This window comes from Neopsephotus bourkii, unplaced genomic scaffold (assembly GCF_033783945.1).
Source record: "Neopsephotus bourkii isolate Nb327-2 ecotype Australia unplaced genomic scaffold, CSIRO-AGI_Nbou_v1 NB_1416, whole genome shotgun sequence".
Classification (NCBI taxonomy): Eukaryota; Metazoa; Chordata; class Aves; order Psittaciformes; family Psittacidae; genus Neopsephotus; species Neopsephotus bourkii.
In genome coordinates, this window is record NW_026901893.1 from 1 (window position 1) to 65,583 (window position 65,583).

The 65,583-nt window shown below is 53.0% G+C and overlaps 3 protein-coding genes across 3 annotated transcripts; 1 reads left to right on the forward strand and 2 right to left on the reverse strand.

Moving 5' to 3' along the window:
• Positions 1–3,977: 3,977 nt before the first annotated feature.
• LOC133220098 (EH domain-containing protein 2-like) lies at positions 3,978–6,758 on the reverse strand (the record flags this gene model as incomplete). The annotated part of the gene is made up of 2 exons (XM_061367945.1): positions 6,350–6,758; positions 3,978–4,111 (listed from the first exon to the last, which is right to left on the reverse strand). Coding segments are annotated over exons 1-2 (532 nt in total), but the record flags the coding sequence as incomplete, so codon positions are not given.
• Positions 6,759–10,835: 4,077 nt separating this feature from the next.
• BICRA (BRD4 interacting chromatin remodeling complex associated protein) lies at positions 10,836–37,390 on the reverse strand. The gene is made up of 14 exons (XM_061367946.1): positions 37,228–37,390; positions 27,669–27,714; positions 27,257–27,299; positions 26,761–26,826; positions 23,889–25,814; positions 21,828–22,367; positions 19,488–19,638; positions 17,456–17,583; positions 16,292–16,417; positions 14,893–14,951; positions 14,650–14,798; positions 13,544–13,638; positions 12,108–12,210; positions 10,836–11,984 (listed from the first exon to the last, which is right to left on the reverse strand). Exons 2-14 carry the CDS (start codon positions 27,707–27,709, stop codon positions 10,876–10,878), a joined length of 4,536 nt encoding a protein of 1,511 aa, XP_061223930.1. The 5' UTR covers positions 27,710–27,714; positions 37,228–37,390; the 3' UTR covers positions 10,836–10,875.
• Positions 37,391–43,374: 5,984 nt separating this feature from the next.
• On the forward strand, positions 43,375–61,784 carry SIPA1L3 (signal induced proliferation associated 1 like 3). Its single transcript, XM_061367947.1, has 19 exons — positions 43,375–44,757; positions 44,860–44,990; positions 45,089–45,277; positions 45,342–45,516; positions 45,598–45,701; positions 45,797–45,954; positions 46,117–46,693; positions 48,191–48,465; positions 50,525–50,725; positions 52,421–52,555; positions 52,635–52,723; positions 52,804–52,904; positions 52,977–53,293; positions 53,413–53,580; positions 55,429–55,591; positions 56,849–57,041; positions 60,241–60,360; positions 61,053–61,152; positions 61,254–61,784. Exons 1-19 carry the CDS (start codon positions 43,422–43,424, stop codon positions 61,390–61,392), a joined length of 4,671 nt encoding a protein of 1,556 aa, XP_061223931.1. The 5' UTR covers positions 43,375–43,421; the 3' UTR covers positions 61,393–61,784.
• The last annotated feature ends 3,799 nt before the right edge of the window (positions 61,785–65,583 follow it).

Here is a 65,583-nt window from a genome sequence, read left to right on the forward strand (position 1 = left end):
GAAGGGAATGGGAAGGGGAAGGGGAATGGGGAGGGAATGGGAAGGGAAAAAGGAAGGGAAGGGAATGGGAAGGGGAATGGGGAGGGGGAGGGGATGGGAAGGGAAAAAGGAAGGGAAGGGAATGGGAAGGGGAAGGGCATGGGAAGGGGAAAGGGAATGGGTATGGGGAAGGGGAAGGGAAAGGAAGGGAAAAAGGAAGGGAAGGGAATGGGAAGGGGAAGGGCATGGGAATGGGAAGGGGATGGGAATGGGAAGCGGAAGGGGAATGGGAAGGGGGTGGGAAGGAGAATGGGAACGGGAAAGGGAATGGGGATGGGAAGGGGATGGGGAATGGCAAGGGGAAGGGAATGGGAAGGGGAATGGGATGGGAAGGGGAAGGGGAAGGGGAATGGGGAAGGGGATGGGGAAGGAGAAGGGAAGGGAATGGCGAGGGGATGGGGAAGGGAAATGGGAATGGGAAAGGAATGGGCATGGGAACGGGATGGGGATGGGAAGGGGATGGGAAGAGGAATGTAATTGGGAAGTGGAAGGGGAATAGGAAGGGGATGGGAAGGGGAATGGGAAGAAGGGGAATGGGAAGAAGGGGAAGGGGAATGGGGAGGGGAATGGGATGTTAAGGGAAATGGGAAGGGGAATGGGATGGGAATGGGGAGGGGAAAGGAAGGGGAATGGGATGGGAATGGGAAGAGGAGTGGGAAGGGGAATGGGGATGGGGAAGGGGAATGGGAAGGGGAGTGGGAAAGGCAATGGGATGTGTGCAGGTGGGGAGCAAAGGGATGAGAATGGGAAGTTCTTTCCTCATTCACCCTCCGGTCCTTCCCCATTCCCTCCCCATTCCCCCCCATTCCCGCCCCATTTTCCCTTGTTCCCTGTCCATTCCCTCCCCATTATCCCCCCATTCCCTCCCAATTCCCAGCCCGTTCTGTCCTCATTCCCTCCGACTCCCTCATTCCTGCCCCGTTCTCCTCTCCTTCCCTCCCCATTCCCTTCCAGTTCCTTCCCCGTTCCCATTCCCATTCCCTCCCTATTCCTGCCTCTTTCCCTCCCCATTCTATCCCAATTCCCCCCCATTCCTTCCCCATTCTCTTCCAATTCCTTCCCCATTCCCCTCCATTCCCCTCCCATTCCCTCCCTATTCCCGGCCCATTCTGTCCTCATTCCCTCCCCACCTCCTTATTCCCGCCCCATTCCCTCCCAATTCCCGCCCTATTCCCTCCCTCTTCCCTTCCCCATTCCCTTCCCATTCCCCTCCCAATCCCTCCCAATTCCTTCCCCATTCCCTCCCCATCTCCCACCTCCTTCCCAATTCCATCCCTATTCCCTACTACATTCCCTTCCCCATTTCCCCCATTCCCTCCCTTCCCTATTCCTTTCCTTTCTCCCCATTCCCTCCCTCATTCCCTTCCCTCATTCCCCACACCCCCATTCTCTCCATCCCCTCCCCACTCCCCACCCCTCATTCCCTTCCCTATTCCCCCCCCATTCCCTTCCCCATTCCCCCCCCATTCCCTCCCAATCCCCTTCCCTATTCCCCCCCATTCCCTTCCCTATTCCCACCCCCATTCCCTTCCCTATTCCCACCCCCATTCCCTCCCATCCCCCCCATCCCCCCCCCATTCACCCCATTCCCTCCCCATCCCCTTCCCCATTCCCACCCCCATTCCTCCCATTCCCTCCCTCCCCACCCCTCATTCCCTCCCCATTCCCCCCCCATCCCACCCCCATTCCCCCCCATTCCCCCCCCATTCCCTTCCCTATTCCCTCCCCATTCCCTCCCAGTTCCCTCCCAGTTCCCCCCCCATTCCCCCCCATTCCCCCCCCGCACCCGCAGCGCTTGGGAACAGCACCAAAATAGGGAATGCCGCGGTTCCCGATCCCGTTCCTTGCCCCGAGCCTGCCCCAGGGCCATGGCCCCCCCTTTCCCAGCGCCTTCCAGCCGGGAATGGGGCCTTGGGGGGGGGGGGGTTGGGGGTTTTGGGGTGCTTTGAGGGGGTTTAGGGCAGGTTTAGGGCGTTTTGGGGTCGTTTGGGGGCTGTTTTGGGGGGATTTAAGGCTGGTTTGGGGCTGTTTTAGGGCTCTTTTGGGGCTGTTTTAGGCTCTTTTGGGGCTGTTTTAGGGCTCTTTTGGGGCTGTTTTAGGCTCTTTCGGGGCTGTTTTAAGGCTGGTTTGGGGGGATTTAAGGCTGGTTTGGGGTGTTTTAGGGCTGCTTTGGAAGGTTTTAGGGCTGTTTTGGGGCTGTTTTAAGGCTGGTTTGGGGCTGTTTTGGGGTGTTTTAGGGCTGGTTTAGGCGGTTTTGGGGTGGTTTAGGGCTGTTTTGCGGCTGTTTTGGGGTGATTTAGGGCTGTTTTGGGGCTGGTTTAAAGCTCTTTTGGGGGGATTTAAGGCTGGTTTGGGGCTGTTTTAGGGCTCTTTTGGGGCTGTTTTAAGGCTGTTTTGGGGGGATTTAAGGCTGGTTTGGGGGGGTTTAGGGCTGTTTTGAAAGGTTTTAGGGTGTTCTGGGGCTGTTCCAGGGTGGTATAGGGCTGTTTGGGGGCTGCTTTAAGGCTGGTTTGGGGTGGTTTAGGGCTGTTTTGGGGTGTTCTAGGGCGTTTTAGGGCAGGTTTAGGCGGTTTTGGGCTGGTTTAAGGCTGTTTTGGGGTGGTTTTGGGCTGCTTAGGGGCTGTTTCATGGTGCTTTAGGGCTGTTTAGGGTTGTTTAGGTCTGATTTGGGGCTGTTTTGGGGTGATTTAGGGCTGTTTTGGGGTGGATTAGGGCTGTTTGAAGGCTGGTTTGGGGCTGATTTAGGGTGTTTTAGGGCTGGTTTAGGGCTGCTTGCAGGGTGTTTTGGGGTGGTTTAGAGGACTGGTTTAGGGCTGTTTTTGGGTTATTTTAGGGCTGTTTGGGGGCTGGTTTAGGGCTGTTTTAGGGCTGTTTGGGGGTTGTTTTAGGTCTGTTTTGGGGCTGGTTTAGGGCCAGTTTGGAGCTGTTTTAGGTCTGTTTTGGGGCCGTTTCAGGTCTATTTTAGGGCTGTTTCCGGGTGTTTTGGCACATTCCCCCCCCCGTTGGCAGCGCCCATTGAGTCACCCTTGGCACCGGGCCCCCACCCCCCCCCCCCGCTGCTCCCCACCCTTGGCAGCGCTGCCCCGGCCCCGCCCTCATCCTGCTCCCCCTTAACCCCCTTTGCACCCCATTCACCCCCATTTACACCCCATTTGCACCCCATTTACACTCCATTCACCCCCATTTTCACCCCATTTTTACCCCATTCACCCCCATTTTCCCATTTACCCCATTCCCCCATTCACCCAATTTTCCATTTTTTTTACCCCTTTTCTCATTTTACCCCATTCACCCCCATTTTCCCATTTACCCACAGTTTCACCCCATTCACCCCATTTTCACACATTCGCCCCCATCATCACCTCATTTCTACCCCATTTACCCCCATTTTCACCATCCTTTCCCATTTGCCCCATTTCTCACCCCATTCCCACCCATTTTCGCATTTACCCACAATTTCACCCCATTCACACCCATTTTCACCACATTCACCGCCATTTTCACTCCATTTACCCCATTTTCATTCTATTCCGCCCATTTTACCCCACTAACCACCATTCTTCACCCCATTTCCACTTCTTCACCCCATTCCCCCCATTTTCACCCCATTTACCCCGTTTTCACCCCATTTATCCCCATTTCCCCAATGCCCTCCATTTTCACTCCATTGCCCCCATTTTCACCCCATTCCCCCCATTTTCACCCCATTACCCCAATTTCAACCTATTCTCACCCCATTTACCCCATTCTTCACCCACTTACCCCATTACCCCAATCTCGCCATCATCCCCCATTATTTGACAATTCTCCCACTTCCCTCCATCTCCCACACCCCCTCCACACCCCCACCCCCCATCCATCCCCCGACACCTCCCTCTAACACACCTTACCCCCCTATCTCCTCATACCACCCGCCCTCCCTCGCCTTGGCCCCGCACCGGCCCCGCCCCCTCGCCTTGGCCCCGCCCCCTCACCGCGGCACACGCGCTGCTTGGCCCCCGAGAGGATGCCGGGGGTGTCGATGATGCTGATGCTCTCCAGGACCTGGTTCGGGAGGTGCGCGCACTGGAACCTGACCATGGGGGATGGGGGATGGGGGAGGGGGGAGGGGGGTGGGGGATGGGGGGACACGTTATAAACACCCCTCCCCCACCGCCAAGGATCACAGCGTGATCGGGGGGGAGGGGGAATAGGGGGGGTTTGGGGGGGATGGAGAGGGGTTATGGGGGGATATAGAGGGGTTATGGGGGGTATAGAGGGTTATGGGGGGATATAGAGGGGTTATGGGGGGATATGGGGTGATATAGACAGGTTATGGGGGGATATGGGGTGATATAGATGGGTTACGGGGGGATATAGAGGGGTTATGGAGGATACAAAGGGGTTATGGGGGGATATAGAGGGGTTATGGGGGGATATGGGGTGATATAGACGGGTTATGGGGAGATATAGAGGGGTTATGGGGGGATATAGAGGGGTTATGGGGGGATATAGGGTGATGTGGGGGGGTTATGGGGGATATAGAGGGGTTAGGGGGGGATATAGAGGGGTTATGGAGAGATATGGGGGGGTTGGGGGGGTTATGGGGAGATATAGAGGGGTTATGGGGGGATATGGGGTGATATAGATGGGTTATGGGGGGATATAGAGGGGTTGTGGGGAGATATGGGGGGGTTGGGGGGTTATGGGGAGATATAGAGGGGTTATGGGGGGAATAGAGCTATATGGGGGGGTTGGGGTTATAGGGGGGATATAGAGGGGTTAGGGGGGGATATAGAGGGGTTTAGGGGGGATATAGGGTGATATAGGCGGGTTTGGGGAGGATATGGGGGGTTATGGGGAGATATAGAGGGGTTATGGGGGGATATAGATGGTCTGGGGGGATATGGGGTGATATAGAGGGGTTATGGGGCGATATGGGGGGGTTGGGGGGGTTATGGGGAGATATAGAGGGGTTATGGGGGGATATAGAGGGGTTTAGGGGGGGATATAGGGTGATATAGGGGGGTTTGGGGAGGATATGGGGGGTTATGGAGGTATAGAGGGTTATGGGGGGATATAGATGGTCTGGGGGGATATGGGGTGATATAGAGGGGTTATGGGGTGATATTGGGGGATTATGGGGAGATATAGGGGGGTTATGGGGCGATATAGAGGGGTTTAGGGGGATATGGGGTGATGTAGGGGGGTTTGGGGCAGATATAGGGGGGTTATGGGGAGATATGGGGCAGGTTATGGGGCAATATAGAGGGTTTGAGGGGGTATGGGGGGATATAGGGTGATTTGGGGCAGATATTGGGGCTTTGGGGTAAAATGGGGGGGATTGGGGCCATTTCAAGTGGGTTTTGGGGGGACACAGGTGGGAATTAGCGGGATTTTGGGGTGAGTTTGGGCCGTTTTGGGGGCTCAATGGGGCACTTCCAGGCCTTGTTCCAATGGGGCCGTCAGCCAGCCCCATGGAGGGGCAGAATTCCCATTGCCATGGGAAAGCTCAGGATATGGGGAGGGGGGGGGTGAGAACGGGCTCAATTCACCGCGTTCCCATTGGATTTGGGGGGGGGGGACACCCAAAGGAACTCCCCATCACGTTCCCATTGGATTTGAAGGGGGGCAACACCACTAAAAGGAAGTCCCCATTGCATTCCTATTGGATTTGAAGGGGACGGTACCACCCAAAGGAAGCCCCCACTGCATTCCCATTGGATTTGGTGGTGGTGGGGACCACCAAAAGTAAGTCCCCATTGCATTCCCATTGGATTTGAATGGGGGAGGACCACCAAAAGTAAGTCCCTATTGCATTCCCATTGGATTTGAATGGGACGGGACCACCAAAAGGAACTCCCCACCCCATTCCCATTGGATTTGAAGGGGACGGGACCACCTAAAGGAAGTCCCCACTGCATTCCCATTGGATGTGATGGGGACGGGACCACCTAAAGGGAACTCCCCATCCCATTCCCATTGGATTTGGTGGTGGTGGGAACCACAGAAAGGAACTCCCCATCCCATTCCCATTGGATTTGGTGGGGACGGGCCCCCCTAGAGGAAGTCCCCACTGCATTCCCGTTCCCATTGGATTTAGTGTGGGGGGGACCACCGAAAGGAAGTCCCCATCGCGTTCCCATTGGATTTGAAGGGGATGGGACCCCCCAAAAGGAACTCCCCACCCCATTCCCATTGGATTTGGTGGGGACAGGACCCCCCAAAGGGAACTCCCCACCCCATTCCCATTGGATTTGAAGGGGACAGGACCCCCCAAAGGGAACTCCCCACCCCATTCCCATTGGATTTGCAGCGCTGCAGCACTCACCGGTTGAGGAAACCATTCCCAAACGGACTGAGCTTCCGGAAGGGTTTATTGGGATCGACGACGAGGGCGTTACCGGGGATGATCCCCTCGGTTTCCCCATGCATGATGGCCACAAAGGAGTCAGTGGTGGGCTCGGGTCCGACGCGGCTTCCCGGGATGTCCTGCTCCAGTAGGTACTGGATGAAGGTGGTTTTCCCAGTGGAATACTGCCCCATCACCAGCACCATGGGCTTGGTGTCGAAATCCGCCTCTTCCAAGGCGGGCGAATGGAAGTCATGGAAGCGGCACGCTTCTTCCATAGGGAATAACTTCTTCCTATAGAGCTTCTTGAGGCCGGCTCGCACCGTCCCCGCCGCCTCCGGGCTCTTCTTGGCGTGCTTCTTCATCCAGCTGAACATTCCAGCCTTTGGGAATGCTGTGGGTTTGATGGGGATGAACGCGACCCGCACCGGGCAATAGGATCGAGGCGCGCTCAATGGCAAGCGGTGGCCATGGGGGTGCTCCTAAGTGCGTCAAAAGGGGGGTCCCCCCCTTCCCAAATTCCAGGTGGATCCAAAAGGTTGGTTTTTTCCCCCAAAATCCCGTTTGTTTTTTCCACGCACCCCCCCCAACTTTTTAATAGGAAAAAAGGGGGTTTTAGCCCTAAAAAAAGTGGGATTTTAGGGCTTGTTTTAGTGGGATAGGAAGGAAGGGCAAAGCCTGTTGCGGCGTTCCCAAGCTCTGAGAGGGAAGCGGCCGGAGGAAAGGGATGGGGCTATGGGATGCAACGGGGGGGGGCATAAATCGGGCTAAATTACCATAAATCAGGCTAAATTAGCATATATTAATCATTGGAGGCGGGGCCAACCGAAGGGAAACGAATCCAGGGATAACGGGGTGCTGGGAGCGGGGATTCCAGGGAATCCCAAGGGATCCCTAGGGATTGGGGGGGGGAGGAAGGGAAAGGGGGGGGTCGCGATGTGGGGCTCATCCCAATGGGATCCGATGCTCCCCCCCCCCCCCCAGTTTGGCTCCACCTGGGATTTCCTGGGATTGTGGGATCCGCCCGCACCCCCCCCCCCCCTTGGAATTTCCTGGCCACAGCCCCACTGTGGGGCAGGGTCCGGGGCTCTGATTGGCTCCTGACCCCCTCCAGCATCACTTATGGGGCACAATCCAGGGCTCTGATTGGCTCCTGCCCCCCCCCCCCCCAACCTCACTTATGGGGCACAATCCAGGGCTCTGATTGGCTCCTGACCCCCCCCCCCAGCATCACTTATGGGGCACAATCCAGGGCTCTGATTGGCTCCTGGACCCCCAACCCCCCCGCCCCACAAGTGGGTGGGAGCCGCCCCATGGGACCAAGGCCCCTCCCTGCCCCCCTCCCCCCCCCGTGGGGCTTTACCCGATTTTAACCCTTTTAACCCCGATTTTAAGGCTTTTCCCTGGATTTTCACCGTTTTCCTGGGATTTCACCCCATTTTCACCGTTTTCCTGGGATTTCACCCCATTTTCACTGTTTTCCTTGGATTTCACCCCATCTTCACCATTTCCTCATGATTTCAATGGGATTTTCACCGTTTCACCCCATTTTCCGGCTGATTTTAACCCGCTTTTTACCATTTACCTGGATCTGAACCATTTTCCCTGCCTTTTAACCCGATTCTCACCATTTCCCCTCGATTTTAACAGCATTGTCAGCCTTTTCCCTGGATTTTCACAAGTTTTCCTGGATTTTTGCCATTTTCCCTGGATTTTAACCCTTTTTGCATCATTTCACCCCAATTTTCACCCTTTTCCTGGTGATTTTAACCCTGTTTTCACCGCTTCCCTCTTGATTTTGAGAGGATTTTAACCCTTTTTACCTGATTTTCTCAGTATTTCCTGGCTTTTACCCATTTTTCACCAATTTTCCCTGGATTTCAACCCAATTTTCATCATTTTACCTGTTTTTTTACCATTTTACTTGGATTTTTACCAGATTTTCACCATTTTCCCCCAATTTTCACCATTTGCTCTGGATTCCATCCACTTTTCACCATTTTCCTGAATGTTAACAAATTTCCCTGGATTTTAACCCAGTTTTCACCATTTCTCCTGGATTTTAACCCGATTTTCACCACTTTACCTGTTTTTTACCATTTTCCCTGGATTTTACCCCAATTTCCATCCCTTTCCCGGATTTTCCCCATTTTCTCTGGATTTCAACCACCTTTCCCCATTTCCTGGTGATTTTAACCCCATTTTCACCATTTTCCCTGGATTTTAACCCCATTTTCACCATTTTCCCTGGATTTTCACCCAATTTCCACCCTTTGCCTGGATTTTCCCCATTTTCCCTGAACTTCAACCAACTTTCACCATTTCCTGGTGACTTTAACCCCATTTTCACCATTTTCCCTGGTTTTTCCCCCCATTTTCACCATTTTCCCTGGATTTTCACCCAATTTCCACCCTTTGCCTGGATTTTCACCGCTTTCCCTGGATTTCAACCAACTTTCACCATTTCCTGGTGATTTTAACCCCATTTTCACCATTTTCCATGGACTTTAACCCCATTTTCACCATTTTCGATGGATTTTAACCCCATTTTCACCGTTCTCCCTGGATTTCCCCCCCATTCCCAAGGGATCGGGGTTGGGGGGTGCTGAGTTTATAGAAAGCAAAAACCATTTTAATTTACAAAGTCCTAAATGTACAGAATTCCCGATAAAAAACGCCGTTATCCACAATAAATACAAGTACAAAACTATTTATAGGATGGATCATTCGGGATACCGGGAATGGGGGGGGGAGGGGGTGGCTTGGAATGATTCTGACCTTCCCCCATCCCAAAATCCCACTAAAACCAGGATTAACTCCGCTCCCAGCATCACCCCCCCCCCCCCCCCAGAATTCCATGGATTGGGATAAGGCTGAACCCCCCCTCCCCATCTCAGCGCCACATCCCATGGGATAAAGGGGGGGGGTTCCTATGTAAAATGAAGGGGAAGCGCCATCCCGCACGCCCCGTTTTGGGGGGGAAATAGGGGAAATCTCCCGGTTTTCCGCATGGAAAAGAGGGAAAAGGTGGATTTCGGGCTCCCAATGGGGGGAACCGAGCGATATTCCCAAGCTAAAGAGCCCCAATAAACCCGGCTTTAATACACATGGATATAGAGGGATAAGGGGGGGGATCCAACAGGGATCAAACAGTGGGAAAACGGGAATTGTCCCTTATTGCTGCCCTAATCCGGTTGCAAGGCTGGGAATGGGGCTCCGGAGAGGCCAAGCCTGGAGCTTGGGGATCGTTTTCCATAGGGATTCCATTGGGATTCCCTCCATCCCCATCCCTCCCTTAAGGCCTTTGGAAGGGATGGAAGCGGTTGGGATTGCGGGAGGCAATGGGAACTGGGGGGTTAAAGGGAGGAACTGGGCGCTGGCGGTGAGCAAGCGGTCAGGAATGCCGGAATGCCGGAACGCGGCGTTCCCATAGCTCCGGAAAAGGGGATTTGTGGATCCCAGTTGAGTTTAACCCCCCCCTTTCCCCTTGCAAGCGAGAGAATTCCCACTTTTTCCTTTAGAAACGTCAAATTTGGGGTCAATTTCCCCCATTCCCATGATTTGGGCCCCAAAATGGGAAAACTCCCCAAAAAACACTAAGGAAAACACTTGGGAAACGCCGCATTCCGGAGCGGGACCCGCGCTGTTTTAACCCCCCCAAATCCCGTTTTCCCTGCGGATTCCCATCGGGAAGCTATGGATAAAAGGATGGGGGAGGCTGAACTTAGTGCCTTGTATGGGAAAATAAGGAAAAGACTCGGGAAAAACAGTGGGAAAAGGCCCGGCCCCGGAGCGGGGATGACGAATCCTTCCGGATTGGGTGTTTTTAGGGAAGGGGTGGAGAATTCCCCATTGTTTTGGTGCTTCCCCCCCTTCAAACCCTCCCAGAGGGAGAATAGGGAAAAGCAGAGCCCTATTCCCACCCCTTTTATCCGCAGGGATTTGATCCCCCTTTTCCAGCATCTGATCGTTGCGCTCCCTGCTTTTCCCCTCTGGATGATCCCAAATCCTGGAATAACCCCATTCCAGCTCCTCTTTCCTTTTGGGGTGAATGGGGGGGGAATGAACCCCATTCCAGCTCCTCTTTCCTCTTGGGGTGGATGGGGGGGGGATGAACCCCATTCCAGCTCCTCTTTCCTTTTGGGGTGAATGGGGGGGGGATGAACCCCATTCCAGCTCCTCTTTCCTTTTGGGGTGAATGGGGGGGGGGGATGAACCCCATTCCAGCTCCTCTTTCCTTTTGGGGTGAATGGGGGGGGGGGATGACACCATAGAAAAGCAGGAACAATCCCACTCTTGGGAATCTGGAATCCAAACGGGGGCTTCACCCCAAACCCCCCCTTATTCCCAAGTTTTCCATCCTGGAGTTTTCCCAACATCCCTCCCTCCCTTTTTTTTTCCCCACACCCCCCCCCCTTTTTTTTCCCCCTCCCCCCCAACTTCCGGTCCCCATTCCCACCTTCCCCACCCCTTTCCCATGGGATTCCAAGCGGGATCTTCCTCTGTTATCTGGTCAACGTCCTGGCTCCAAGGCCACCGTTGTGGTTGGGGGCAGCGACGAAGGTGTCCGTGCGATGGGCGGGCGAGGAAAAAGGGGAAGAGGAGGAATTGTAGGAAGAGGAAGGCGTCCGGATGCTTTGGGAAGCGCCGGGATGCTGCTGGAGGTTGAGGATGCTGTCGATGGCGCTTTGGAGATGCTCGTTGAGGGCATCGTCTTGAGGGCTATCACTGGAGAAGCTGGCGTTATCCACTTCCAAGGATTCCGACTTACGGCGCTTGGCCGACGGGAACGGCGCTTCCCAATGGAGTTCCGGCCCGGTGCCTTGATCCGGAGGCTCCGGTTTGATCATTCCATGGTAAAAGTCCTCTTCCACCTCTTCAAGCTCCTTCATAAGGCCACTGGTGGAGTCTTCGGGCTTGCTCGGCACTAAGAGCTTGGGGCTCTTCTCCATGGGTTTCTCCCGGCTCCTATGGGATGTGATGACGCTCCGGGAGCCATCCTCATGCTTTACGTTGCTTCCGACCGGGATAGGCTCCGTTTTGGTGCTTTTCGAGCCAGTATCAGGGCTTTTCTCCCCTAAAAAAGCATCCACGTTCTCCCTGTAGGTTTTCCGGAGGGGCAAACGGCAATAGGTGACCATGGGTTTCTTCTCGCTCATTCCCGATATCCCATGGTCAATGGAGCCGTTCATGGTGGCACCGGTGGCTCGGATGACCCTACACGTGCTTTGGGGTTGGTGTACTGGGTCCAGAGCTGTGTTATGGACCACTTTGCTCAAACCAGCTTCTTGTTTGATCTTCAGTTTGAGGCCAATCCTGCTCCGGGCTTCATAGGTTTTGATGGGAGGTTTGCTCCGGGATGGAAGAGCATCCTCATCCCCATCCAATGGAGCTGGGCTGGCTTTGGCCCAAGTGACCGATGGGGAGCCACCACTGTGTTTGATGACCAGTTTGGTGGGGTGGACCATAGGGGTGGGTAATGGGGGGGGCTTCAGGGTCTCTGGGGTTGGGGTGGTGCTGGAGACCGAGGTGGAGGAGGAAGAGGAGGATGAGGAAGAGGAGGAAGAAGAGGATGGAACGCCGGGAGCACGGGAAGAGGAGGAGACGTATTCATCTGGAAGGGAAAAAGGGGGAGAGTGAGGAGCTCCGTTCCCATTGGGAATGCTGGGGGCTCTCAATGGCTTCCTTGCCCCCCTCATTCCCAAGGGAAAGGCTTGGGAATGGTCGTGTATCCCACCTGGTTTCTCCTTGGCCAGCTGCTTGTCGAGGGCCAAGGTGGTCTTCTCCTCCTGGATGAACATGCGGTCGATCATCACCATCTCGGCGGATGGGCTGACCCTCTGCAGGGGTGGTGGGGAGGAGGAGGAAGAGGGTGAGGATGAGGAGGAGGATAAAGAAGAAGGACAAAGAAAAGATGGAGGAGAATAAGGATAAGAAGAAGCAGAAAGAGGAGATGGAGGAGGAGGAGGAGAAGGATAAAGATAAGGAGAAGGATACGGAGAAGAAGGATATGGAAAAGGAGAAGCAGAAAGAGGAGATGGAGGAGGAGGAGGATAAAGATAAGGAGAAGGAGGATAAGGAGAAGGATATGGAGAAGAAGAATAAGGAGAAGGATAAGGAGAAGAAGGATATGGAGAAGGAGAAGCAGAAAGAGGAGATGGAGGAGAAGGAGAAGGATAAAGATAAGGAGAAGGAGGAGAAGGACAAGAAGAAAGAGGAGATGGAGAAGGACAAGGATAAAGATAAGGAGAAGAAGGAGAAGGAGAAGGATAAGGAGGAGAAGGAGAAGAAGGATATAGAGAAGAAGGATATGGAGAAGGAGAAGCAGAAAGAGGAGATGTAGGAGAAGGAGAAAGATAAAGACAAGGAGAAAAAGGAGAGGGAGAAAGAGGAGATGGAGGAGGAGGAGGATGAGGATAAGGATAAAGATAAGGATTATGATAAGGTTAAGGGAACAAAGAAGGGTAAGAAGAAGGAAGAGATGGAGGAGAAGAAGGATAAAGATAAGAGTAAGAAGAAGGGTAAGAAGGAGAAAGAGGAGATGGAGGAGGAGAAAGAAAGATTAGGAAAGATGAGGAGAAGAAAGAGGAGATGGAGGAGGAGGGTAAAGATAAAGGATAAGGATAATGATAAGGATAAGGATAAAGAGGCAATGGAAAAGGAGGGTAAGGATAACAATAAGGATAAAGGATAACGAAAAAGATAATGATAAGGATAAGGATAAGGATAAAGAGGAGATGGAGGAGGAGGGTAAGGGTAAAAGGTAAGGGTAAAGGATAAGGGTAAAGGATAAGGGTAAAGGATAAGGGTAAAGGATAAGGGTAAAGGATAAGGGTAAAGGATAAGGGTAAAGGATAAGGGTAAAGGATAAGGGTAAAGGATAAGGGTAAAGGATAAGGGTAAAGGATAAGGGTAAAGGATAAGGGTAAAGGATAAGGGTAAAGGATAAGGGTAAAGGATAAGGGTAAAGGATAAGGGTAAGGATAAAGGATAAGGATAAAGGATAAGGGTAAAGGATAAGGATAAGGATAAGGATAAAGAGGAGATGGAGGAGGAAGAGGAGGACAAGGAGGAGGAGGCGCAGGAGCAGCAGTGTTTGCACTCTGCACCCCGCAGCGCCTCCCGCTCGTGCCCATGTTCCGGAGGCCGGGACTGGCGCAGGCTGGGACTCACCCGGGACTCCTCGAGCAGCAGCAGCCGGTACTTGTTGAGCATGGCCTGGGTGCGCTTGAGCAGCTGCGTGGAGACCACCTCGAACTCCTCGTCCACTGCGGGCACAGAGCAGAGCGCTGCGGTCAGCACCGGGGTCATTCAGCACCGGGGTCAGCACCGCGGTCACTCAGCACCGCGCTCAGCACCGGGGTCAGCACCGGGGTCACTCAGCACCGCGCTCAGCACCGGGGTCACTCAGCACCGGGGTCACTCAGCACCGCACTCAGCACCGCGGTCAGCACCGGGGTCAGCACCGCGGTCAGCACCGGGGTCACTCAGCACCGCGCTCAGCACCGGGGTCAGCACCGCGCTCACTCAGCACCGCGGTCACTCAGCACCGGGGTCACTCAGCACCGCGGTCAGCACCGGGGTCAGCACCGGGGTCAGCACCGCTGCTGGGGGTAAGGGGAGAGGGGAAGGAGGGGAGGAGAAAGGTAATGGGGAGGGGGAGATGAGGAGAAGGGAAAGGATAAAGGTAAGGATGAGGAGGAAGAGGAGGAGGAAAGGAGGAGGGAGGAGAAGGAAAAGGGAAAGGAGGGGGAGGAGGATAAAGGTAAGGATAAGGAGGAAGAGGAGGAGGAGAGGAGGAGGAGAGGAGGAAGGAGGAAAAGGAAAAGGAGGAGGAAGAGAAGGAGAAGAAGGGAAAGGGGAAAGGAAAGGAGGAAGAGGAGGAGAAGTGAAACAGAAAGGGAGAAAAGGAGGAGGAAGAGAAGGAATAGAAGGGGAAGGGGAAGGGGAAGGGGAAGGGAAAGGGGAAGGGAAAGGGGAAGGGGAAGGGGAAGGGGAAGGGGAAGGGAAAGGGGAAGGGAAAGGGGAAGGGAAAGGGGAAGGGAAAGGGGAAGGGAAAGGGGAAGGGAAAGGGGAAGGGAAAGGGGAAGGGCATTTCAACTGCTCCACCATGAAGCTTCCAGTGCTCACCATGGGCACCCCTACAAGCATCCCCTTGAACCATTCCAGGTGCCCAAACCCTGGGAATCCAATCCAATGTCCCCTTGGGAACGGCTGAAGCCGTAGGGAGAGCAAATCCCTCTTTAGTGCCCAATTCCCCATGGATTTTCCCCCTTTACCCTTGCGGTAGTCATGGGCTGAGGGCAGCATCCCCTGGTAGACGTGGTAGGGCAGGAGGCGCTGCAGCGCGTCCTCGAAGGAGCGGAACGCCGTCTTGTAGTCGGGATGCAGCACGGAGCCCTGGTGCTTGTGGAGCTGCTCCAGGAAACTGGAAGGAATGGGAAGAGCTGAGTGCTCCACGCGTGGAATTCCCGGCGTTCCCGAGGGGAACGGGCGTGGGGAAGCCACGGGGATGGACTCACCAAGCTTCTTTGCTGGGTTGGAGAGTGGGGGGTTTCTTGAGTCCCAGTTTGGTGTCGTACTGTGGGGAGGGGAGAAGATGGGATGAGGGGGGGGTTCACTGGGGTGGGATTCAACACAATGGGATTCACTGGGATGGGATTTACTGGGGTGGGATTCACCGCTCCAAAAGATGGGGAAAGGGATTGAGATGGAGAAGAGGGATTGGAATGGGAAAGGGGGATTGGGACGGGGAAGAGGGATTGGGACGGGGAAGAGGGATTGGGACGGGGAAGAGGGATTGGGATGGGGAAGATGGATTGGGATGGGGAAGAGGGATTGGGATGAAGAAGAGGGATTGGGAATGGGGAAGAGGGATTGGGATAAGGAAGAGGGATCGGGATGGAGAAGAGGGATTGGGATGGGGAAGAGGGATCGGGATGGGGAAGAGGGATCGGGATGGGGAAGAGGGATCGGGATGGGGAAGAGGGATTGGGATGGGGAAGAGGGATTGGGATGGGGAAGAGGGATTGGGATGGGGAAGAGGGATTGGGATGGGGAAGAGGGATTGGGATGGGGAAGGGCGATTGTGGAGGCAGCAAAGGGATTTAGGGATGGAGAACACGGCTCGAGGAGGGTTTGGAAGGAAGGAACTTGTGACCAAAGGGGTTCTGGGGTGGGCAACGCCCCCAGCATCCCAAGGGGGTCCGTGTGGTGGGGGGGGTTATGGAGCTCCCGCTCCAATGGGAATGACGGGAATGGGAATGACGGGAATGGGAATGACGGGAATGGGAATGAATGATGGGAATGACGGGAATGGGAATGAATGATGGGAATGACGGGAATGGGAATGAATGATGGGAATGACGGGAATGGGAATGACGGGAATGGGAATGACGGGAATGATGGGAATGGGAATGATGGGAATGGGAATCAATGACGGGAATGGGAATGGGAATGTATGACGGGAATGGGAACGGGAATGACGGGAACGGGAATGACGGGAACGGGAATGAACGACGGGAACGGGAATGAACGACGGGAACGGGAATGAACGACGGGAACGGGAATGAACGACGGGAACGGGAATGGGAATGAACGAAGGGAACGGGAATGGGAATGAACGAAGGGAACGGGAATGGGAATGACGGGAACGGGAATGACAGGAACGGGAATGAACGACGGGAATGGGAACGGGAATGACGGGAACGGGAATGACGGGAACGGGAATGACGGGAACGGGAATGACGGGAACGGGAATGACGGGAACGGGAATGGGAATGAATGAAGGGAATGGGAATGACGGGAATGGGAATGGGAATGAATGAAGGGAATGGGAATGGGAATGAGAATGACGGCAATGGGAATGACGGGAATTCCCCATTGGGACAATGGGGGGGGGGGGATGGGCTGGGAGCTCACCATTGGCTGGCCTGGCCCCGGCACCGAGGGCAGGAGCTGTGGGATCCCCTTGCCAAGCACCTGGATCTGCAGGGGGCCCTTGGGCAGGGGCAGGCCCGGGACGGAGCTGAGCACTGCGGGCTTGGGCTGAGGGGAGAGAGGGAGGGAGGGAGGGAGGGGTTAAAGAGGGGAGAAAGCACGGGGGGATGTGGGGATAATGGGGGAAACCTGGGATAATGGGGGGAAACCCTGCTATAATGGGGGGGATGCTGGGATAATGGGGGGAAACCAGGGATAATGGGGGGAAAACCCTGGGATAATAGGGGAATACCCTGGGATAATGGGGAGAAAACCCTGGGATAATGTGGGGAAAGCTTGGGATTATGGGGGGAAACTTGGGATAATGGGTGGAAACCCTGGGATAATGGGGGGAATGCTGGGATAATGGGGGAAAACCCTGGGATAATGGGGGGAAAGCCTTGGGATAATGGGGGAAAACCCTTGGAATAGTGGGGGAAACCCTTGGAATAGTGTGGGAAACCCCTTGGAATAGTGTGGGAAACCCCTTGGAATAACGTGGGAAACCCTTGTAATAATGGGGGAAACCCTTGGAATAATGGGGGAAACCCTTGGAATAACGGGGGAAACCCTTGGAATAATGTGGGAAACCCTTGGAATAATGTGGGAAACCCTTGGAATAACGTGGGAAACCCCTGGAATAACGTGGGAAACCCCTGGAATAGTGTGGGAAACCCTTGGAATAGTGTGGGAAACCCTTGGAATAGTGCGGGAAACCCTTGGAATAATGGGGGAAACCCTTGGAATAGCATGGGAAAAACCCCTGGAATAACGTGGGAAACCCTTGGAATAGTGTGGGAAACTCTTGGAATAGTGTGGGAAACCCTTGGAATAGTGGGGGAAACCCTTGGAATAGTGTGGGAAACTCTTGGAATAGTGTGGGAAACCCTTGGAATAACGTGGGAAACCCTTAGAATAATGCGGGGAACCCTTGGGATAATGGGGGAAACCCTTGGAATAATGTGGGAAACCCTTGGAATAATGTGGGAAACCCTTGGAATAACGTGGGAAACCCCTGGAATAACGTGGGAAACCCTTGGAATAGTGTGGGAAACCCTTGGAATAGTGGGGGAAACCCATGGAAAGCCATGGAAAGGGGTCCCTCACCTGCACCGGCTGCTGTATGGCGAGCGGCGTTCCCGGCTTTCCCTGGGCCACGGCCCCTTTCCCAGCTGGAATCGGGGTGGAAACACTGGAGAAGGTTTTGCTCTCGGTGGGCGCCGGGGCCGTGATTCCTGGTGCAGGGAAACCAAGAAGAGAGGTTCACGTTCCAGCAGGATAAGGAAGGATCGGGATCCCCCCATGCATCCCATCCCAATGGATGCATCCCGATGGATCCATCCCAACAGACCCATCCCAGCTCCCTTGCTTGCATCGCTTCAAGCCCCAGCATAAGGGGGACGTGATGCTCGTGATGCAGGATGCTCATGGTCCAGGACCATAATACTCATGTACCATGATGCTTGTGCACCATGATAACTGTGGTCCAGGACACTTGTGCACTGAGATGCTTGGGTACCATAATACTCATGTACCATGATGCTTGTGGTCCAGGACACTGGGGCACTGGGATGCTCATGGCCCAGGATGCTTGTGCACCAGGATGCTTGGGTACCATAATACTCATGTACCATGATGCTCGTGGTCCAGGACACTTGTGCACCAGGATGCTCATGGTCCAGGACACTGGGGTACCATTAATGCTCATGTACCATGATGCTCATGGTCCAGGACCCTCATGCACCAGGATGCTCATGGCCCAGGACACTGGGGTACCATTAATGCCCATGTACCATGATGCTCGTGGTCCAGGACCCTCATGCACCAGGATGCTCATGGTCCAGGACACTGGGGTACCATTAATGCTCATGTACCATGATGCTCGTGGTCCAGGACCCTCATGCACCAGGATGCTCATGGCCCAGGACACTGGGGTACCATTAATGCTCCTGTACCATGATGCTCGTGGTCCAGGACCCTCATGCACCAGGATGCTCATGGTCCAGGACACTGGGGTACCATTAATGCTCCTGTACCATGATGCTTGTGGTCCAGGACCCTCATGCACCAGGATGCTCATGGTCCAGGACACTGGGGTACCATTAATGCTCACGTACCATGATGCTCGTGGTCCAGGACCCTCATGCACCAGGATGCTCATGGTCCAGGACACTGGGTACCATTAATGCTCCTGTACCATGATGCTCGTGGTCCAGGACCCTCATGCACCAGGATGCTCATGGCCTAGGACACTGGGTACCATTAATGCTCCTGTACCATGATGCTCGTGGTCCAGGACCCTCATGCACCAGGATGCTCATGGTCCAGGACACTGGGGTACCATTAATGCTCATGTACCATGATGCTCGTGGTCCAGGACCCTCATGCACCAGGATGCTCATGGTCCAGGACACTGGGGTACCATTAATGCTCCTGTACCATGATGCTCATGGTCCAGGACCCTCATGCACCAGGATGCTCATGGTCCAGGATACTGGGGTACCATTAATGCTCATGTACCATGATGCTCGTGGTCCAGGACCCTCATGCACCAGGATGCTCATGGCCCAGGACACTGGGGTACCATTAATGCTCATGTACCATGATGCTCGTGGTCCAGGACCCTCATGCACCAGGATGCTCATGGCCCAGGACACTGGGGTACCATTAATGCTCATGTACCATGATGCTCGTGGTCCAGGACCCTTGAGCACCAGGATGCTCATGGTCCAGGACACTGGGGTACCATTAATGCTCTTGTACCATGATGCTCGTGGTCCAGGACCCTCATGCATCAGGATGCTCATGGTCCAGGACACTGGGGTACCATTAATGCTCATGTACCCTGATGCTCGTGGTCCAGGACCCTCACGCACCAGGATGCTCATGGTCCAGGACACTGGGGTACCATTAATGCTCATGTACCATGATGCTCGTGGTCCAGGATCCTCATGCACCAGGATGCTCATGGTCCAGGACACTGGGGTACCATTAATGCTCATGTACCATGATGCTCATGGTCCAGGACCCTCATGCACCAGGATGCTCATGGCCCAGGATACTGGGGTACCATTAATGCTCATGTACCATGATGCTCGTGGTCCAGGACCCCCATGCACTGGGTCCCCCTCCCATGTACCTGCAGTGGCCGTGGTGGTCGTGGTTGTCACCGTCACCGTCACCGGCTGCCCCGGGCCGCTCACCAGCACCGAGGGGGCCGAGGTGCCAAAGGGGGCGAGCGCAGTGGGGGCCTGGCTGGCCGGGGGCTGCTTCGGCTGCAGGATGATGCCCTGGGGGGGAGAGGGCATAAACAACATTGAGGCACCCCAAAAACACCATAAAACACCCCGAAATCCAACAGAAACACCATAAAGCACCCCAAAACAACATAAAGCACCCCAAAATCCAACAGAATACACCCCAAAATCCACCCGAAACACCATAAAGCACCCCAAAAGCAACATAAACCACCCCAAAATCTAACAGAAACCACCCCAAAATCCAACAGAAACACCATAAAGCACTCCAAAAGCAACATAAACCACCCTAAAATCCAACAGAAACCACCCCAAAATCCAACAGAAACACCATAAAGCACCCCAAAAACATAAACCACCCCAAAATCTAACAGAAACCACCCCAAAATCCAACAGAAACCACCCCAAAATCCAACAGAAACCACCCCAAAATCCAACAGAAACCACCCCAAAATCCAACAGAAACCACCCCAAAATCCAACAGAAACACCATAAACCACCCCAAAACCACCCCAAACCACCCCACAATCCCCCCGAAACACAATAAAGCACCCTAGAAACACCATAAAGCACAACAAAATCCACCAGAAACACCATAAAGCACCCCAAAATCCATTCTAAAACACCATAAACCACCCCAAAATGCACCATAAACCACCCTAAAATCCACTATAAAACACCATAAACCATCCCCAAACCCACCATAAACCACCCCAAAATCCACCATAAACCATCCCCAAATCCACTATAAAACACCACACACAACCCCAAAATCCACCATAAACCATCCCAAAATCCAGTATAAAACACCATAAACCACCCCAAAATCCACTATAGAACACGACACACACAACCCCGAAATCCACTATAAAACACCATAAACCACCACAAAATCCATTATAGAACACCATAAATCATCCCAAAATGTACCAGAAACCACCCCAAAATCTACTATAAAACACCATACACAACCCCAAAATCCACCATAAACCACCATAAAACACCTTAAAACACCATAAACCACCCCAAAATCCAATATAAACCACCCAAAATCCACTTTAAAACCATAAACCACCCCAAGATCCACTATAAAATACCATAAACCACCCCAAAATCCACTATAAAACACCATAAACCACCCCAAAATGCACCATAAACCATCCCAAAATCCACTATAAAACACCATAAACCACCCCAAAATGCACCATAAACCATCCCAAAATCCACTACAAAACACCATAAACCATGCCAAAATGCCCCAAAACCACCCGAATCCACCATAAACCACCCCAAAATCCACTACAAAACACCATAAACCACCCCAAAATGCACCATAAACCACCCCAAAATCCACTATAAAACACCATAAACCACCCCAAAATCCACTATAAAACACCATAAACCACCCCAAAATCCACTATAAAACACCATAAACCACCCCAAAATGCCCCAAAACCACCCGAATCCACCATAAACCACCCCAAGTCCACCATAAACCGTCCCAAAATCCACTATAAAACACCATAAACCACCCCAAAATGCACCATAAACCATCCCAAAATCCACTATAAAACACCATAAACCACCCCAAAATCCACCATAAACCACCCCAAAATCCAATGTAAACCACCCCAAAATCCACTACAAAACACCATAAACCACCCCAAAATGCCCCCAAACCACCATAAACCACCCCAAATCCACCCTGGGCCCTGTAAAACAGACCCAAGCCTCCAGAATCCGATGCTTTTCCCAATAGGAGATGCCAGAGAAGCCATAAAGCTGCCATTGAACCCCAAGCACAGGGTTCCCCCTTCCCAAACCCACATCCAAGGTGGGGGTGGTATCAAATCCCAGTGGGAAAAGCAGCTCCAGTGCTATCCCTGCCATTCCCAGCCTTGGGAATACCGAATAACCCCCCCCTGGATCCAGTTCATTCCTGGTACTCCATAGGCAAACCTCAATGTGTGACCCCATTGGCAAGGCTCTGCTCTCTGCAGCAATCCCAATGGGAATGCCACCCCAAAAGGGGTTGGGAATGGGGCCCAGTGTTATCCCAAGGGAAACATCCCAAAGAACAACGGGAATGAGGCGAGGAAGCGGCGCTCTGCATCCCGGATGGGGTTTTTTTCCCCATTTTAGCCTTCAACATCCCGATTTTTGGGATTCTGAGGCCATATTCCAGCCTCAACCCCACCCCCCCATTGATGCCCCTTATTTACCTGCTGGAACCTGTCCAGTATTGGCTTCTGTTGAGGAGCGGGACTGGGAATAGCTGGGATGGATTGGAACTGGTTCGGGACCATTGGGAAGCTCCTCTGCTGCTCCGTGCTTAGGTGCAGAGCGTGACTGGGAGCAGGGGGGGGTTTGAGCTGGCTTTGGGTTGGGAATTGCAGCTGGAAGTGGGGGGAATGGGAATGGGGGATCTCAGCCTCGGGCTGTGCCGTCGGGAACGCCGCTTGGGGTTGGGATGGGGGCCGCAACGGGTGCTGCCCCCCCGCTAATGGGGAGGAGGAAGAGGAGGAGGAGGATAACTGGTTGGGAATGAGGTACAATGGGGCTTGTGGGGTGCAGGGCCGGGCGAGCGGCTCCGAAGGGGGCCGGGAAAGGGATTGGGGTTGGGAAGGGGGTCGGGAAAGGGGTTGGGGTTGGGAAGGGGGTCGGGATGGGATTTGGGAGAGGTGGGAAGCCGGGAGCTGCGGGGTGTCCCCAAGGGGAGGATGAGGTAGCGAAGGGGACGGGGATGCTCCAGGGAGCTTCTGCTGCAACAGAGAAGGAAAGAGGCAGAGCGTTAGTCCAAGCTGAGGAAGGAATTCCGGCCCCATTGGGATCATTCCCGCTCTGAAGGCTCCGGGATAATCCCAAAGCCTCAGGAATGCTGCAAGCATCACCCAGAGCTTTTACAGCTGCTTTGAGGGTGAAGCAGGGAGGGATGCACCAGGATTCCCACCAGGAATTGCGCTCCGCTTCCAAACATCCCATATACCCCCCACACATCCCCCATTAATCAATCCCGATTTTCTATGGAAAAACGAAGGATTTGGGCAAGGGAAAAAGAGGGATAAAAGCTTTGGAATGGGAAGAGAAGGAAAAGCGGCAGCTTTAGGGTTAGTCTTGCAAGCAAGCGGGAGCAGCCGGAGTTTGGGATGCGCGGAGGGATGGACAATGGGAAGGGGATGGATTTTGGCCCCACTTCGGTTGCAGCTCGCCCATTCCCACCCATTCCCAGAACTGGGAATTCCCAATTTAACTGGGAATTGGGCTTTTGGGAGCACAAGGGGTGAACCCATGCCATGGAGCAGAAAATTCCCATCGAATTCCAGCTGCGGAGGGCGCATCCTGCTTCCTCCTTCCCACCCAGGGAAAACCATGGATCTTCCATTGGAAAAAGTGGGATTGGAGGAAGAGCCCCATGCTCTTCCCACTCCACTCATTGGGAATGCCACATAGAGAAAGTGGTGCTGGGGTGTGATTGGGGGTGTTCAATGGGGACAGTGGGATCCATGGGCAAGGAGGATGGGGAGGTGGGACCAGGAGGACCTCATGGAGCTCAAGCAGTTCCAAGGGCAATTCCAGTTCCAGGAGACTGGGAGTTTTTGGCCATGGGATGGAGGGATGGGATGAGGAGGAACTGGATGGATGCTCTTCCCTATGAGGGTGGTGGGACACTGGGATGGGTTGGATGGAGAAGGTTTGGATGCTCCATCACCATCAAGGCCAGGTCGGAGCAACCCTGTGGGTCCAGCTCCTTCCCAACCCAATTCCATGATTCCCAACATCTCCAGGGGTCTGTGAGTTCCTGCGACCCCAATAAGGACAAAGTGGGGAGCTGAAGCTTCCCACCATTGAGATGCTGCCACCACCAATGAGAGCTCCTGCTCTCATCCCATTCCTTCCTCTCGTACCTCAAGCACTTCCAAAAGAGGAGTTTAGGGATCAAACCCAAGTATCCAAGATGTCCCCAAAGCCCTTCCCAACACAACCACCATTGGACCCACCTTGACCTCCCCATGGTCCCCAACCCATCCAATGGTGGGGCCCATCCACCATCACTCCTAGAGCCACCCAACTACTTGGAACACGCTCATGGAGGTGGAAATCCATGAGGAAAAGCCCATGTTGTGGGGTGGGATCAACGAGGAGAACGGGGGGTGAAGGACACCCCATCAATGAGGTTCCTCCTTCCAGAAACAAAGCACCGGCCTCAAGCCCCACTTCCAACCCCATCCTTATGATGCTGTTGGAACCCATGGTGGATGCAGACCTCAATGGGAGCTCCTTACCTGCTGCAGGAACATCTGCATGGAGTCCTGGTTGATGACAGCTCCAGGGGCTGCTTGGCCCAGGATGATCTTCTCCGGGCTGGAAGCCAACGTGGGGCTGGCTTGGGAAGTGACAGGAGCTTGGGTTGGAGGTGCTGTTGGGACATTGAGCTGGAGAGGAGCAGCTTGGGAGGTCTGCACCGTCAGGATGGAGCCCTGCTCAGTGTTGGCCAACAGGTTGGTGCCCGTGCTTGCCTGCGCTTGCCCAAGGCCAGGGCTTTGGCTAGCGGTGGCAGCAGAAGGTTGGATGCTCACCGCTTGCCCCATGCTCTCGGTGGCGTTGAGCATGGCCACTTGGTTGGGTAAGGTCACCCCTTGGATCACCGGTTGGCTTTGGGTGCTCAAGCTGCCCGCCAAGGAGACGGGCATCTGGAAGAGGGCTGGTTGGCCAACCTGGCCAGCCTGGAGCTGGATGGGAGCCGAGAGGATGTGAGCGGTGCCGTGGGCGCTCTGCGACGTCAGGACCTGGCCCAGGTTCAACGGGCTGGTGATGTTCTGGTTGGTGAGGAGCTGCGCCGGCAACGCTTGGTTGGTCAAGAGTTGCCCACCGGGCCCTTGGCTGGTTATGATGTGGGCTTGGCCAGTGGGATGGGAAGTGGTCAAGATTTGGCCACCCATATTAGCCTGAAGAGCCGAGAGCTGCTGTGGGAGCTGCACGGTGGAGGCACCGGCCAGTTGGCCAGGGAGGAGGAACTGGTTTTGACCCTGCAGCATGGCCTGAGGGACGTGTTGGGCCGGGATGACGATGCTGCTGCCCTGGTTCAACAAGTGGACGCTCATGGGTTTGCTGAGGGCTTGTTGCTGGGGTGGGGGCTGCTTGAAGACGTTGGCTGGGAGGCCTTGGGGGAAGCCCGAGAGGACCACGTTCTGCCCTGGTTTGCTGGCCATGAAGGTGAGGTTCTGCTGGGCCTTCTGCTGCTGGAGGGCGGCTTCGTTCTGGATGGTCAACGTGGTGTTGTTGGAAGCAAAGGGCTTGGGGGTGATCTGGTAGAGCTTCTGTTGGAGGACCCCAGCGGGTTTGGGTTGGATGGGGGTCGGCGTCCTATGGATGATGACGTTCTGGGCTTGCACCAAAGGGCTGCTCAGGTTGGAGGTGACGGTGAGAGGTTGGGAGCCTTGAGTGCCGGCGACGCTTCCGAACATGGAGTTGCCATTGAGAGTCGTGGTGGCCACCGTGGGCAGGTTCTTCTGGATGACAAGACCAGCACCTTGAGGAGAGACCCCCGTTGAGGCCAAGGTGACCTGCTGCTGCTCGGGTGCTGGTTGGGTGATGTAGCTCCCAACGGGCATGGTGGCCACTTGGGACGGTTGGACCTGCTTGGCGATGATCTGCTGCGCCGACTGGTTGATGGCCATCACTTGCTGCCCCACCACTTGGATGGGCCCGATGCCCAAGGTGCCACTAGGGCTGCCATTGGGCAAGCCTTGAAGGTTGGAGATGGGTTGGATGGTGACGTTCCCCAACCCAACCTGCTGCAAGAAGGGCTGGACGCTGATGGCCTTGTTGACCACATCGGCCCCCACCGACTGCTGCACCAACGCTTGGTGGGTGAGCACCGTGGGTTGCTGCAGCCCGATGAGGTCGGCCCCACCTGAGAAGATCTGGGGGGTGCCATCAGATGTTGCCTGCACCACGGGTTGGAGGGTGGGCAGTTGGAAGGAGCCCAGGTCCAGCTCAGCTTCTGCTTCCAGGGTCTGCTCGGTGATGTTGGCCTCTTGGAGGCTCTGCTGGAGGATGTCGCAGGGTTGGTCCGAGTTGGCCAAGGTGGCCCCGGTGCTGGATGGGGACCCCAAGATGTCATCTTCTAAGAAGTCCAGGTCCACGCTGGCCGCCGGTTGGTTCTGCTCCGTGCTCAGGTGGTTCCCAGAGGCCTCCTGGACGTGGAGCTGAGAGAGAAGAAGGTGCTGAGCTCAAGCCTAGGGAGATGCCTTCAACCCGCATCCATCTCTCAACCAAGGAGAAACCATCCCCTTCCTCATGGAGGGGATGGGATAGGAGGAAGACACCCCCCTCAAAGCCAATGGAAAAGCCCCAGGAAGCCAGACTGGGATCCCATTGGGGAAGCAGGGTTGGGAATGCCATGGGGAGGTGGTGGGAATCCAGCCCAAGGGACGAGCAAAGGGGAAGGGAATGGAAGCGGCGCAGGGGTGAGGAATAAAGGGAAGAACCACATTAACCATTAATTGATCATTAGTAAGCAATTAATTTATCATTAATCAATAACTAATCATTATTATTAATAATCATTAATTATTAAGAACATGATCAATATATTTATAGTATATATAACATATAGTAAGTATTAATAAATTAATATATTGATCATGTTCTTAATAATTAATGATCAATGATAATAATTATCAGTTACTGATTAATGATGAATTAATTGGTTATTGTTATATATCTATAACTATAGTATGTATATAAAACTATAGTATATATAACATATAGTAATTATTAATAAATTTATACCATATGTATATTGTCTATAACTAGATTTATGGTTAATAATTTATTAGTAACATTTATTAATTAATAATCATTGATGATTAATTAATGATTAAACATTGATAATTAATTAATGATTAATTAAGCCAAGATTTCTCCGAATTGGGAATCAAGAAATAAACAGGGAACCAAAAACCGGCAATTTCATGCACAATAACCCAAATTTGGGAGAAAACGCCCCCAAAAAAAAGAGGAATTGGAGGCTCATTGTATCCTTAGGGAATAATCCCATTCCCAGCAAAATAAAGACAGGAGATGACCAAGCCCCCCCTACATGCAAGGGAACATTCCTAAAGGGAATACTGTGTCCATGGAAGTACGTACCCCAGCACCTTCAAAGAAGGAGCTGGCTGCATCTCCGGTGTTGTCCAGGAGATCATCACTGTCAATCTGCAATGGGAAAAGATGGGATTTACTCTCCTGGGAGAAAAGATGGATCCCAAAATGAGGAAAAACGATGGAAAAATGGCTCAATGTGGATGTGTGGGAAGCACCAAGCGCTTCCCAGCTCCGGATCAGCCCCAAGTGATCCCAAATCCCTCCAAGAGGTGCCAGAACATTGGCTGGGCTTCCCCCTGGTCCTAAAAACTTCCAGGATCCTGGATTTGGGAATGATTTTAGGAAAATCCCCTTGTTTTAAGGAAGGAAAACTCCCTTTACAAAGGGAAGCTGGTGGGGAAAGGTTTGGGAATGAGTTTGGGGAAGACTGGGTTTGGGAATGGGTTGAGAAGGGTTTGGGATGAATTTGGGCAGGGGTTGGGCAATTCCAGGTTTGGGAAGGGATTGGGAAGGGGCTGGGAATGGAAATTCCCTCTCTCACCTTTTCAGATCCATGGAGGAAGTCGTTCAAGGCCTGAGGATCGCTGTAAAACAAGACACCACATGGACACGGGACCACGCTTCCAGCCCCCATTCCCAACAACTTCCTGGATCACCATAAATCCCATTGGAGCATCCGCTGACCAACAGTTTGGCATCGTCTTAATGCGTAGAGATCCCCAAAAACCCTTATTTTATGGCCAAAGAGTGGAGAAATGGGATTGATCCCTGTTGGAAGTGGCTCAAGGGATGAGTGGAGCCATGAAAACCTCCAGTCCAGGAAGCAAATCCCATCAATCCAGGAGGGATTTTGGGATCTGGGGATGGCTTTAGGCCTCTGGGGATGTGCCTATGGACCAAGGGTGGTGGAATTCCCATCCCATTCCATATGGGAAGCTGAGGGAGCTACTCACCAGATTACATCTAGCAGGCACCGGCCGTCTTCATCATCCATGTCAACTGCAAAGAGCAAAGGCACCACGTTACATCCCATGGGATTCCCTCATCCCAAACACCCCATCCCAGTGCCCAACCAAGCCTCAGCCTCCTCTATGCTCACTCAACCCATCCCCGCTTGGATTCCATCACCAGTTCTCCCAGTTGCATCCATAGAATCCAAACTGGAATGCCTGGGGCTTGGTTTCACCCACACGGGCACACAACCATGGTCCTGAATCCTTCAGGATCTGGATCCAGCCCCATCCCAGCACCCCAAGGCCCATCTTATGGTTTGATCCCTCAGTTTTCCCTATGGCCAAAGCATTTGGAAGCGTTTTCCATTGGGAAGGTGGGATTGAAGGTGGAATTCCATGAGCTAAGAGCTGGACCCATCAATGCAAGTCAAGGAAGGGGAGAACCTCATTGAAGCTCCTGCCTTTGGACAACCCAACTTCCATTGTAATTATGGTCAGGATAAGCTCTGGAATTCCATGGATAATGGGAATGGTGAAAGCTCCAAGGCTGGAGAATTCTGCTCCCATGAACAGTTTCCTGCTCCCAATTCCCAGTTTATCCCATTAGGAAAACTGAACCATAGACAAGGTGACGGCACTGATGTGGATGCAGCAACAGGGGCCCTTGGGATAATCCTTAGGGATAATGATTGCAATGTGGGGTGTGGGACAGCAACTTTGGGGTCACTCTTGGGAAGCTGAGGCCATCCCATAGCACCCGGAGACAAGGAGCTTCCCAGCTCCAGGAGTGAATCCCAAGCCCAGATCCCCTTTGGAAAGGGGTTTCCAAGCCCATGGATGGTTCATGGAGACCCAACTGGAACCTCCACCATTCCATGAGCATGGAAGAGCCAAGGAGGACACTCAAGGGATGGACCCAGAGCTCAGCACTGGGAATCCATCCCACCCGGAGCAGCTCATGGAGCTCAACCAGCTCCTGCTCCTGGGGCAATCCCAAGGGCAAGGAGAAGGGATGGAGCAGCCCCAGGGAGAAGGATTTGGGATGCTGGGGGAGGAGAAGCTCAATGGGAGCCACCAAGAGCCCATTGTGTCCTATGGGAGCTCCTCATTGTGTCCTATGGGAGCTTCCCACTGTGTCCTATGGGACCTCCTCACTGTGTCCTATGGGAGCTCCCCACTGTGTCCTATGGGAGCTCCCCACTGTGTCCTATGGGAGCTCCCCCCTGTGTCCTATGGGAGCTTCCCACTGTGTCCTATGGGACCTCCTCACTGTGTCCTATGGGAGCTCCTCACTGTGTCCTATGGGAGCTCCCCACTGTGTCCTATGGGAGCTCCCCACTGTGTCCTACGGGAGCACTGGGACCAGTTTTGGGCTTCCCAACATCAGGAGACCTGGAGCGGGGCTTTGGACACGGGATGGATGGGATGGGATGAGGAGGTGATGGAAGAGCTGGATGGGCTCTTGGGATGAAGCTGTTCCCTATGAGGATGGGTTGCATGGAGCAGGTTGGGATGCTCCATCCCTGGCTGTATCCAAGGAGCAGCCTGCCCTATGGACGGTGTCCCTGTGGGTTGGATCTGGATGATTCCAGCTCCTTCCCATCCCAACCCATCCCATGATTCCTCAGGCTTACCAAGGCCATGGATAAAACCACCCAAGAAGCCACCAAAGACCAAGAGCACCAGCAGACTCCTCCATTTCTCTTCCCATTCCCATTATCCCAATATCCAGACTCATTCCAGGTCCAAGGATGTGCAGCTTCAATTCCAGAAATGGGGGAAAAATGGGAATTCCCTGGTTTTTGTCAGCTCCAGGTGGTACCAAAGGGCATCAACATCACTCAGACATGGAATGAGAAGAACAAGGGAATAGGGAATTCCTGGTATTCCCTTCTTTTTCCCAGCATCCTGATGGATAATGCAAAAGAAGGATGAGAAGGACAAACCTCCCGACAACAAAAGCATCTTCCTTTGGGAAAAAAAAGCTGGGAATTCCCATTTCCCTGCAGAAGGAAGCTGGGAATTCCCATTTCCCACCTGAGGGATGTGCAGTCAGCAGGAATCCCACTGGGAATCCCAGCAGGAATGGGGGAAATCTCCGTTTCAATGTGGGAATGCTGCGGCCTCAGCTTCTCCCAATGGGATTGAAAGGAAGGATCCCTTTGGAAACCCATCCAACGCTCACATTCCTATGGGATCAACACACCCCACATCCCCATTCCAGAAACTGGGAGCTGTTTGAGGGAAAAGCAGTGGCGGGGTCTGTTTTCCAGTAGGAACTTCCAAAAGGATCTGGCTGGATTTGGGAATTCCAGGCTATTCTGAAACACTAAAGCTCAAATCCGGGCTCCCACATCCCATTGTTGTCCCAATGGGATTTCCTTCCATGTCTCCATCCCGACAATTCCATCACAACATCACCAGAGTGGGAATTGGGTTATACACAGAATTCCTCTTTGGAATAACCCTCAATGACACCGGATAAGAGGAAAGCTGTTGGATCCAATGGAGCATCCTCGTTTTCCAGGCCTGGGAGGTGAGGAATGGATCTGGAGCAGGGAAAACCATCCCCATCATCCCATCCAGAGATCCCTAAACAGGGAATAGCAAGAGGGATAAGCTCTGGGATACAAGACAGGGAAGCATGGATCCATCACTGCACTCAAATCCGGCACCAGCATTCCCAGGTGCTGGAATTCCTTAGCCCCACTCCTCTCACTGGGATGTTCCTCCTCACCAATGACTCTCATTCCCAATTCATTCCAGCTGCAAGGAGCCACTTAAGGCTTCAGGTGGGAATTCCATGGGATCAAGATGCCCTAAAGAGAGGGATATCACTTCCCAAAGAGGCGCTTCCCTATAAACCAACTCCGGTTGCACATCCCGGGAATGGTTTGGGCCATTCCCAGAACAAAACGACCCCAAATCCTCGGGATGTTGGGAATATTGCACCCATTTGGCAGCTTGAAGATTCCAGACCTGTGGAATTCTGGCTTGATAACATGAATGGAACTCAGGAATTCCGAGCCCAGTTTGTTACAGGGAGGATTCCTAGAGGAAAACCCTGTCTCCAGCTGCTCCTCCTCCATTCCCATTGGCATTCCCACATCCTGGCATCACCGTCATCCCAGCTTCTTATTCCTCACAGCTGAGGATTGGGAAGCTTCCATGGCACTTCCCGTTGGATCCCATCCATAGGGATGGGAAGACGGACACCCCCTATCCCTGCTCCCGGAGAAGCCAAAAGCCACCCTAATTCCCTTTAGGAATTCCTCCTTGGTTTGCATGGAACAACCATTCCCTGCAGCAGGAAAAGGCTTTTGGGATGCATGGATAACCTCAAAATCACTTCCAGACTCGCATTCCCTTGGGAAGAGGAAGACAATGGGAAGCAAAGGGCTGGGATTTCAAGTGGGAATCACTGTGCCGAGGAGGAATGTTATTCCCAGTTCAAGCGGCCACCAAGGAGCAGCTCCCAGTGCTTTTCCAGCCATAACTCCGTGTTTTCCCAGTGTTGGGATCAGCACAGTGGTTTTCCAGCAGGGAAAACCTGGGTCTATGGGAAATCCTGCATGTGCCAGGTTTCCCACGATGGAATTCCAAGTGGAATTGAGGGGTGGGATCGGGAAAGGAAATGAGGAATGTGCCCAAATCCAGCTGGGAAAGGGGGTGGAAGCTGCCAATCCCATCGCCAAACCCCCAGCATTGGGATAGGGTTGGGAATCACATCCCTTCTGCTATGGAATTCCAGCAGGAAGCAGCCCCTCCTGATGGGAATTCTGCCAGGAGTGCGTCCATATGGATGGGAGACAACAGAGGCCTATGGGATCCATGCACTTACTCCAAGGATACAACACGTTCCTATGGGATCCAGGCACTTACTCCAAGGATACAACACGTTCCTATGGGATCCATGCACTTATTCCATGGATACAACACGTTCCTATGGGATCCATTCACTTACTCCTTGGATACAACACAGGCCTATGGGCACCATTCACTTACTCCTTGGATACAACACAGGCCTAGGGGCTCCATTCACTTACTCCTTGGATACAACACAGGCCTAGGGGCTCCATTCACTTACAACCAAGGATACAACACATTCCTATGGGCTCCATTCACTTACTCCAAGGATACAACACATTCCTATGGGCTCCATTCACTTACTCCAAGGATACAACACATTCCTATGGGCTCCATTCACTTACTTCAAGGATACAACACATTCCTATGGGCTCCATTCACTTACTCCCAAGGATACAACACACGCCTATGGGCTCCATTCACTTACTCCTTGGATACAACACAGGCCTATGAGCTCCATTCACTTACTCCAAGTATACAACACATTCCTATGGGCTCCATTCACTTACTCCCAAGGATACAACACATTCCTATGGGCTCCATTCACTTACTCCAAGGATACAACACATTCCTATGGGATCCATTCACTTACTCCAAGGAGACAAGAAGTTCCTATGGGATCCATTCACTTACTCCAAGGATACAACACAGGCCTATGGGCTCCATTCACTTACTCCAAGGATACAACACATTCCTATGGGATCCATTCACTTACTCCAAGGAGACAAGAAGTTCCTATGGGATCCATTCACTTACTCCAAGGATACAACACAGGCCTATGGGCTCCATTCACTTACTCCAAGGATATAACACATTCCTATGGGCTCCAGTCACTTCCTCCATGGATACAACACAGGCCTAGGGGCTCCATTCACTTACTCCCAAGGATACAACACATTCCTATGGGCTCCATTCACTTACTCCAAGGATACAACACATTCCTATGGGCTCCATTCACTTACTCCAAGGATACAACACATTCCTATGGGCTCCATTCACTTACTCCAAGGATACAACACATTCCTATGGGCTCCATTCACTTACTCAGGGGATAATAGTGGGAATCACAGTGCAAATAGCAGGAATAATGGTGCTAATAGTGGGAATAACAGTGATAATGTACTAATAATGATGCTAATACTGCTACTAGCCATGAAACACTGGTAGTAATGGTGGAAATACTACTAATAATGATAGAAATACTACTAATAGCAATGGAAATACTACTAATAACAATGGAAAGTGGTAATAATGCTGATAATACTGCTAATAGTGATGAAAATATTACTAATACTGATGAAAATCCTGGTAATAGCAGTGCAAATACTGGTAATAATGAAAACACTGCTAGTAAAGATGGAAATACTGCTAATAATGATGCTAATACGGCCAATAGCGATGGAAATACTGCTAATGGTGATAAAAACACTGGTTATAAGGATGGAAATACGGCTAATAAGGATGGAAATATGGCTAATAGCGATGTAAATAGTAGTGATAACAAGGAAAATACTGATAACAGTGATGATAATACTGCTAATAATAATAGGAATACCAATAATAGTGATAAAACATTGGTTATAAGGATATAAATACAGCTAATAATGATGGAAATACTGCTAATAAAAATGGAAATACTGCTAATAAGGATGCTAATACAGAAAAAAGTGATGGAAATACTGCTAATAATGATAAAAACACTGTTGTAAGGATAGAAATACGGCAAATAATAATGGAAATACTGCTAATAGCAATGAAAATACTGCTAATAGTGATGGAAATTGTGGTGATAACAAAGCAAACACTGCTAATAGTGATAATAATACTGCTAATAATGATGGGAATACTGCTAATAGTGATAACAAAATCGGTTATAAGGACAGAAATACAGCTAATAATGATGGAAATACTGCTAATAACAATAAAAACACTAGTTATAAGGATGGAAATATGGCTAGTAACGATGGAAATACTGCTAATAATGATTCTAATAGTGGTAATAGTGATAACAGCACTGGTTATAAGGATAGAAATACTGCAAATAATGATGTAAATATTGCTAATAGAGATGGAAATACTGCTAATAGTGATAAAAACATTAGCTATAAGGATGGAAATATGGCTAATAACAATGGAAATACTGCTAATAGTGATGGAAACACTGCTCATAATGATAACAACACTGGTTATAAGGGTAGAAATATTGCTAATAATGATGTAAATATTGCTAATAGTGATGGAAACACTAATAACGATGGGAATACTGCTAATAACGATAGAAATACTGCTAATAGTGATAACAAGACTGGATATAAGGATAGAAATATTGCTAATAATGATGTAAATATTCCTAATAGTGATGGAAACACTGCTAATATCAATGGGAATACTGCTAATAACGACAACAACACCGGTCATAAGGATGGAAATACTGCTAAAAGTGATAAAAACACTAGTTATAAGGATGGAAATACGGCTAATAACAGTGGAAATACTGCTAATAATAATGCTAATACTGCTAATAGTGATGGAAACACTGCTCATACTGATAACAACACTGGTTATAAGGATGGAAATACTGCTAATAATGATGCTAATATTGCTAATAGTGATGGAAACACTGCTAATAATGATGGGAATACTGCTAATAGTGATAACAACACTGGTTATAAGGATGGAAATACTGCTAGTAACAGTGGAAATACTGCTAATAATGATGTTAATACTGCTAATAGTGATAACACTGGTTATAAGGATAGAAATATTGCTAATAGTGATAAAAACCTGGTTATAAGGATGGAAGTACTGCTAATAACAGTGGAAATACTGCTAATAATAATGCTAATACTGCTAATAGTGATGGAAACACTGCTCATAGCGATAACAACACTAGCTGTAAGGATAGTAATACTGCTAATAATGATGTAAATATTGCTAATAGTGACGGAAACACTGCTAATAACGATGGGAATACTGCTAATAGTGATAACAACACCAGTTATAAGGATGGAAATACTGCTAATAATGATGGAAATACTTCTAATAGTGATAAAAACACTAGTTATAAGGATGGAAATACTGCTAATAGTGATAACAACACCGGTTATAAGGATGGAAATACAAGTAATAAGGATGGAAATACTGCTAATAAGAATGGAAATACAAGTAATAAGGATGGAAATACTGCTAATAATGATGGAAATACTTCTAATATTGATAAAAACACTAGTTATAAAGATGGAAGTACTGCTAGTAACAGTGGAAATACTGCTAATAATGATGCTAATACTGCTAATAGTGATAACACTGGTTATAAGCATAGAAATATTGCTAATAGTGATAAAAAAACTGGTTATAAGGATGGAAGTACTGCTAATAACAGTGGAAATATTGCTAATAATGATGCTAATACTGCTAATAGTGATGGAAATACTGCTCATAGCGATAACAACACTGGTTATAAGGATGGAAATACTGCTAATAATGATGTAAATATTGCTAATAGTGATGGAAACACTGCTAATAACGATGGGAATACTGCTAATAGTGATAACAACACTGGTTATAAGGATGGAAATACTGCTAATAATGATCCAAATACTGCTAATAGTGATAACAATACCGGTTATAAGGATGGAAATACTTCTAATAGCAATGGAAATACCAGTGATAACAATAAAAATACTGCTAACAGTGATGCAAATACTGGTTATAATGATGAAAAAGCTGCTAATAACTACGGAAATACTACTACTACTGATGAAAATAATACTAATAATGATGTAGATACACCTAACAATGCAAAAATATTGCTAATAATGCTGCAAATACTGCTAATAACGATGTAAATACTTCTAATAATGATGTAAATACTGCTAATAACGATGTAAACGCTTCTAATAATGATGTAAATACTGCTAACAACGACACAAATACTCCCAATAATGCTGCAAATACTGCTAATAATGCTGCAAATACTCCAAATAATGCTGAAAACACTGCTAATAATGATGCAAATACTGCTAATAATGATGCAAATACTGCTAATAATGATACAAATACTGCTAATAATGATACAAATACCGCTAATAATGATGCAAATACAGATACTACCTATAATAATAATGATGATAGCGATAAGGACACTAATAGTAGCTAATAACTAATAAATAACAGCTAATAAACCCAAAGATCAGCCCAATCCTTGATGCTCCAACGCAGACCCCAGCACCAACGCAGCTCCTTTCCCCATCCCAACCCCTGGAGCTGCCTCAGTTTCCCTGGGGATCCAAGGAACCCAACTGATGGGCACAACAGAAGCAGGGGCATTCCAAGAGGAGGGGGGATATACAGGGAATGACAAGGAAACAAGAGGGAAAACCAGTGGGGATTTGGGAATCACGGAGCCTCCGGTTGGGATTATCCATAGGGAAAAAGTGGGATACGTGGAAGCGGAGCAGGGGAAATGACAACTAGAAGAAGGGTTTGAGGAGCAGCCAATGTCCTTTATTCAGGGGGGGGGTTAAGCATCCCATAAAGCCACGTCGATCCCAAAATCCCACCCTAGGATCAACCCATTCCCAATATCAGGAATGCCTCTGCTTGGTACTGCTAGGCCGGAGCACGGCATTCCCGGTTTTCCAGTGACACCCCGGTAATGGGGGGGTGCGGGAGATGTTGGGGTTTAATCCCCATCTTCCGCTTCCCACCCGTGGGCATCCCATGGGAAGAGGAGGAGCGGGGTGGGGGGGTACCCAAGCGTTCACACCCCCCTTTCCTTATCCTTATGCTCCTCCGGTCTAAGGCGCTTCCCGGTGGGATACGGGTGGGATGCGGGAGGGGTGCGGGGTGGAATAAGGGGGGATTTGGGTTGGAATAGGGGGGATTTGGGCTTGGAATAAAGGGGGGGTGAATAAGGGGATTTGGGGTCAGAATAAGGAAGATTTTGGGTTGGAATAGGGGGGTTTGGGTTGGAATAAGGAAGATTTTGGGTTAGAATAGGGGGCTTATGGGGTGGAATAAGGAAGATTCGGGGTTGGAATGAGGAGGTTTTGGGTTGGAATAGGGGGGGTTTGGGTCAGAATACGGAAGATTTTGGGTTAGAATAGGGGGGGTTTGGGGTGGAATAAGGAATATTAGGGGTCGGAATAAGGAAGATTTTGGGTTAGAATAGGGGGGTTATGGGTTGGAATAAGGAAGATTTGGGGTTGTAATATGGATGTTTTGGGTTGGAAAAGGGGGGTTCTGGGTTGGAATACAGAAGATTTTGGGTTAGAATAGGGGGGTTTTGGGGTGGAATAAGGAAGATTTTGGGTTAGAATAGGGGGGTTCTGGGTTGGAATAAGGAAGATTTGGGGTCGGAATAAGGAGGTTTTGGGTTAGAATAGGGGGATTTTGGGTTGGGGAAGGGGGCTCCACACAACCGTGCCCGCACAGGGAAGAAGAGGCCGGTCCGGGAGCGGGAGGAAGGAGGAGCGGGATGGACGTTGATGGAAGGGGGGGGGGGGTGGTGTTGAAGCGGCGGGGCCGGGCCTCAGGGCTGAGGCTCGGAGGGTGCGGGGGGAGAGGCGCAAGGAGCGGGGAGCGGCGGCGGCGGCGGCGTTGTCCGGGGCCGGGGGGGGAAGCGGCCCCGTTGGCCTCGGCCTCGGTTAAAGCGATTTAAGGCGAAATCGCTGCATTGTGAGGGACTCACCGTGGTGTCTGAGCAGCGCCCGGCGCGGGGTCTCCCGGACATCCCCGCACGGGCGGCGCACGCAAGGACCCCGCCGGGCACCGACACTTAGAGGTTCAACGCGATGCCTGATCCCAGCGCCGATACCGAAACGAAGGGCGGGGGAGGCAGGCGCGGATCGGGGCACCCCTGGAATTGGGGGGGGGAAAGGGGGGGTTCAAGGATGGGGGGGGCAAAGGGAAAGGTGGGGGGGGTGAGAAATACACACACAAACACCGCCCCCCCCGCACAGGGCGGTATTAGCATAGGGCACGCCCACGAGCCATATATGGAGAAGGGCACGCCCATGTGCCATATAAAGGCAGGGCACGCCCCTCCGCGCTCATATTAGCATACGCCGCGCCCCCCCTCAGAGTCTTACAGGCGTGAGCAAGCACCTCAGCGCCTCTATTAGCATAAGCCACGCCCCCTCAGACCCTTACGAGGGTGCGCAAGCGCCTCAGCGCCTATATTAGCATAAGCCACGCCCCCTGACCCCTATCAGTGTGCGCCGCGCCCCTCAGTGTCTATATTAGCATATACCACGCCCCTCCGCAACTATATTAGCATACACCACGCCTCCTAAATCTGTTTGAGCACACACCATGGCCCCATAGCAATGTATTGGCATAAACCACGCTCTTACATACATCTATTAGCATAAAACACACCCTGTGTGTGCATATTAGCATAAACCACGCCTACCTGATTATATATTAGCGTAGACCACGCCCCCAAGTCTATTTGGGCACACAACATAGGCCCATAGCAATGTATTAGTGTAAGCCACTCCTCCATCATATATTAGCATATCCCTGTATTAGCATAAACCACGCCCTCTCCCCGTCTATGGCTAGAGGCCATGCCCCATGCCAACTGATTGGCACTCACTCTGTTATTAGCATACACCACGCCCACTTACCAATAGAGCGGCAATCTCACAGCCTTCATTAGCATACACCACGCCCCTTCAGTCCTCATTTGCATTGACCACGCCTCCCCCACCCCGGCCTGAACCCCATCACCCCCCCTTGAGGGGTCCCTGCATCCCCCCCCAATCCATCCTTTAGGTGCCACCGGCTCATTTCCTCCCATTAATTCCCAACTCCCCATGACCAATAACGGGATAAAGTTGGGATAAACCCCAGGATGGAAGGAATAAACCCCCCCCTTCATTATCTATCCCGCACTGGGGCTGATACTGGTTTGAACTTCCCGAGTTTCCCACTGATTTAACACAGATTCCCTTGGAAAAGGGAAAAAACCGTATTAAACATGCATTAACATTGCAGCAAACAGGGAAGAAAACACCCCAAACCAACCCAAATTTGCCCGATTCCGACCGGATTTGGCCCTCGGTGCAACCCCAACCGGCGCCGGCGCCAGCGGGCAGCCCAAGGCCCGGCCCAGCCCAGGGTCCTCCACATCCCAGTTCCAAACTGGTCGAGCCGGGGAGGAGGCTCCGCTTGGGATTGGCGAGGAACGGGCAGGAATGGGCAGGGCCGAGCGCCGTCATTGGGCGCGTTCCATAGGGTTGAGCAGCGAATTCCAGGGCGAGGGGCCGGGTTTGGGGCTTTGTTGATAGCCCGGGATTGGCTGGATCGGGATCGCCAAGGCGACATTCCCTATGGATAGGGGAGAGGTGGGGGTTCGGGACCATTCCGCTCTCCAACGCCGCTGCTCTTCGCTGCCGGGTTCCGGGGCTGGAAAAGCATCAGGATACGGATCTGGTTAAGGAATAGGGAAGGGGGGAAGGAGAAGAGCCCCAAGCACTTCCCAGTTGCTTTTAGGGCTTCCCAGTTACTCCCAAAGGCTCTCTATGAGGTCCCAGTGTCCTTTAGGGCTTCCCAGTTATTCCCAGTAGCTCCCAGGGACTCCCAAAGGCTCTCCATGAGGTCCCAGTGTCCTTTAGGGCTTCCCAGTTACTCCCAAAGGCTCTCAATGAGGTCCCAGTTACTTTTAGGGCTTCCCAGTTACTCCCAGGGACTCCCAAAGGCTCTCCATGAGGTCCTAGTGTCCTTTAGGACTTCCCAGTTACTCCCAAAGGCTCTCCAATAGATCCCAATGTCCTTTAGGGCTTCCCAGTTACTCCCAAAGGCTCTCCATGAGGTCCCAGTGTCCTTTAGGACTTCCCAGTTACTCCCAAAGGCTCCCCATGAGGCCCTAGTGTCCTTTAGGGCTTCCCAGTTATTCCCAGTAGCCCCCAGGGACTCCCAGTGGCTTTCCAGGGGTTCCCAGTTGACCCCCAAAGGTTATGGGCTGCCCTCAGTAGCCTCCAGTTGTCCCCCCCCAAAGGCTATGGCATATTCCCAACTCTCCTTTAGAGACTCCCAGTTGCTCCGCAGTGATTCCAGTCTTTCCCAAGGGACCCACAGCAGCTCCCAGTACCTACCTGGGCAGGTTATAGAGGACCCCCCCAAACCATCATAGGGTCCAATGGGGCAGAAAGCAGCTCCCATACGGCTGAGAACCCGCGCACTCATCACACACCCACCCTTTACCCGCGGGATCCTCTCCCGTCCGCGCCCTTTATGCAAATACCCGCCCAATCAGCCGCCAGCGTGGGCGGAGCGCGCCCCTCCCTCCCCGTATGCAAACAACATCCCCTTTCCCCTCTCTGATTGGCTACACGGCTGACGGAGAAGCCACGCCCCTCCCTCCAGGCCCCTCCCTCCGCCGCCGCCGCCGCGCTGCCGTCCCGCGCCGCCGCCGCCTCGCCGCCGGCTCCCGATTGGCCGGTGCGCTCGCGCCGCCGGGTGAGCGCCCCCCCCCTCCCCTTTTCCCCTCAGTCCCCCCCTGAGGCTCGGGGGGGACGGACGGGGGAGCGGGGTCCTGCCGCTGCCGCCGCTGAGCTCCGATCGCAGGCCTGGGCTAGGGCCCGGGCCCGGCCTTTTCGGGGCCTGGAGGGTAACGGGAGGTGTCCCCGGTTCAACCTCCGGGTCCCCGGTTATGGGGCTGCCGGGAGTTGTAGTGCTGGGGTACGGCTTGCGGCCTAGGCCGCGGGTGACGGGGACTACAACTCCCAGCGGCCTTCGCGCTGAGAGGGGGGGACTGGGCCTGGGGGGGGGTATTGGGTACCCCCCCCCTTCCATGAGGCTGTTTCCCAACTTTCCTGGTGTTTATGGATCTATTCCCTCTTTTCCTCCCTCAGCACTGGACCACGAGGGGCTGCGGCAGGTAAATCCATAGGGATCTGTTGGGGGGGGGGGACTCTATGGGAATAATCGTTGATTGACCCCTTTGTTAAGGGTTGGGGCTCCCGAATCCCCCTTTCCAAAGCGTCCCGCTGGAATTCTGGCATTGAAAACACCCGGAACGGCCCCAAATACCCCCAGAACTGGCCCAAATACCCCCGGAACTGCCCCAAAACCTCATTTCAGCCCCCAAAGGACCCCCTGAACCCTCCCGAAACTCCCATTTACCCCCCAAAACCCCTAATTTCACCACAATTCCCCCCCAAAAAGAACATTTCCCCCAAAAAACCCTTATTTCCCCCATAAAGCCCCATTTCCCCCAAAAAAAAAACCATTTACCCCCAAAAGCACCCATTTACACCATAAATCCCTCATTTTCTCCCCCTAAAAAATCAATTTCTCCCCCAAAACCCCCAATTTCCCCCCCAAAACCCCCATTTTCCCCCCAAAAAAAACATTTCCCCCCAAAAAAGCCCCATTTTCCCCAAAAAAGCCCCATTTTCCCCAAAAAAACCCTCTTTTTCCCCCCAAAAAACGCCCTTTCCCCCAAAATTCCCCCCAATCCCTCATTTTGCCCCCCCAAAACCCCCCATTTTCCCCCCCAAAACCCCCATTTCAGCCCCAGGGCTGGGGGAATACCAACATTCCCAAAGGTGGGAATTCTTTGTCCTTATTTTGGGCTCAAAATGGGGCTTTTTGGGCATGGGAAAGGGCTTGTTTTGGGGGGGGGGGGGCATGCATGGGGCGGGTACGGCGCTGGCAGCGCTTCCCACTGCCTCCTGCACGTTGGGACTTGCCTTTTCCTTCCCTTTTATCCCGGTTTTCCTTGGCTCTTGGGTTATTTAATGGGATTTAATGGGATTGGATCTGTTGGCATTCCATTGGGAACAGGGCGATCCCAGTGCTTTAAACCCTTCCTCTCTTCCTTCTCCCAGGATTCCTCCCTAAGCTTGGAGCTTGGGAACACCGTAGGAGCCTCCTCTTCCTCCTTCCCATCCCTGTTCTTCATCCCGACATCCAGGCCTTGCTTGGACCTCAACAAGCAGGGATTTATCCCAAGGAAAGGGATACACGGGGGGGGGGATGTGACAAGCTCCTTCCTTCGGGATCATAATCCCTTTGGAATTAGCCCACCTCATCCGGAGACCCACAGATCCCAGCCTCGGGAATCCAAGCAAGTAGGAACTGGTCCCTATTCCCAACTGGGTTGGGGTTGGAATCCTGTTCGTTATCCCGTCTTCATCACATCATACCGGGATCAAGGTCCAGGTTGGGATAGATCCCTTCTTGTAGTCCTGGTTTCCCTTTGGGATAATGAATGGTGTCCTCATTGCCCACTAATGATTATTGGGCTTTAGCTCCCTAATTAAGCCCAGAATTCCCAACCTTTTCCTTTAATTGCTTCCCTAATTGCCATTCCCTTTCCCTTTGGATGAACATTGGGAAAACTGGGAAACAACCCCATCCCAAAGAGCCTTAATGGGACTGTTTCATCCCAAAGGGAGCCTGGGATGCTGCTTTATTCCCTGTGGGAAGCACTGAGGAAGGGAGGGGAAGCTCATGGTGGATTTGGGAATGAGCTGGGATCAAGCTGGAAGCGGAAAGGCCCCTATGGGGGGTTAAATCCCGGGTTTTAGTGGGAATTAGGTGGGATAAAGCTGGGAAGGGGTTAAATCCCATCCCACATCCCAAAGCAAAGCCTGTGGTTAACCATTAAAACCAATCTGGTTATTCATTAGCAGGGGAAGGGTTGGGCCCTGCTCCTGCAAATGCAGCAGGGTTGGCCTCAGCATTCCCAACTTTGGGATCGACTGGAGGAGCGGGATCAGCTGCAGGAGCAGGATCCATGCGGGAGGGAGGGGGGGTTTGAAGCCTTTTCCCTCATTCCTTATCCCAAAGGAGATCCCAAGGGGGTGATGGAGCAGCGGGGGTGGGGCTCATCCCTCCATTGGGATCCTTTGGAATGCTTTGGGATCCATCCGGTGCTGGAGCCACCAGGATTCTCCTTAAATCCCTGTAATGGATCCTCAGGGCTCCTTTTGCTTCCCTTTGGCACACAGGGCCTGGAGAGGGGGAGGCTTTTCCCATATTTCCTAGGGAATAGGATGGGATTCCCACTTGGATGGATTCCGGATGGATAACGGAGGTGCTCCAGTGGTTTTGGTCTTCCCAAACTCCATAGTGGAGGCTGGAAATGGGACGCTGGGGCAGATTCCAGGAAGGAAAAGGGGGGGGGATTCCCAAAACATGGAGCTGCTGCTGGGAAATGCGAAATTGCTCCCGGTTTTCCATCAAAAACGGCCCCAAATCCATTAAAAAAGCAGGGGAATGACAAGTTCTTCCATAGAGGAGGAAAAGGTTGCCCTGAATCCTTCCCATTGGGATCGTGCTCTATGGGAAGGGGGATCCCATCATCCCTGGTGTCAGGTTTATGCTCCCACATCCTATGTTTTGGGAAGAGCATCCCGGGAATTCCGTATCCTGGTGGGTACAAATCTCCTCCTGATGCTTCATCTCCATGCCCATAGAGAGCTCCCAGTGCCAACGGGAGACCTTGGACACGGGATGGATGGGATGGGATGAGGAGATGATGGAAGAGCTGGATGGGCTCTTGGGATGAAGCTGTTCCCCATTAGGATGGGTTGCATGGCGCAGGTTGGGATGCTTCATCCCTGGCTGTATCCAAGGAGCAGCCTGCCCTATGGACGGTGTCCCTGTGGGTTGGACCTGGATGATTCCAGCTCCTTCCCATCCCATGGACCAGAGGGACCAGTACTGCTCCTTCCCAACCCAAACTGGTGCCCCCTTCCCCATCCAACCCCACCTCCCCCTTTTCTCTCTCCCCACCCCAGGATGCCCCACCAGCTCTGAGCACCACCACCATGCCCCACGGCATTCCCAGCCCTCCCAGCATTCCCAGCGGCACCATCCCAGCGGCATTCCCAACATGGCAATGAGCGGCTTCCTCCCCATCACCGGACCATGAGCTCCCACCGCCCGCCGCGCCATGAGGACACCGACGGGTCCCCAGCACCCTTTTGGGTGCCCAATGGCAACGTGGTACCAACACCCCCAGCACCCCAAGCACCCCCCATGGGGGCCCCTCCTGGGGGTGACCCCCCCCGCATGGTCCCCGTCCCCAAAATGGGGGTTCGTGCCCGCATCGCCGAGTGGCCCCCTAAGAGGGACCCCCCTAAGGAAGCAGCGGGGAGCTGGGATGCTCCATGGAGCCGGAATGCGGCTCCCATTGGGCAACAACCCCTGGTGGGCGTCACGGGGTTCAAAGCTCTTCAGCGCCTGGCGCGGCGGCGTTCCAAGGATGTGGAATTCCAAGAGGGATGGCCCCGATCCCCAGCCAAGGGTTTGGCACCGCTGCGGCACCGGAGCAGCAGTGAGGTGACGTTGAGTGAATGTGACCCCGAGGAGCCGACGGAGCCCCGAGGAGCCAAACTGGGAGGAGGAGGTGGGATATTCCGGGAATACGGCAGCACCTCCTCCATTGACATCCAAGGAATCTCGGAGCAAAGCTTCTTTGATATGCTCAATGAATTCCGCACCAAGAAGCCGGAACGGCGAGCGGCGAGCCCGGAACGCCTCGGAGAAGCCGGTTTTCCTATGGGATCATATCCCAGTATCAAACCAGATGGCAGGAACGGAGCTCGGGATGAGGCATTGACCCAATCCAAGGAGAAACCACGCCGGAGATGCCCCAAAGGTGACACCGGTGCCGAATCCATCTTCAGGAAGCTCCGGAGCGTCCGGAATGACGCGGAACCGGAGGAGCCGCGAGCGCCGGAGCCGGGTAGGAGCTGGTGGTGCCAGAAGAGCTTTGCCCATTACGACGTCCAAAGCATCTTCTTCGACCTCAACGCCGTGGCCACCAACCGGGTGGTGGTGGCCCAACGCCGCAACACCACCACGGGCGCCTCGGCCGCCTCGGCCACCCCATTGGGAATGGGGTCGGATCCGGCTTTTCCCGGTGCTGAGGATCCCAACTCGAAGGAGAACTTGGAGCATGACCTGGGTGATAACACCAGCAATGAGCTGCTCCTCAGTTGTCCCCATTTCCGCAATGAGATCGGCGGCGCCGGCGAGCGCAACGTCAGCTTCTCCAAAGCTTCCGGGGGTTCTCCGGTCATCCCAGTATCCGATGGGAGCTTCCCAGAGCCCGTACTGGATCTCCGGCCCACCAACGCTGCCATCTCGGTGCTGGAGGTGCCCAAGGAGCTGCAGAGGAACCCCAACCGCCTCAAGCACTACAGCGTGGAGCACGTGGACCTCGGTGCTCGCTATTACCGCGACCACTTCCATGGCAAAGGTGGGATCTGGGGGGGGGTGTGGATGTCTCAAGGGGGTTCCCAACTCATCCCAATGCTCCTGATCCCCATTTTCTCCTCCATCCCTGTTTTATTCCTGGTAGAGCACTCGAATTACTTCGGAGTGGATGAGAAGCTCGGCCCGGTGGCCGTCAGCATCAAGCGGGAGAAGCTGGAGGACCACAAGGACCACGGCCCCCAGTACCAGTACAGGATCATCTTCCGCACCAGTGAGGTACCGCATCCCGTTGGGATACCACAAAGCCAGGATTGGGAAGCTGCCTCCAGCTTTGGTTATCCCATTTCCATTGCTCTTCTCCCATCCTTTCCCAGCTCATCACCCTCCGTGGCTCCATCCTGGAAGACGCCACCCCCACCACCACCAAGCACGGGACAGTGCGGGGCCTCCCGTTGAAGGATGCTCTGGAATACGTCATTCCCGAGCTCAACATCCACTGCCTACGCTTGGCCCTCAGCACACCCAAGGTCACCGAGCAGCTCCTCAAGCTGGATGAGCAAGGGGTGAGTAAAGGTGGGAAGCGGAGGCGCTGGGATCCGACACCGGTTGATTCCTGTGTTCCCATAGCTCTGCCGTAGGCACAAAGTGGGGATTCTCTACTGCAAAGCCGGGCAGAGCTCGGAGGAGGAGATGTACAACAACGAGGAGGCCGGTCCCCCCTTCGAGGAGTTCCTCATGCTCCTGGGGGAGAAGGTTTGCCTCAAGGCCTTCAGCAAGTACGCGGCCCAGTTGGACACCAAGAGTGAGTGACACTGGGTGGCACCATGGGGACACTGGAGATGATGCCACCACCGCTCACTTGTCCCCTGTGCCGCCCTTGTAGCCGACTCCACCGGGACCCATTCCCTCTACACCACGTACCAGGACTATGAGATCATGTTCCATGTGTCCACCATGCTTCCCTACACTCCCAACAACAGGCAGCAGGTAACCCCTTCCATCTCCATCCCCAACAGCCCCTTAGTTGGGCTTCCCCTCCTCTCCATCCATATGGATTTGCTCCTCTCCCTCGTCTTTTCCAGCTCCTGAGGAAGAGGCACATTGGGAATGACATCGTCACCATCATCTTCCAAGAACCCGGAGCGTTGCCTTTCACCCCTCAGAACATCCGTTCCCATTTCCAGCACGTCTTCATCATTGTCCGAGCCCACAATCCCTGCACGGAGAACGTCTCCTACAGGTGAGCTTCCAGCTGGATTTGGCCCCCCACATCCCAAATTCCTCCTCTTGGAAGAGGATGTGGAGCTTCTCCCTTTGGAGCGGGCAAGATGGGACCTAAATCCCAACCTTGAACGGGATTCCGTGCTTTTATCCACCTTAACCCCCTTCATTCCTTCCCAAGCGTGGCCGTCACCAGATCCAAGGACGTCCCTTCCTTCGGTCCCCCCATTCCCAACGGCGTCACCTTCCGTAAATCCGACGTCTTCCGAGAGTTCCTCTTGGCCAAGGTGATCAACGCGGAGAACGCAGCTCACAAATCGGACAAGTTCCACACCATGGCCACCAGGACCCGTCGGGAATACCTGAAGGACCTGGCTGAGAACTGGGTCACCAACACTCCCATCGACTCCACTGGGAAGTTCAACCTCATCTCCTTGGCTTCCAAGAAGAAGGAGAAGACCAAGGCACGGGTTGGGGCCGAGCAGCACAGCGCCGGGGCCATCTCCTGGCGTGTTTCCGCCTTGGATTTTGCCCGTGGAGCCGAGATCTCTTGTGCTTTGGGGATCTCCAATGAGTTCGTGGTGCTCCTGGATCTGAGAGCTAAGGAGGTGGTCTTCAACTGCTTCTGTGGGGACGTCATCGGATGGACCGCGGATGCGGCCACCATCAAGATCTTCTATGGCCGAGGGGACCACATCTTCATCCGGGCCGGGGAGGGGGGGCCTGAGGACATCAAGGAGATCGTGCAGAGGTTGAAGGTGGGTTTCCAGGTGGAAAAATCATGGGAAGAGGTTGTGGAAGTGCTGATGGGATGAGGGGTGATGGGGTGGAGGTGGGAGAGGGGAAGGTGGGGTTGGATATAGGGAAGTTCTTCCTTATGGGGGTGATGGGAAGTTGGGGTTGGATATAAGGAAGTTCTTCCTTATGGGGGTGATGGGAAGTTGAGGTTGGATATAAGGAAGTTCTTCCTTATGGGGGTGGTGGGAAGTTGAGGTTGGATATAGGGAAGTTCTTCCTTATGGGGGTGGTGGGAAGTTGAGGTTGGATATAAGGAAGTTCTTCCTTATGGGGGTGGTGGGAAGTTGAGGTTGGATATAAGGAAGTTCTTCCTTATGGGGGTGATGGGCAGTTGAGGTTGGATATAGGGATTTTCTTCCTTATGGGGGTGGTGGGAAGTTGAGGTTGGATATAAGGAAGTTGTTCCTTATGAGGGTGATGGGAAGTTGAGGTTGGATATAAGGAAGTTCTTCCTTATGGGGGTGATGGGAAGTTGAGGTTGGATATAAGGAAGTTCTTCCTTATGGGGGTGATGGGCAGTTGAGGTTGGATATAGGGAAGTTCTTCCTTATGGGGGTGATGGGAAGTTGAGGTTGGATATAAGGAAGTTCTTCCTTATGGGGGTGATGGGAAGTTGAGGTTGGATATAAGGAAGTTCTTCCTTATGGGGGTGGTGGGAAGTTGAGGTTGGATATAAGGAAGTTCTTCCTTATGGGGGTGGTGGGAAGTTGAGGTTGGATATAAGGAAGTTCTTCCTTATGGGGGTGATGGGAAGTTGAGGTTGGATATAGGGGAGTTCTTTATGGGGGTGATGGGAAGTTGAGGTTGGATATAAGGAAGTTCTTCCTTATGGGGGTGATGGGAAGTTGAGGTTGGATATAAGGAAGTTCTTCCTTATGGGGGTGATGGGAAGTTGAGGTTGGATATAAGGAAGTTCTTCCTTATGGGGGTGATGGGAAGTTGAGGTTGGATATAAGGAAGTTCTTCCTTATGGGGGTGATGGGAAGTTGAGGTTGGATATAAGGAAGTTCTTCCTTATGAGGGTGATGGGAAGTTGAGGTTGGATATAAGGAAGTTCTTCCTTATGAGAGTGGTGGGAAGTTGAGGTTGGATATAGGGAAGTTCTTCCCTGTGAGGGTGATGGGACACTGGAACAGGGGAAATTCAGACTGGATATATGGAAGTTCTTCCTTATATCCAAGCTGAACTTCCCATCACTCCCATAAGGAAGCTCTTCCCTGTGAGGGTGGTGGGACTGGGAATGTCTTGAATGAAGATGCTTTGACTGCTCCATCCCTGCCTGTGCCCAAGCCCTGTTTGTACCAGTGTCCCCTATGGAACACATCCCTCCCTATGGAACTGGATCATCTCCACCTCCATTCCAAGCCCTAAACCTGGCTCCTGTTGGGATGGGGATCCAGGAGCACCACCAGGAGCTGCTTTTAGGCCTCCAACCCCTTCCTTTCCCCTTTACCAAGGTGATGACGGACGGCTGCGAGACGGTGGACATGACCCTGAGGAGGAACGGACTGGGCCAACTGGGCTTCCACGTCAAGTACGATGGCACCGTGGCCGAGGTGGAGGACTACGGCTTCGCCTGGCAAGCGGGCCTGCGGCAGGGCAGCCGCCTGGTGGAGATCTGCAAGGTGGCCGTGGTCACCCTCAACCACGACCAGATGATCGACCTGCTCCGCACCTCCGTCACCGTCAAGGTGGTCATCGTGCCACCCCATGAGGATGGGGCTCCGCGGAGGTAGGTGATGGGGGTGGGCCTCCATGGAGGGCATATCTCCCAGTTAGGTTGGCGATGGTCCTTCATGGAGGCCATGTCTCCCAGTTAGGTTGGCGATGGTCCTTCATGGAGGCCATGTCTTCCAGTTAGGTTGGTGATGGTCCTCCAGTGACCCCATATCTCCCAGTTACATTGATGATGGTCCTCCATGGAGCCCATGTCTTCCAGTTAGGTTGGTGATGGTCCTCCATGGAGCCCATGTCTCCCAGTTAGGTTGATGATGGTCCTCCATGGAGCCCATGTCTCCCAGTTAGGTTGATGATGGTCCTCCATGGAGCCCATGTCTCCCAGTTAGGTTGGCGATGGTCCTCCATGGAGCCCATGTCTCCCAGTTAGGTTGGTGATGGTCCTCCATGGAGCCCATGTCTCCCAGTTAGGTTGGTGATGGTCCTCCATGGAGCCCATGTCTCCCAGTTAGGTTGGTGATGGTCCTCCATGGAGCCCATGTCTCCCAGTTAGGTTGGTGATGGTCCTCCATGGAGCCCATGTCTCCCAGTTAGGTTGGTGATGGTCCTCCATGGAGCCCATGTCTCCCAGTTAGGTTGATGATGGTCCTCCATGGAGCCCATGTCTCCCAGTTAGGTTGGTGATGGTCCTCCATGGAGCCCATGTCTCCCAGTTAGGTTGATGATGGTCCTCCATGGAGCCCATGTCTCCCAGTTAGGTTGGTGATGGTCCTCCATGGAGCCCATGTCTCCCAGTTAGGTTGATGATGGTCCTCCATGGAGCCCATGTCTCCCAGTTAGGTTGGCGATGGTCCTCCATGGAGCCCATGTCTCCCAGTTAGGTTGATGATGGTCCTCCATGGAGCCCATGTCTCCCAGTTAGGTTGGCGATGGTCCTCCATGGAGCCCATGTCTCCCAGTTAGGTTGATGATGGTCCTCCATGGAGCCCATGTCTCCCAGTTAGGTTGGCGATGGTCCTCCATGGAGCCCATGTCTCCCAGTTAGGTTGATGATGGTCCTCCATGGAGCCCATGTCTCCCAGTTAGGTTGGCGATGGTCCTCCATGGAGCCCATGTCTCCCAGTTAGGTTGATGATGGTCCTCCATGGAGCCCATGTCTCCCAGTTAGGTTGGCGATGGTCCTCCATGGAGCCCATGTCTCCCAGTTAGGTTGATGATGGTCCTCCATGGAGCCCATGTCTCCCAGTTAGGTTGGCGATGGTCCTCCATGGAGCCCATGTCTCCCAGTTAGGTTGATGATGGTCCTCCATGGAGCCCATGTCTCCCAGTTAGGTTGGCGATGGTCCTCCATGGAGCCCATGTCTCCCAGTTAGGTTGATGATGGTCCTCCATGGAGCCCATGTCTCCCAGTTAGGTTGGCGATGGTCCTCCATGGAGCCCATGCTCCCAGTTAGGTTGATGATGGTCCTCCATGGAGCCCATGTCTCCCAGTTAGGTTGGCGATGGTCCTCCATGGAGCCCATGTCTCCCAGTTAGGTTGGTGATGGTCCTCCATGGAGCCCATGTCTCCCAGTTAGGTTGGCGATGGTCCTCCATGGAGCCCATGTCTCCCAGTTAGGTTGATGATGGTCCTCCATGGAGCCCATGTCTCCCAGTTAGGTTGATGATGGTCCTCCATGGAGCCCATATCTCCCAGTTAAATTGGCAATGGTCCTCCATGGAGGCCATGTGTCCCAGTTAGGTTGGCGATGGTCCACCATGGAGCCCATGGGTGCCCCGTAAGTGCTGACCCCCATGGCTCCGTGCCCCATCAGTGCTGACCCCCATGGCTCCATGCCCCATCAGTGCTGATCTCCATGGCTCCCTGCCCCATAAGTGCTGACCCCCATGGCTCCGTGCCCCATAAGTGCTGATCCCCATGGCTCCGTGCCCCATCAGTGCTGATCCCCATGGCTCCATGCCCCATAAGTGCTGATCCCCATGGCTCCGTGCCCCATAAGTGCTGATCCCCATGGCTCCGTGCCCCATAAGTGCTGACCCCCATGGCTCCGTGCCCCATAAGTGCCTCTTGCCACCAGCTCCCTGCCCTGAGCCCCACTCCCTGTGCTTGGCAGGGGCTGGTCCGAGTGCGTGTCCCTGGGCAGCGCAGAGCCCAGGGAGGAGCCGGAGCGGGGGGGCTGCCCTGTGCGCCCCCCGTACCGCAGCAGCGCCGCCTGGCAATGGAGCTCCTCGGCCTCCCACAGCACCAGCATCGGCCCCACAGCGCCCCACGGCCGCCCCGGCAAGCAGGCGGTGCTGCCGCCCCACGGCAAGAGGTGAGTGACAGCAGCACCCACAGCGTGGCACCATCGCTGTGGCACCATCACCATGATAACATCGCCATAGCACCACCGCCATGACACCATCACCATGGCAGCAACACCACGACACAATCATCATGGCACCACCACCATGGCACCATCACCATGATGCCATCACCATGACAGCACCACCATGGCACCATTGCCATGACACCATCACCATGGCACCATCACCATGGCAGCAACACCATGACACAATCATCATGACACCATCACCATGACACCACCACCATGACACCACCACCATGGCACCATCACCATGGCAGCACCACCATGATAATACTGCCATAGCACCATCACCATGGCAGCAACACCACGACACAATCATCATGGCACCACCACCATGGCACCATCACCATGATGCCATCACCATGACAGCACCACCATGGCACCATTGCCATGACACCATCACCATGGCACCATCACCATGGCAGCAACACCATGACACAATCATCATGACACCATCACCATGACACCACCACCATGACACCACCACCATGGCACCATCACCATGGCAGCACCACCATGATAATACTGCCATAGCACCATCACCATGGCAGCAACACCATGACACAATCATCATGGCACCACCACCATGGCACCATCACCATGATAATACTGCCATAGCACCATCACCATGGCAGCAACACCATGACACAATCATGACACCATCACCATGGTAACATCACCATAGCACCATCACCATGACAGCACCACCATGGCATAAGCACCATGACACCATCACCATGACAGCACCACCATGGCACCATTGACATGATACCATCACCATGACACCATCACCATGACAGCACCACCATGGCACCACTGACATGACACCATCACCATGGCAGCACCACCATGACACCACCACCATGACACCATCACCATGACAATATTGCCATAGCACCATCACCAGGGCAGCAACACCATGACACAATCATCATTGACACCATCACCATGGTAACATCAGCATAGCACCGTCACCATGACACCACCACCATGGCACCACCACCATGACGCCATCACCATGTCAGCACCACCATGGCACCATTGACATGACACCATCACCATGACACCACCACCACCAACCCCTCATAGAGTCACAGAATGGCTTGGGTTGGAAATGACCTTCAACCCATCCACCTCCAACCCCTGCCATGGGCAGGGACACCTCACACTGGACCAGGTCACCCAAGTCCCCTCCAACACTGCCAGGGATGGGCCATTCACCACTTCTCCATTCACCCCATCCCAGTGTCCCACCACCCTCACTTCCTTATCTCCAGCCTGAACTTCCCTGTTCCAGTTGGAACCCATCACCCCTTGTCCTATCCCCCCAATCCCTGATGATGGCCCCCCTCCAGCATCCTTGTAACCCCTTTCAGGCCCTGGAGGTCTGAAGGTCTCCATGCAGCTTCTGTCCTCCAGCCCCAACGTTCTCAGCCTATGGGAGATGCTCCAACCCCTGCTCATCCTCGTTGCATCCCAAGGCTGCATCAATAGGACCATGACCAGGTCCACTTGGATCCTGCATCCAGTGTCCTCATAAGGGACATTCCAGGGAGCTGGAACTGGGAGCTCTTAAGGTCCTTCCCACCCCAACCCATTCCCTGCTTCCCTGCCTTTTCCCACATGGATCCATGGAGCCAGGCCGCTGAGCTTCCCAGAGACACCGCATCCCTCCTCCTCATCCCCATCGGAGCGGTCCCAGCCGTACCGGCAGCCATCGGGCAGCTTCTCCACCCCAAGCAGCACCTTCACCCGCTATAAACCATCCCCAGAGAGGTGGGTGACACCATGGGGACCCCCCCTTGTGTCCCATAGGGCACCGTTTTGGGGTGGTTTAACCCCATTCCCATTGCAGGTTTGTGGCAGCGTCGGAGGCACCCGACGGCGACTCCTCATCGGGGGGGGTCAGCAGCCACGAGAGCACCATGGAGCGGCACAACCCGGGTACGGTGACCCCAGTGTCCCCCCCCCAGTGGCCACCGTGGCACCTATGGTGACACCAACACAATGGGGTCTCATTGCAGAGCCCCTGTGGCACGTCCCAGCACAACCCCGCTTGGCAACAGGGAGGAGAAGCAGCAAACAGGAGCCAACTGGGATGGATTCTCCCAAGCGGCATTCCAAGGTGAGGCACTGGGATGATCCCAAAGTGGGGGTGTAGGGAACGCCAAGGTGATGCTATGGGGGTGTCCCATAGGGTGAGGCACCGTACTCCAGCCATTCCAGCACCACCACGCTCTCCAGCACCGCGTCCAGTGAGGAGCGCTGGTTCGACATTCCCGATGGGAACGACGGCGCCGAATTCCCAGATCCTTTCCCCAAAGGGAGCTCCAACGACAGCGGCATCGACACCCCCAAACCCCCCCGCCCCCTATCCCAAAGGGATAAGGGCCCCAAAGCCATACAGGCTCCAGGGGATGATGCCACCACCACCACCACCAGCACCACCAAGGGGGACCCATCACCCCCCAGCACAAGCTACAGGCACAAAGCAGGGACCCCCCCACAGCCCAGGTGAGCCCCCCCAAATAAAGGTGTGTGTCCCCCCATATTCCCCCCCCCCGTCATCATGGGGGGGGGGGATGTACCCACATCCCCATCCTAACCATGAGATTCCATCCTCTTCCTCATAGCTCCAACCCGCGGATGGGGTACCCTGGCTATGGTACCCCCCAAACTGAAGCCCCCCGGGGGGGACCCCAGCTCTCAGCTTCCATCCCCAAATCCTTCTTTTCCAAGCAGCCGGTCAGGAATAAAGCCACGGGTTGGAAAAGGGCTGAGGAGAAGCCTGAGCCCCAAAAGTGGGTGCTGGGGGGGGGGTAGGACCTGTAAAAGTGGGTGATGGGGGGTGCAGGACCCAATAGTAGGTGCTGGGGGGGGGTAGGACCACAAAAGGAGGTGATGGGGTGATGATGTTGGGTGATGATGGGGATGACGATGATGGGGTGATTTGGGGTGATGTTGGAGCTCAAGGGGGGGTCCCACCTCCATGTTTTCCCCCCATCCATGGTCCCAAGGCAGGTGGAGGCCTGTTGAGGTGATGGGTTGGTGATGTTGGGGTGATGATGTTGGGGTGATGTTGGAATAATGGTGATGGGTGATTTTGGGGGTGATGATGATGTTGGGATGATGATGGGGTGATGTTGATGCTGTTGGGGCGATGATGACGGGTGATATTGGGGGTGATGTTGGGGATGATACTGGGGTGATGATAGGGTGATGTTGGGTTGGTGTTGGGATGATGATGATGGGGTGATGATGGGTGATTTTGGGGTTGATGATGGGGATGATGATGTTGGGGATGATACTGGGGTGATGATAGGGTGATGTTGGGTTGATGTTGAGATGATGTTGGGATGATGATGGGGATGATATTGGGGTGATCTTGAGGTGATGTTGGGATGATGATGATGGGGATGATGATGTTGGGGATGATACTGGGGTGATGATAGGGTGATGTTGGGTTGATGTTGAGGTGATGTTGGGATGATGATGATGATGGGGTGTATGGGGTGATGTTGAGGTGATGTGGGGTGATATGATGGGGGTGATGATGGTGATGTTGGGTGATGATGATGGGGTGATGATGGGGATGATGATGTTGGGGATGATATTGGGGTGATCTTGAGGTGATGTTGGGATGATGATGATGGGGATGATGATGTTGGGGTGTTGATGGGGTGATGTTGGGTTGATGATGATGGGGTGATGATGGGGATGATGATGTTGGGGATGATATTGGGGTGATGTTGAGGTGATGCTGGGATGATGATGATGATGGATGATGATGTTGGGGTGATGATGATGGGGTGATGTTGGGTTGATGATGATGGGGTGATGATGGGGATGATGATGTTGGGGATGATATTGGGGTGATGTTGAGGTGATGTTGGGATGATGATGATGATGGGGATGATGATGTTGGGGTGTTGATGGGGTGATGTTGGGTTGATGATGATGGGGTGATGATGGGGATGATGATGTTGGGGATGATATTGGGGTGATGTTGAGGTGATGCTGGGATGATGATGATGATGGGGATGATGATGTTGGGGTGATGATGATGGGGTGATGTTGGGTTGATGATGATGGGGTGATGATGGGGATGATGATGTTGGGGATGATATTGGGGTGATGTTGAGGTGATGCTGGGATGATGATGATGATGGGGATGATGATGTTGGGGTGATGATGATGGGGTGATGTTGGGTTGATGATGATGGGGTGATGTTGGGATGATGATGTTGGGGATGATATTGGGGTGATGTTGAGGTGATGTTGGGATGATGATGATGATGGGGATGATGGTGTTGATGGGGTGATGTTGGGTTGATGATGATGGGGATGATGATGTTGGGGATGATATTGGGGTGATGATAGGGTGATGTTGGGTTGATGTTGAGGTGATGTTGGGATGATGATGGTGATGATGGGGATGATATTGGGGTGATGTTGAGGTGATGTTGGGATGATGATGATGATGGGGATGATGATGTTGGGGTGTTGATGGGGTGATGTTGGGTTGATGTTGATGGGGTGAGGATGGGGGTGATGATGGGGATGATGATGATGGGGATGATAATGTTGGGGTGTTGATGATGGGTGATGTTGGGGTCCAGGGGGGGTCCCATCTCCGTGTGTCCCCCCAGGCAGGTGGAGGCCACCCCCAAGAACGTCTTTGGGCAGCCCCGGCTGCGGGCATCGCTGCGGGACCTGCGCTCCCCCCGTAGGAGCTACAAGTCCACCATCGAGGATGACCTCAAGAAGCTCATCATCATGGACACCACCAGCCCGGAGCCGGAGCGCGCCCCGGTGAGCCGGGAATGCCATGGCCAGGGGGGGCAACCATGACCTAAGGGGGTGCAACCATGACCAATGGGGGTGCAACCATGACCAATGGGGGTGCAAGTGTGACCAGTGAGGGTCCAGTCATGACCAGGGATGGTTCAACCATGACCAATGGGGGTACAACCATGACCAGGGATGGTTCAACCATTACCAGGGATGGTTCAACCATGACCAGTGGGGTCCAACCATAACCTAAGGGGGTTCAACCATGACCAATGGGGGTGCAACCGTGACCAATGGGGGTCCAATCATGACCAGGGATGGTTCAACCATGACCAGTGGGGGTCCAACCATGACCAGTGGGGGTTCAACCATGACCAGGAATGGTTCAACCATGACCAGTGGGGTCCAACCATAACCTAAGGGGGTTCAACCATGACCAATGGGGGTGCAGCCGTGACCAATGAGGGTCCAATCATGACCAGTGGGGGTCCAACCATGACCAATGGGGTCCAATCATGACCAGGGATGGTTCAACCATGACCAGTGGGGGTCCAACCATGACCAGGGATGGTTCAACCATGACCAATGGGGCTGCAACCGTGACCAATGAGGGTCCAATCATGACCAGTTGGGGTCCAACCATGACCAATGGGGGTCCAACCATGACCAATGGGGTCCAACCATGACCAGGGATGGTTCAACCATGACCAATGGGTTCCAACCATGACCAATGGGGGTTCAACCATGACCAGTGGAGGTCCAACCATGACTAATGGGGGTCCAACCATGACCAATGGGGGTCCAACCATGACCAGTGGAGGCCCAACCATGACCAATGGGGGTCCAACCATGACCAGTGGGGTCCAACCATGACCAGGAATGGTTCAACCATGACCAGTGGAGGCCCAACCATGACCAATGGGGGTCTAACCATGACCAGTGGAGGCCCAACCATGACCAATGGGGGTCCAACCGTGACCAATGGGGGTCCAACCATGACCGGGGATGGTTCAACCATGACCAATGGAGGCCCAACCATGACCAATGGGGTCCAACCATGACATAGGATGGTTCAACTGTGACCATTGGGGTCCAACCATGACATGGGATGGTTCAACCATGACCAGTAGGGTCCAACCACGACCAATGGGGGTCCAAACACAACCAATGGGGGTTCAACCACAACCAGTGGAGGTCCAACCCTGACCAATGGGGTCCAACCATGACCAACAGGGGTTCAACCACAACCAGATGCTCACCCCCTCTTTTCCCCCCCAGACCCCCCCCAAGGGGCTCCAGAGGACCCTATCAGATGAAAGCCTCTGTGGTGGGCGCCGGGACCCCACTTACACCAGTGGGAGCCCAGTACTGGAACCAGAGGGGGGCTTTGGCAGCACGTACCCCTCCAGCACCCTGCCCAACCGCCGCCAGCACCCAGCCACCACCAACGGGGGGCTCCACGACAAGAAGGGTGAGTGCTGGAATCATGGGATGGGTTGGGATGGGAAGGAGCTGGAATCATCCAGGTCCAACCCACAGGGACACCGTCCATAGGGCAGGCTGCTCCTTGGATACAGCCAGGGATGGAGCATCCCAACCTGCTCCATCCAACCCATCCTCATAGGGAACAGCTTCATCCCAAGAGCCCATCCAGCTCTTCCATCATCTCCTCATCCCATCCCATCCATCCCATGTCCAAAGCCCCGCTCCAGGTCTCCTGATGTTGGGAAGCTCAGAACTGGCCCCTGTGCTCCAGCAGGGTCTCCTCTTGGCCCTGCTGCTCCCATAGGACACAATGGGGAGCTCCCATAGGATACAGTGGGGAGCTCCCATAGGACACAGTGGGGAGCTCCCATAGGACACAGTGGGGAGCTCCCATAGGACACAGTGGGAAGCTCCCATAGGACACAGTGGGGAGCTCCCATAGGACACAGTGGGGAGCTCCCATAGGACACAGTGGGGAGCTCCCATAGGACACAGTGGGGAGCTCCCATAGGACACAGTGGGGAGCTCCCATAGGACACAGTGGGAAGCTCCCATAGGACACAGTGGGGAGCTCCCATAGGACACAGTGGGGAGCTCCCATAGGACACAGTGGGGAGCTCCCATAGGACACAGTGGGGAGCTCCCATAGGACACAGTGGGAAGCTCCCATAGGACACAGTGGGAAGCTCCCATAGGACACAGTGGGCTCTTGGTGGCTCCCATTGGGCTTCTCCTCCCCCAGCATCCCAAATCCTTCTCCTCGGGGCTGCTCCATCCCTTCTCCTTGCCCTTGGGATTGCCCCAGGAGCAGGAGCTGGTTGAGCTCCATGAGCTGCTCCAGGTGGGATGGATTCCCAGTGCTGAGCTCTGGGTCCATCCCTTGAGTGTCCTCCTTGGCTCTTCCATGCTCCTGGAATGGTGGAGGTTCCAGTTGGGTCTCCATGAACCATCCATGGGCTTGGAAACCCCTTTCCAAAGGGGATCTGGGCTTGGGATTCACTCCTGGAGCTGGGAAGCTCCTTGTCTCCGGGTGCTATGGGATGGCCTCAGCTTCCCAAGAGTGACCCCAAAGTTGCTGTCCCACACCCCACATTGCAGTCATTATCCCTAAGGGTTATCCCAAGGGCCCCTGTTGCTGCATCCACATCAGTGCCGTCACCTTGTCTATGGTTCAGTTTTCCTAATGGGATAAACTGGGAATTGGGAGTAGGAAACTGCCCATGGAAACAGGAAACTGATGGGTTTGGGGTGATTTTGGGGTGCTGAGGTTGGTTTTAGGGTATTTTGGGATGCTGAGGTCAGTTTTGGGGATGGTTTTGGGTGGGTTTAGGGTATTTTGGGATGCTGAGGTCAGTTTTGGGGTGGTTTTGGGTGGGTTTAGGGTTCTGGGATTGGTTTTGGGGTGCTTTGGGGTGGTTTTGGGATGTTTTGGGGTAGTTTTGGGGTGCTGAGGTTGGCTTTAGGGTGGTTTTGGGGTGTTTTAAGGTGGTTTTGGGGTGATTTGGGGTGGTTTTAGGGTGTTTTGAGGTGGTTTTGGGATGATTTTGGGTGGTTTAAGGTGTTTTGGGATGGTTTAGGGATGGTTTTGAGCGGTTTTAGCGTGATTAGGGATGATTTTGAGTGTTTTTTCAGTGTTTTGGGGGTGTTTTGGGATGATTTTGAGTGGTTTTACGGTGATTTGGGCTGGTTTTGGGATGATTTGGTGCGGTTTTACGGTGTTTTGGGATGGTTTAGGGATGGTTTTGAGCGGTTTTAGGGTGATTTGGGATGATTTTGAGTGGTTTTAGAGTGTTCTGGGGATGTTTTGGGATGATTTTGGGTGGTTTTATGGTGCTTTGGGATGATTTTGAATGGTTTTAGGGTGTTTTGGGGTGGTTTGGGGATGATTTTTGGTTGGTTTTAGGGTGTTTTGGTATGGTTTAGGGATGGTTTTGAGCAGTTTTAGGGTGATTTGGGATGATTTTGAGTGGTTTTAGGGTGTTTCGGGATGGTTTTGAGTGGTTTTAGGGTGTTTTGGGTTGATTTTGAGTGGTTTCAGGGTGTTTTGGGGTGGGTTTGGGATGATTTTGAGCGGTTTTAGGCTGTTTTGGGGATATTTTGGGGTGATTTTGGGTGGTTTTAGGGTGTTTTGGAGATGTTTAGGGATGGTTTTGAGCGGTTTTAGGGTTTTTTGGGATTCTGAGTGGTTTTAGGGTGTTTTGGGGTGATTTTGGGTGGTTTTAGTGTGTTTTGGGATGATTTTGAGTGGTTTTCGGGTGTTTTGGGGATGTTTAGGGATGGTTTTGGGTGGTTTATGTTGCTTTGGGATGATTTTGAGTGGTTTTAGGGTGTTTTGGGATGGTTTAGGGATGGTTTGCATCAGTTTTAGGGTGTTTTGGGATAATTTTGGGTGGTTTTAGGGTGTTTTGGGCTGTTCGGGATGATTTTGAGTGGTTTTAGGGTGTTTTGGGGATGTTTTGGGGTGATTTTGAGTGGTTTTAGGGTGTTTTGGGGATGTTTTGGGGTGATTTTGAGTGATTTTAGGCTGTTTCGGGGTGGTTTTGGGATGGTTTGGGGTATTTTTAGGCTGTTTTGGGGTGGTTTGGGGTGTTTTTAGGCTGTTTTGGGGTGGTTTGGGGTGTTTTTAAGCTGTTTCGGGGTGGTTTCGGCATGGTTTTGGGTGGCTTTAGGCTGTTTTAGGGTGGTTTCGGGATGGTTTTGGGTGGTTTTAGGGTGTTTTGGGGTGGTTTTGGGGTGGTTTTGGGTGGTTTTAGGGTGTTTTGGGGTGGTTTTGGGTGTTTTTAGGCTGTTTTGGGCTGATTTGGGGTGTTCCTAGGGTATTTTGGGATGGTTTTGGGATCGTTTTGGGATAATTTTGAGTGGTTTTAGGCTGTTTTGGGGTGGTTTTGGGATGATTTGGGGTGTTTTTAGGCTGTTTTGGGGTGGTTTAGGGATGGTTTTGGGTGGTTTTAGGCTGTTTTGGGGTGGTTTAGGGATGATTTAGGGTGGTTTTAGGGTGTTTTGGGATGGTTTACGGTGTTTTGAGCTGATTTAGGGTGTTTTGGGGTGATTTTGGGTGGTTTTAGGGTGTTTTGGGGTGATTTTGGGTGGTTTTAGGGTGTTTTGGGGTGGTTTTGGGTGTTTTTAGGCTGTTTCGGGGTGGTTTAGGGGTGCTTTTGGGTGCCAATGTTCCCCTGTCCCTGCAGGCACCATCTCGGCCTCGGAGCTCTCCCTGCGCCGCGTGGATCCCGGGATGATGCCGCTGCCGGACACGGCCGCGGGGCTGGAATGGGCCAGCCTGGTCAATGCGGCCAAGGCCTATGAAGGTACCAGAGCCCCCCCAGACTGCACCCGCTGCATGGGGACGGGTTTGGGGGTGCTGGGGGGGGGGTTTGGGGTGGTTTTGGGGGTGTTTCAGGCTCTTTTGGGGGTGTTCGGGAGGGGTTTGGGGCTGGTTTGGGATGGTTTTGGGGGTGTTTGAAGGTGTTTCGGGGATGGTTTTGGGGGTCTTTTGGGGGGGTTGGGATGGTTTTGGGGGTGTTTCAGGCTCTTTTGGGGGGGTTGGGGTGGTTTTGGGGGTGTTTCAGGCTGTTTTTGGGGTGGTTTGGGATGGTTTTGGGGGTGTTCCGAGCTGTTTTAGGGGTGTTTGAAGCTGTTTGGAGGATGGTTGGGGATGGTTTGGGATGGTTTTCGGGGTGTTTCAGGCTGTTTTGAGGGTGTTTTGGGATGGTTTGGGTTGGTTTTGGGGGTGTTTCAGGCGTTTTGGGGCTGTTTGGGACTATTTTGGGCTGGTTTTTGCTGGTTTGGGCTACTTTGGGCTGGTTTGGACTGGTTTTGGGGTATTTTGGGCTGGTTTGGGCTGGTTTTGGGCTATTTTGGACTGGTGTGGACTGGTTTTGGGCTATTTTGGGCTGGTTTGGGCTGGTTTTGGGTGGTTTGGGGCCATTTTGGACTGGTTTGGGGCTATTTTGGGCTGGTTTGGACTGGTTTTGGGGTGCTAACTTACCCCCCCCCCCAGTGCAAAGGGCCGTGTCCCTGTTCTCCCTCACGGAGCCGGTGCTGAGCCCCGACCCCCCCCCACCCCCGGAGAGGCCGCGGGGGGGCGCCCCCCCCATCAGGTACAGGGACCCCCCCATGTCCCCCTTGTATCTGGGGCTGGGACCCCCACATGTGGGGCTGGGGACCCCCCCCATCATTGACCTTTGACCCCCCCCCATAGCCCCCCCACAGCCTTGGACCTGCCCGAGAAGGTGTCGCAGCTCGAGGCCATGTTAAAGCAGCTCCACAGCGACCTCCAGAAGGTACCGATTTGGGGTGATTTTGGGGTGATTTGGGTCCTCACTGGGTGCCACCCATAGGAGAAGCAGGAGAAGGTGGGTTTGGGGTGGTTTGGGCTGGTTTTGGGGTGTTTTTGGGGTGTTTTTGGCCTGTTTTGGGGCTCTCACCCTGTATCCCATAGGAGAAGCAGGACAAGGTGGTTTTGGGGTGGTTTTGGGGTGGTTTTGGCCTGTTTTGGGGCTCTCACCCTGTATCCCATAGGAGAAGCAGGACAAGGTGGTTTTGGGGTGTTTTTGGCTGGTTTTGGGGTGTTTTGGGGGTGTTTTTGGCCTGTTTTGGGGCTGTGACCCTGTATCCCATAGGAGAAGCAGGACAAGGTGGTTTTGGGGCTGTTTTGGGATGGTTTTGGGGTGTTTTTGGGGTGTTTTTGGCCTGTTTTGGGGCTCTCACCCTGTATCCCATAGGAGAAGCAGGACAAGGTGGTTTTGGGGTGGTTTTGGGTGGTTTTTGGGTGTTTTTGGGGTGTTTTGGGGGTGTTTTTGGCCTGTTTTGGGGCTGTGACCCTGTATCCCATAGGAGAAGCAGGACAAGGTGGTTTTGGGGTGTTTTGGGGGTGTTTTTGGGTGTTTTTGGGGTGTTTTTGGCCTGTTTTGGGGCTCTCACCCTGTATCCCATAGGAGAAGCAGGACAAGGTGGTTTTGGGGTGGTTTTGGGGTGTTTCTGGCCTGTTTTGGGGCTCTCACCCTGTATCCCATAGGAGAAGCAGGACAAGGTGGTTTTGGGGTGTTTTTGGTGTGATTTTGGGGTGTTTTTGGGGTGTTTTGGGGCTCTCACCCTGTATCCCATAGGAGAAGCAGGACAAGGTGGTTTTGGGGGTGTTTTGGGTTGTTTTTGGGGTGGTTTTGGCCTGTTTTGGGTCTCTGACCCTGTATCACATAGGAGAAGCAGGACAAGGTGGTTTTGGGGTGGTTTGAGGTGTTTTTGGTGTGGTTTTGGGTGATCTTCTGCTGTTTTGGGTCTGTTTTGGGGCTCTGACCCTGTATCCCATAGGAGAAGCAGGAGAAGGTGGTTTTGGGGTGGTTTTCGTGGTGGTTTTTGTGGGGTTTTTGGTGTGGTTTTGGGGTGTTTTTGGGGTGTTTTGGGGCTGTGACCCTGTATCCCATAGGAGAAGCAGGACAAGGTGGTTTTGGGGTGATTTTGGGGTGTTTTTGGGCTGTTTTGGGGCTCTCACCCTGTATCCCATAGGAGAAGCAGGACAAGGTGGTTTTGGGGTGATTTTGGGGTGTTTTTGGGGTGTTTTGGGGCTCTCACCCTGTATCCCATAGGAGAAGCAGGACAAGGTGGTTTTGGGGTGGTTTTGGGGTGTTTTTGGGGTGATTTTGGGGTGTTTTTGGGTGTTTTGGGGTGTTTTTGGCCTGTTTTGGGGCTCTCACCCTGTATCCCATAGGAGAAGCAGGACAAGGTGGTTTTGGGGTGGTTTTGGGGTGTTTTTGGGGTGTTTTTGGCCTGTTTTGGGGCTGTTTTGGGGCTCTCACCCTGTATCCCATAGGAGAAGCAGGACAAGGTGGTTTTGGGGTGTTTTTGGGGTGGTTTTCGGGGTGGTTTTGGCCTGTTTTGGGGCTCTCACCCTGTATCCCATAGGAGAAGCAGGACAAGGTGGTTTTGGGGTGTTTTGGGGGTGGTTTTGGGGTGGTTTTGGCCTGTTTTGGGTCTCTCACCCTGTATCCCATAGGAGAAGCAGGACAAGGTGGTTTTGGTGTGATTTTGGGGTGTTTTTGGCCTGTTTTGGGGCTCTCACCCTGTATCCCATAGGAGAAGCAGGACAAGGTGGTTTTGGGGTGTTTTTGGGGTGTTTTTGGCCAGTTTTGGGGCTCTCACCCTGTATCCCATAGGAAAAGCAGGACAAGGTGGTTTTGGGGTGTTTTTGCTGTGATTTTGGGGTGTTTTGGGGGTGTTTTGGCCTGTTTTGGGGCTTTCACCCTGTATGCCATAGTAGAAGCTGGACAAGATGGCTTTGTGTTATTTTGGGGTTGTTTTGTGGTGTTTTGGGTCTCTGACCCTGTATCACATAGGAGAAGCAGGACAAGGTGGTTTTGGGGTGGTTTTGGTTGTGTTTTGGCGTGATTTGGGGTGATTTTGGGCTGGTTTTGGGGTGTTTTTGGGGTGTTTTTGGCCTGTTTTGGGGCTGTGAGCCTGTATCCCATAGGAGAAGCAGGACAAGGTGGTTTAGGGGTGATTTGGGGCTGGTTTTGGGGTGTTTTTGGCCTGTTTTGGGGCTCTCACCCTGTATCCCATAGGAGAAGCAGGACAAGGTGGTTTTGGGGTGGTTTTGGGGTGGTTTTTGGGTGGTTTTGGCTGGTTCTTGGGTGGTTTTGGGGTGTTTTTGGGGTGTTTTGGGGCTGTGAGCCTGTATCCCATAGGAGAAGCAGGACAAGGTGGTTTTGGGGTGTTGTGGGGGTGTTTTGGGGGTGTTTTAGGGTGTTTTGGGGCTGTGAGTCTGTATCCCATAGGAGAAGCAGGACAAGGTGGTTTCAGGTTGGTTTGGGGGTGGTTTTGGGGTGGTTTTTGGGTGTTTTTGGCTGGTTCTTGGGTGGTTTTGGGGTGGTTTTGGGGTGTTTTGGGGCTGTGAGCCTGTATCCCATAGGAGAAGCATGACAAGGTGGTTTTGGGGTGTTTTTGGTGTGTTTTTGGGGTGTTTTTGGGGTGTTTTGGGGCTCTCACCCTGTATCCCATAGGAGAAGCAGGACAAGGTGGTTTCGGGGTGGTTTTGGGGTGGTTTTTGGGTGTTTTTGGCTGGTTCTTGGGTGTTTTTGGGGTGCTTTTGGGGTGTTTTGGGGCTGTGACCCTGTCTCCCATAGGAGAAGCAGGACAAGGTGATTTCGGGGTGGTTTTTGGGTGTTTTTGGCTGGTTCTTGGGTGTTTTTGGGGTGTTTTTGGGGTGTTTCTGGCCTGTTTTGGGGCTGTGACCCTGTATCCCATAGGAGAAGCAGGACAAGGTGTTTTTTGGGGTGTTTTTGGCTGGTTTTGGGGTGTTTTTGGGGTGTTTTTGGGGTGTTTTGGGGCTGTGAGCCTGTCTCCCATAGGAGAAGCAGGACAAGGTGGTTTTGGGGTGGTTTGGGGGTGTTTTTGGTGTGTTTTGGGGTGTTTTTGGGGTGTTTTGGGGCTCTCACCTGTATCTAGGGGCAGGACAAGGTGGTTTTGGGGTGGTTTTGGGGTGTTTTTGCGGTGTTTTTGGGGTGTTTTGGGGCTGTGACCCTGTATCCCATAGGAGAAGCAGGACAAGGTGGTTTTGGGGTGTTTTTGGGGTGTTTTTGGCCTGTTTTGGGGCTCTCACCTGTTTAATAAAAGCAGAACAAGGTGGTTTTGGGTTGTTTTGGGTGTGTTTTGGGGTGTTTTAAGGGTTTTTATGGGGTGTTTTGGGGCTCTGTCCCTGTATCCCATAGGATGAAGCAGGACAAGTGGGTTTCGGGTGGTATAGGGTGTTGTTTTGGCTGTTTTGGGGCTCTCACCCTGTTTCCCTAGGAGAAGCAGGACAAGGTGGTTTTGGGGTGTTTTTGGGGTGTTTTTGGCCTGTTTTGGGGCTTTCACCCTGTTTCCATAGGAGAAGCAGAACAAGGTGGTTTTGGGGTGTTTTTTGTGTGTTTTGGGTGTATTAAAGGCGTTTTGGGGGTGTTTTGGGGTGTTTTGGGGCTCTCACTGTTTTAGGGGCAGGAGGTGGTTTTGGGGTGTTTTTGGCTGTTTTGGGTGTTTTGGGGGTGTTTTTGGGTGTTTTTGGGGTGTTTTTGGGGTGTTTTGGGGCTGTTTTAGGAGGCAGGGGTGGTTTTGGGGTGGTTTTGGGGTATTTTGGGGGTGTTTTTGGTGTTTTTGGTGTTTTTGGGGTGTTTTTGGGGTGTTTTTGGCCTGTTTTGGGGCTGTGACCCTGTATCCCATAGGAGAAGCAGGACAAGGTGGTTTTGGGGTGTTTTGGGGGTGGTTTTGGGGTGTTTTTGGTGTGTTTTGGGGGTGTTTTTAGCTGTTTTTGGGGTGTTTCGGGTGGTTTTGGGGTGGTTTTGGGGTGGTTTTTGGGTGGTTTTGGGGTTTTTGGGTGGTTTTGGGGTGTTTTTGGGGTGTTTTTAGCTGTTTTTGGGGTGTTTTGGGCTGGTTTTGGTGTGTTTTTGGGGTGTTTTTAGCTGTTTTGGGGGTGTTTCGGGTGGTTTTGGGGTGTTTTTGGGGTGTTTTTGGGTGTTTTTGGCTGTTTCTCGGGTGCTTTTGGGGTGTTTTGGGGGCGTTTT

Excerpts from the sequence above, each read along its gene's own strand:
- BICRA (XM_061367946.1), bottom strand. The coding sequence starts at position 27,709 with ATGGATGATGAAGACGGCCGGTGCCTGCTAGATGTAATCTG. Across the intron at positions 19,639-21,827 it reads TACTGGACAGGTTCCAGCAG|GGCATCATCCTGCAGCCGAA; the intron begins GTAAATAAGGGG and ends TCTCCCCCCCAG. Across the intron at positions 16,418-17,455 it reads CCATACAGCAGCCGGTGCAG|CCCAAGCCCGCAGTGCTCAG; the intron begins GTGAGGGACCCC and ends CTCTCCCCTCAG.
- SIPA1L3 (XM_061367947.1), top strand. The coding sequence starts at position 43,422 with ATGAGCTCCCACCGCCCGCCGCGCCATGAGGACACCGACGGGTCCCCA. Across the intron at positions 45,278-45,341 it reads TCAAGCTGGATGAGCAAGGG|CTCTGCCGTAGGCACAAAGT; the intron begins GTGAGTAAAGGT and ends GTGTTCCCATAG. Across the intron at positions 60,361-61,052 it reads TGCGGCCAAGGCCTATGAAG|TGCAAAGGGCCGTGTCCCTG; the intron begins GTACCAGAGCCC and ends CCCCCCCCCCAG.